Here is a 70,827-nt window from a genome sequence, read left to right as displayed (position 1 = left end):
GCGGCATGTGAGATCTTCCCGGACCGGGGCTTGGACCCGTGTGCCCTGCATTGGCAGGCGGATTCTTAACCACTGCGCCACCAGGGAAGCCCCTGGGTTCTGTTTTCTGAAACGGTCCATGCAGACACTGGGGACTTGGCCTGGCTTTCCTGCAGTGGGAGAAGTTACTCTACCAGAATCCATATCTAATTAGTGGCACCCACGAGAACATAGGTTGTAAAATCTTTCCAGGGCAGCTGCAGCAGCAGCCCTGGGAAGCCCTGGGATGGGAGGGACCCTCACCCTCAGCTGGGACAGATGGCCGGTCTGGCAAGGCTGGTCTGGCCGCCTGTTCTTCTTCAGGCAGAGTTGGAGCCAGCTGGATGCTGGAAGATGGAATAACCAGAGACAGCAGAGTGGGAGAATGGGCCCCTCCCCATGGCAGGAGGCACCGAATCTTTTGTGCCACCAAAAATTCAGCCCAAATTTAAAGCCGACACACAAGTGGAGTGGGCGGGCCTCTGTGATTTGATGGGTTCTCCGAGGCTCTGGCTGCCTAAAAATATCCCCTCTACCCACCAGCCTAGGACACCCTCCCTTCTTATCGGGCCTGCAATTCCTACCATTAGAGTCACGAAGGTTTTAGATGACAAAGAATGGAGCACGTTTCCCAGCAGGTCACCATGAAAGCAGGCTTCCTGGCAGTGGAAGGGGGGCCCTTGCGTCTGCTCCTTTTAGCACAAAGAGCTAATACTGCCAGGAGCTCAGAGAAGACAAGAGTGGCCTACTTAACAGTTTTCGTCCAACTGAGACTGCAGTCACTCAATTCATTCATGCTCCTTTGACCAGGGCCTTGAGGAAATTATCAGGCTTTAGAGAAAATAAGGCAATGAGGCCTCCAAGCAAAGCATCATTTTCTGTCTCTCCTTGGCACTCACATTTGGGCTGTCTCCCCGTGGGGATCTGGGTCCAAGTTGGAGAACTTTTTCAAGTGCTTGTTGCAGCCAGAATTCGGGAGCCTCCAGAGCTCTGCAGGCTCTCCAGTGATTGTTGTTGTTTTCCCCTAAATTCCTTCCTACTTCCTCTTGCCACCACTTTCCCTTGGCCAATCCCAAGGAAGAAAAGGTCTTTAATCCTGGCATGTTCTTGAGAAGTAGAGGGGTGAAATGGCGGGGGGACAAAGCAAGGCAGTGGGAGAGATTCTCGCCCCTGGTTGATTTTGTCCACCCCATGCTGCCGGTGTGAACCACCCTCTACTGGGCTCTGTCAGGGCTGGGGCCAGGGAGAGAGGTTGACAGGGAGGGTCAGAGGGAACAGTTGCTGACAGAAAGGGCCTGGCAGGCAGCAGAGTGATTAATGATCTTGGGGTTAGGAAACGGACAACAGCCAAAGGAGAGGAGGCTGGTATTCACGGGACTGAGAGTTGGGCTCAGAATTTACAACCTCTGCCTTGAAGGGGAAACTCTCTGAATACTTAAAAAGATGTTTGATGTAGGCGCTTATTGGTTGGAATCGGGGTGGGTACCTTGGTTTGGGTCAGGTCGTTCATTCATTCATTAACAAGATGCCCATGGATAAGACTGGAGAAGCCAAATGAAAGAATGGACTAATGTGACCATTCCTGTGATTGCCAGACACACCCTTGTGAGGGAAGAGAGGAGGGCTTGTCCTTGAAGCAAAAGGACACTCTCATTGTCATTCCTCCTGGCACAAATTTAACTGGATGCTCGGCCTAAGGATACAAGGAGGAGGGACTTATATTAGAAAGAAAAAAAAAAGTATCTGTTCTCCCCTGAGTAGAATATCTCCCCAGCTGGCATCCCAAGAAGAGCCCCGGAATATTTCTGGTGTGAGTGTGTTTTGGGGCAGGGGGAAGAGGGCTGCCCTTTGTCAGTGGAGCCAAGCCAGAAGCGAAGCAAGGAAATAGGAATGAGGAAGGATGAGCAGGAGATTTTGATAATTCTCAGTTTTCCTAACTTCTTCCATTGATCCCAGACTTAGGGAAAAGTCTCCCTAAGGTTTGCAGCCTGATCTCAGTGATGCTGTAGTGGCTGAAGGAAGAGGCTGCTGCCTGCTTGGGACCCAGCAGCAGAGCAGTGAGCATCATCTCCTCTCCTGAGGTCAGAGAAGTAGCTAGAACTGTGGTAGTTGGAGGGCAGTGGTACCCAGTAGGAATGTCATGGAGGTCAGTGGCTGAGGCAGTGTCTCGGGGATGAGGCAGAGTGAAATAACCTCATGGTCTTTTTCCTGGACGTCAGTAAGGCAACACCCTGGAAAGCACTCCAAGGTGGTCTGAGAGTCTCAGAAGGCTGGGGTCTCAGCGGAGGTCACTGTAATTTGAGGCACAAACATGTCTCAAGGGGCCCGGCGTTGTGTTGGGCTGCAGGGATACAGGGATGAATTAGACAAGATCCCTCCCCTTAGGACCTGCTGCCTAAGTGACTTTACTCCATCCCTCCAGGTGTCTGGAACCAGAGGACCCTGGGTAGGAAAAGTCATGCTGAATCCCCGGCTCAGGGAGACCACTTGGTTACCTTTGTATTGTCCACGTTGCCAGGCCCATGGTTCAACTTTAAGAACCACAGCCTTACAAGATCTGGAAGAGAGATTGAAGAGTGTCTGGCCCGGCCCTCTGATTTTACAGACCCAGAGACATCTAAATGGTAGGATCTGGTGGGGGAGAAGGCATCCAGACTGTCCCTTGGCAAAGGGGCACTTTGATATCAGAGCGTTGCCCTCACTCCAAGGCAGAGAAGAATAGGTAAGTCCTGTGGCCAGGTGTGCAGGCTCAGACACAAGTATTCAAATCCTAGTTCTAGCTCTGTAACCACAGGTATATTACTGACCCTCTCGAAGCCTCCATATCCTGATGTGTAAAGTGGGGACAATAATGACAGCTACTCACAGGGAGTCTATTGAGGATTGAATGAGGAAAAATCTGTGGCAAGGGCTTAGTGCTCCGTATGGTACATTAAAAATGGTCCATGGTTTTCAATTATTTAAAAAAAGGTTTTTTTTCTCAAAATATGCTTGGGTTGGGATTGATTTGCCTTTTTCTTTTCTGTTCAAAGTACATGTCAGCTGTAAACCTTGCTGCTTTTAATATCATTAGTCATTACCCATTGATGAGAATACTCTTGTTGAAGCTCTTGCCTCTTCCATTTTCCTGCAACTCCAGGACTTTTTCTGTACCTCACAGCTTCTGTTATAATACCCCAGGCAAGAGGTAATGTTCCAGTTATCTACTGTTGCATGACAAACTACCCTACAATTTAGTGCCTTAAAAGGACAACTGTATATGTCATATCTCATGAGTTTATAAATCAAGAACTTGGGCAGGGCTTGGCTGGGTGATTCTTCTGCTCCATTTAGTGTTGACAGAGGTTACTTGGAGATACCTGCTTTGCATTTGTGCAAATGGCTGGAATTCTGGGCTCAGCTGGGATGGTCAAGTGTTCGGATGTAACCTCTCCTGCATGGTGGCTTAAGGTAATCAGACTTCTTTACATGGAGACTCAAGACTCCATTAGCCTGTGCAACAAGAGTGTAACCTAGCTTCAGAATTCCCAGGGTATTAGTTCTACCACATTCTATTGGTTAATCAAGTCACTAAAGCCACCTTGGAGAATTAGACTCCACGTCTCAAAAGTAAGAGCAGCAACGAGTTTGCAATCGTATTTAATCTACCAGAGGTAATGAGAGCATACATATCAACATTTTTATGTAAAAATACAAAGCACTGGGGAAAAAATAAAAAGGAATATACATGATTGTTTATCCCCTCTATGGATGGAGAAACTCTCTAAGCATAAAAGAGTTGAAAGAAACCAGAAAGGAGAATTAGAGTTCAAACTTCTGTATTTCAAAAGAATTGTAGGGTTTCCCTGGTGGTGCAGTGGTTAAGAATCTCCCTGCCAATGCAGGGGACACGGGTTTGAGCCCTGGTCTGGGGAAGATCCCACATGCCGCGGAGCAACTAAGCCTGTGAGCCGCAGCTACTGAGCCCACGCATCGCATCTACTGAAGCCCGCATGCTCTAGAACCCGTGCTCCGCAGCAAGAGAAGCCACCGCAATGAGAAGCCCGCGCACCGCAACGAAGACCCAACAGAGCCAAAAATAATAATAAAAATAAATAAATTTATTTAAAAAAAGAATTGTACACAAAATTAAAATAAACTGAAGCCACAAAAAAATAGCTACAATACGTAATAGATTAATATCTCTAAGGTAGAAAGTTAATACAAATCAATAAGAAAAAAAGCCCAATAGAAAATTAAGTAAATGAATAGACAATTCCTCCCAATAAGAAATGCACATGACTAATAAATACGCAGAAAAAAAATTCAATCTCACATAGAAATTAAAACCACTATAAGATATTTTGTAATCTCTTTGACTTTGGCTGACCAAAAATCCTCTCTTGGATGCTGGCAAAGATATTGGGAGACAGTCGCTCTCAACAAAGCTCCTGGAAATCAGCTTCCAGGAATTATCGGAAAGAAATAATTATCAGCGTGCACAAAGATTTAGAGACAAAGATATTCATTGCAGTATTGTACAAAATAACAAAAAATTGGAGCAAATCTAACAACAAAGGATTGCTTAAATAAATTATGATGTATTCACATAGTGTAATACTATGTAACCATTAAAAGCAAGGTAAAGTATGTTATCACATGAGAAAGACAAGTGATTTGCCACTTTCAACTGATTCCTTCTTTGCAGGGTTTGTCTAAATATAACCACATTGAAGAATCAAATAATTCTCCAGTTCTGACTTCCAAGGGACCTAATCTATGGTAGTCAATCTTTTTTTTTTTACATCTTTATTGGAGTATAATTGCTTTACAATGGTGTGTTAGTTTCTGCTTTATAACAAAGTGAATCAGTTATACATATACATATGTTCCCATATCTCTTCCCTCTTGCGTCTCCCTCCCTCCCAACCTCCCTATCCCACCCCTCTAGGTGGTCACAAAGCACCGAGCTGATCTCCCTGTGCTATGCAGCTGCTTCCCACTAGCTATCTATTTTACGTTTGGTAATGTATATGTGTCCATGACACTCTCTCACTTTGTCACAGCTTACCCTTCCCCCTCCCCATATCCTCAAGTCCATTCTCTAGTAGGTCTGTGTCTTTATTCCTGTCTTATATGGTAGTCAATCTTTAATCTGTAAATCCTCTCCTGATATGGAATTTGTCTCCAGGATGAAAGAATCTTACTAAGATTCTTTAGCGGTAAATAGCAGGCATTGATTTTAGCTGGCTTGAGCACAAAGAGATGGAATTTGGGGGAAGGATTCCATGGTGTCCCATAGAAACCATGGGAGGACTGAATTGCCAAACCCAAAGAAGGGCAGGAAACAAGGTGGTTCTGGAGACCTGAGTACTTGAAGTCTATGAGTCTTCTCTGGGAGCACTGTTAATGTGAACACCTCTCACACCCCAGGCTCCCAGGTCAAGGTGCCAGGTTCCTGCGAAGGAGCATCTGATTGGGTCAGGTGTACCCCACCCCGACCTAGACCAGTCACCTGGGTTGGGAGGGGTGGCGTGGGAGCAGTTTACGTTACAAACGAGGGCTCACCTTGAATACTGTATGGAGGACGTTCCCAGAGAAGAATGAGTTTTGTGAGTTGAGCAGCCACTCCAGGAACTATTTTCTATAAAGCTCATAGACATATTGTACTCAGGTGGTCACCACTGAAATTTCCATTTTTGCATTATTGTATGCACGTCTGTCGTTTTACATAAAATTATTTTTTTATCATACCAAGCAAAATGAACAAAAATTCTTTCATCTTATTTAATATCCAGCTCAAAATTTCTCAGTTGTCTCAGGTGCCTTTTTTTTTTTTTTTTTAATATTTGTTTATTTGCCTGCGCAGGGTCTTAGTTGTGGCACACGGGATCTTCGTTGTCACGTGTGGGATCTTTGTTGAGGCATGCGGGATCGTTAGTTGCAGCATGTGGGACCCAGTTCCCTGACCAGGGATCCAAACCCGGGCCCTCTGCATTAGGAGTATGGAGTGTTAGCCACTGGACCACCAGGAAAGTCCCTCAAGGTGTTTTTTTACATTTAAAACGTCTTGATTGTCTTTTAAATTTTTTTACATTTAATTTAATTTGATTCACATTTTAATTTTTAGCCTAGCATAGGATCACCCCCTAGGGGGTACTTTGGAAAAGTGTGGAGTGATTTGCTTTGCCCCAAAGATGGGCAGAGGTCCCGCTCCTGGCAAGCAGAGCCTGGGACCCCAGCAGCTTCATCTATTGCAACTTGTGCAACAATTTTACACATACCTCACGCCACGTTCCACACAACTTTCAAATGTCCCACTAGATTTTTTTTTTATTTTTATTGGTAGCTTATTTTATTTTATTTTATTTTTATTTTTTGGCTGCATTGGGTCCTCATTGCTGTGCGTGGGCTTTTCTCCGGTTGAGGTGAGTGGGGGCCACTCTTTGTTGCGGTGTGCGGGTTTCTCACTGCGGTGGCTTCTCTTGTTGTGGAAAACGGGCTCCAGGCATGTGGGCTTCAGTAGTTGTGGCACATAAGCTCTAGACCGCAGGCTCAGTAGTTGTGGCGCACAGGCTTAGTTGCTCTGCGGCATGTGGGATCCTCCCGGGCCAGGACTCGAACCTGTGTCCCCTGCATCGGCAGGCAGATTCTCAACCACTGCGCCACCAGGGAAGCCCCCCACTAGATATTTACAGAGCTGGAAACTCATTTATAATCATCTGAGCTTTAGAATGTAACTTCATTTTATATGTAAACAGAAAGACTTTTTAAAAGGCTTTTAATATACACTAAGTATACCCTAAGAATGGAACTACTATGTAAACTGCAGGAAGATTATACTTTATATTTTGTTCAGTGCTTTACCAGGAGTTGTTCACCAATTTGGAAGTCACATCACTGACAGCAGTGCTGCTTGTGGTAACTGAGGCTTCAATATCCCTGTGTTAGTCTTCATTCATAGCTGTCACATTTGTGGTGATTTTATTTTAGGGACTAGCGTCTATTTCACTACATCACCTAGTGGAGTCCTTGCTGAGCTGTCACCTATTGAAATACACCCCTAAGTTCCATTTCTAGCCCCTTTCAACTCTAAGCCTTTCCCAGCCCCTCTTCTTATCATGCCCAAACCAGACACGGAAGGCTCCTGCTGCATTTCCCTTAGGATAATGCCTGACATCCAGGTTTGGAGGGGGTAGGAGTGAGAGGAGGGCACGGATTTCCTGAGCTCCCTGACTTTTGGGGGAGAGGACCGGGGAATGCCATTGTGTGTCACAACAGAAAGAGAACCAGCTGGGGCTTGCTTACCAGAGGAAGACTTTCGTTGCCTCACTCCTGCCACAGCTGATACTGCCTTCAGAACAAAGCTCGTAATTTACAGGCTTCAGATGCAACTTACATTTCCTGAGCACCTCTACTACGCCAGCCATTGTGCCAGGTGTCTCACAAGCAACTGAGGTAGATGTTATTGCCCCCACTTTACAGGTAAGGAAACTGAGGCTAAGTTTCTAAAGTATGGAAACGATCCCAAGAAATCCTCCTGAAACCCCCTCCCTGCTTCCAGGAAGGGTTGGACAGTTCTTCCCACGTTCCATCCCCTTTGTCCCTTTCTATGCCTACGCAGGCTCGGAGGAGAAGGGGGCCAGGAGGAGTCCTGGCCAGATGGCAGGGTAATAAATGACTCTGATTTAATCATTTGTTGCTCTCCTCTTAATTAAAAAGCTTTTCTCTGAATGACTTGCTGATCACACTGTTTGGGTGAGGACTGGAGGGCCAAGGGAAATCTAGATTGAGTGGAGGAGTTGGCAAAAAGGGTGCCAGATGGGTAGAAGAAGCCCACCCTACACATGCTGTGGGGAGACAGTCTCAGGGGCTCTCTCTTTAGGTCTGAAACGTGTTCAGTGCAATGACAGAGCCTTAGGGAACTGGTTCTTCTCTGGGTCCTGTGTTTATCCGGAAGCTGACTCAGCCATAGGGCTCTTGAATTTCTGAGATCAAGATGTAAGATTCATTTTATCTAATACGTGGCTTGGCACTCAGTTTCCCCGAAGCCCCATCTGGCTTTGGGGAATGGTTAGATGACCTATGGGCCATTTTGCACTTGATACACAGGGGAGGAGGTGAAGCAGGGGAGGGGGGATGTGGTTGGGGCTCCCGTTGTTCCAAGCGTTGTCAGGATCTGCAGTTGCAATCAAATGACATGATTTCATAAGCTCTCTACGTCTTCTGTACAAGTACAATGTATAAGTCCCTGTGACTAAAATCCACTTCACGGCAATTATCATACAGAACCATGTTTTCAAAGCCTCAAATGTAATTAGAACATGTTATTGACAAAGCGTTAGCTAAAGATTTAAGCTTTGAATCTGTCCATGAGGGATTGGATTTGTGAACATTGAGACTCCCCCCGCCCCCCTCACTTCAATTGCGGTTGAGAGTTAGATTGAGACGCCAAATTCAATCAAAGCCCACGTAACACCCCCTACCGAGGGACTCCTGGCCCTCCCTTACTCGTTCAGACTTGCCAAAAGGACCCCAAAGATTGTGTCCTTCAGGAGAACGTCCTGTCAATCTATAACTCTCTCTCGAAAGTTATTTCATTTAATTAACCAAATTTTCCTCGCATTTGTGATTCTGTCAGATCCCATCATCCTTGGAGTTACCACTTTTCCTGGTTATTTCTGGATGTCAAATTCCTACTTGTCCTTCAAAGGCCAGTTCAGGTACCACTCCATCTACTTTGCCTTCCTTGTCCTGTGGGCCCTCTGCACCCACCATCACATTTTTAAAAATAATTTATATATATATATATATACACACACATATATATATATATATTTTTTTTTTGGTTTAATTTTTGGCTGCGTTGGGTCTTAGCTGCAGCACGCAGGATCATTGCGGCATGTGGGATGTATTTTTGACATACATCTCCTCTCTTCCCCTAGACTATAAGAGACAAACATTTTCTTTTTAGTGTTTGTATTCCAATCATGGACAATGGCATCTTGCAGACAAATAATAAAGAGTTGCGGAGGCTTCTTACTTTGTTTCATCTGTCGTTATGTTATCAGCCCCACCACTGTTTGCATTAGCATAGCTTTGTAGCACGTTTTAAATTTTAGCTCTAGAATAATAGCTTAATATGTTGATCACTTCCTATGTTCCAGGCAATGGGCTAAGAACCCTACATGATCTCATTTAATCCTAACAGGAAGTCTCTGGGATAAGCCCAATTTTTGCATTTTATAATGGAGGAAGCCAAAATAGGAAGAAATTAACTTACTTCAGTACAAATGCAAAGATCAAAGTGCAGAACCATGTGACTAGCATGTTACCCTGTATAGAAAAAGGAATGAGGGATAAATATGGTTTTATTTACATGTACATAAAATATATCCAGAAAAATATGCAAGAAAATGATGACATTTGTTGCCTGTTGGGCAAGGGATGGGTGGCTAAAAAACAGGGATGCAGGCAGATGCAGATGCAAGTCTTGGAGGTACTAAAGCTTATACAATTTGGGAGGGGGCAGCTTTTTTTATTTTATTTTATTTATTTTTGGCTGCGTTAGGTCTTTGTTGCTGCGCGCGGTCTTTTTCTGGTTGCGACGAGTGGGGGCTACTCTTCAATGTGGTGCGCGGACTTCTCATTGCGGTGGCTTCTCTTGCGTAGCACAGGCTCTAGTCCTACCGGCTTCAGTGGTTGCAGTGCACGGGCTTCAGTAGTTGCAGCACACAGGCTCAGTAGTTGTGGCGCACGGGCTTAGCTGCTCCGTGGCATGTGGGATCTTCCCGGACCAGGGATTGAACCCATGTCCCCTGCATTGGCAAGCAATTCTTAACCACTGCACCACCAGGGAAGTCCCAGGACAGGGCAGCTTTTAAAGAAAAAATAGTACAAAATGAATATACAATTAGGTACAGGACCTTAGAAGAGGTCTATTGCAAATGAGGGTCCCTGAAGTCGAAGCTTACATAACTTCATGTTAAATCTGCTTCCAGCTGGAAGAAAACATTTCACTGTATGTGCTTTTACATGTGTACAGAGTTTGAATCATGTGAATGTATTGCTTATTCAAAAAATATATGGTTTTTTGATTAATATTTTTAAATGCTATCTCTTCAACTGATAGCATGACACAGGACTTTTAAATTGTGAGAAAAGCAAGTAACTAAGTATTTTCATTTGTTTACAAGCAGAGAAGGAGGTGCGTGTAGCAAGCTAGAGAGGGTGCTGAGAAGGAATTCTGGAGTTGTCTGTTTACTGGAAACTGAGGGGTAGTGGAAGGTGGGGATTTACCTCCATCATTTCAAAGTACAGACTCATGCTGGGACTCTGAAAGGCTTGAGTATGTTATACTTACAGGACTACACATCACTTGCTGTACAAGTAGGGTTAAGGAGAGAGTCCCTGCTCTTTCAGAAACGTACAAGAGGAAAATAAAAACTCAAATAATATTGAACTGATTGCTAAGAGGGAGGTTGATTTCCTGGAAACAAGGGCTGGAGGACCAAGGAGGTGAGTGGACTGGATGCTAATGCGCTTTCCCAAATGGATATGATGGTCCGTGGTTTTCTATTATTGCAGCCAGGAGAAAGAGGTCCTTTACTGTAAACTACCTAGAAAGCATGCATTCTCTTAACCGCTCAATTAGGATAATTTACCCTCGTGATAAATGGGACTGTTCCTTCTCTGTGATTTAGTCTGAGCGGGCCTCCTTCTAATGCAGGTGGAAATAGCTCTGTTCTCAGCAGACGGCCAACCTGTGTCCTCATCACCCTAATGCCTCAACCTGCAGCTTGCGGCGTGGCTCTGCAGAAGGGATTGATCGCAAGCCCCCAGGTCAGTGGGAACATAAAATAGATAGCAGCTCCCTCCATATATCCCTCTCCCATAGACAGAACAAATTTGAACATGCAGAGAATCTGGAGTGGACACTAAGGAGAATCTTCTGACAGTTAAGACACATGAAATACTGGAGTAAGGGAAGGAAGGAGCAGCATGTTTCTCAGAACCAGAGGAACCCCACACTTTGCATGGTTATTTAGATGCTGTCTTAGTTACAGTGGAGACAGCATGCAGCCCTCAAGGCCACTTAAATTTCCCTCTACTTTTTTTTTTTTTTTTTTTTTTTTTTTTTTTGCGGTACGCGGGCCTCTCAACTGTTGTGGCCTCTCCCGTTGCGGAGCACGGGCTACGGACGCGCAGGCTCAGCGGCCATGGCTCACGGGCCCAGCCGCTCCGCGACATGTGGGATCTTCCCGGACCGGGTCATGAACCCGTGTTCCCTGCATCGGCAGGCGGACTCCCAACCACTGCACCACCAGGGAAGCCCTCCCTCTACTTTTGAAATTCCTTGACGATTGAACGACCTTTTGTTTGTGTGATGTTTTATTTGAGTCAGGAGTGGATCCCCTTTCTTTCTCTATTGAAGGGGGGAAGGCAATTGATGGCCACAGAAGTAAAAATCAAACAAATGCGAGCGGGGAATGTCTAGGGGAGGGTAATATAAAGTGTTACCCTTACAGTCTTTGAGAACTGAAAACCAGGAGAAATTCAACACATGCAACAAACTACTAAAAATAAGTTTTCGTTCCATGATGTGGGCAGGCTGGTTATGGGGTTAGAGGAGCGGAAGGGGGGAAAGGGAAGAATAAAAAGGTAATAAATGTAATATAAGGTGAAAAAGAAAGAAAGAAGAAGAGATAAACATAGAGAACCAAGGAGTAAAGAGGAGCCCAGACAGAGTGATGGGAAGCAGTAACGCGGGCTAGGATCATGGACTATTATTCGCCTCCTGGTGGCCTTCAGGGGTATTGCACCAAGCCAGCGCCTTCTAATTGAATGTTAAATTTTCGCATCTGTGAGCACAAATGGGGGGCTGCCAAGGGGGCAATTTCCCATGGGATGGATTACCTATTCTATATCAAGAGTAGAATATTAAGCAAGTCTGCAAGCAAGTCTGATGGCTCTTCCCTTGTTGTAGCATCTAGGGAGCTGCGTACTGGATGAAGAGTAGGAGGTAGGACGTCTGAGAGTTTGAGTTCCAGTGTTATCTGTATCATTGAACAAGCTACTTGTCTCCTCTTTGCCTCCATTTTCCTTTAATAATCATGAAAGAACGCAATTTTTCCAATTCATATCTCTGTAAAGAAGCTGCCTAGCATACAGAAAAAATACAGCAGTCCGTAGAAAGTTCCATCTACTACCCCAGCTTTCGAAGCAACTTCACATCCACCGCCGCAGTGGGAGGTGAGCAAGGGGGCGCTCTCTGAGTGCTGTGTGCTGTACTCAGACATTCAGCCTCCCTGAGAAGGAGACGTGGTGCCGGAGTCTCCCTCCAAGGAGCTTTCCAAAGCGACCATCTCACCAGGCCACCGGGCTTCCTGGTCTGGACTCCTGCTTGGCTTCCTAAGAGGCCTTCCTGTTGGCACTCTTGCCTTCCTCCAGGGAAACCTCCAGTCAGCGGCAAGAACAATCTTCTTAAGACACGCACCATATCGCACTATTCCAGGGTGAATCCTTGCGGTAGTTCCCCACCGCGCCCAGAACAAAATCCAAACATCTTTCTGGGGCCTGCAGGACCCTGACAGTATCTGTCCTACTCGCCTCTCCAGCCTCACCGTGTGCCCCTCGCCTTCCCTCTCACTGTCCTGTGGCCATACTTGCCTTCTTTCAGCTCCCCTAACATGCCCGGATCTTTCTTGCCTGGGAGCCTCTGGCTGAGGACCCTCCTCCCTATGACATTTACATGGCTGCCTCCCCTCCTCCTTCTGGTCTCAGCTTCAAGGCCTTCCCTCAGAGAATTCTCTCCCGAGCTTCCCTGGTGGCGCAGTGGTTGAGAGTCTGCCTGCCAATGCAGGGGACACCGGTTCGTGCCCCGGTCCGGGAGGATCCCACATGCCGTGGAGCGGCTGGGCCCGTGAGCCGTAGCTGCTGAGCCTGCGCATCCCGAGCCTGTGCCCGCAACAGGAGAGGCCACAACAGTGAGAGTCCCGCATATCGCAAAAAAAAAAAAAGAAAGAGTCCTTTCCTAACCGCCATGAAGTAGTTCCTTCCTTAGTCTCTCCTTGGGCCCTCTGCTCATGTCCCTCAAGCACTTATCATTTAGTTTGTTTCCGTGTGTGTATCTGTGTGTGCCTCCCCAACCCGACTGTAAGCTTTAAGAAGAAAGGGTGACATCTTTGGGTTTTTACTGACTGTTGCAACCCCAGGGCCTTTGCCCAGTGTATGGCCCATAGCAGGTCCTTGAATTGTTGCTAAACGAATATATGAATATCCATTCATATGGTGAATAAAGTGGAATTTGTGATTTTGGAGAAACAGGAAAAGTGAAACTTCACAGGTTTAAGAAAACTGGAGCAGGGTGTCCGGGGGGCGGGGGGGGGGGGTGCTTTCGGCAAAGCCATCCCAGCAGAAAAGGTGCCAGGTTTGAGGGAGAGGCTTGGGAATTAATCACAGCCACCAAGACCAGAAAGTCTGAGAAATTAAGATGCTTAGAGAACCCTCACACCAAACTGTGGGATGCATGGTGGAGAAATAATACTGAGTTTCTGTCTTTATAATACATTTAGAGGTTTTGGGGGGAGGAGCGATGGGGATGCAGATGAGAGAAGGGAGAAAAACGGAACTGTCAGACTCAAAGCAATTAAGTCCATCAGAATGGAACAACCAGCTAAGGAAGGTGAATTTCTTGGCTTATAAACCTTCACATGGCCCCTCTGTGTTTTGGATATGCAAATGTCTTTACCAACTGGCGGCACCCGAGGAAGGAACAGCCTCCTTATCCACCCAAAGTCTTGCACCTGCTCAGCAATCTTATCACAGTGCTCTAGGTGTAATTAACCTGAGTGATGACATGCCCTTGAGGTGCCTGTCAGAAGCTCCCTTCCCAAAGGGCCGTCAAGCCCTCTCTAGGGGATCAGAAACGGAGGGAAGAGGGAAGCCCAGGGCCTGCATCACTAGCATGTAAGCTCCAGGAAGAGAACTGCAGTAGGTACTCAGACACACTGTCAGGCAACTGCAAGCATGCAACAATTATCTGTATGTTTAATTAGTGTCAGAAAGAGTCCTACAGTGGAAATGATGTTCCCCGTTCCAGCCCAGCCTCTGCCTGGTCAGGCACAGCTAATGCCTCTGCGTGTGGTTTTACAACACACAAAGGTGCTGTCTGAACTAGCAGCTGATCTGGTCTCTGTTTCCTCCCATATAAAACCACATAGTCCGTTCTAGCTTTAAAATTCAATGTATCAATATATCTGTGAATCATCTATCTATCAATGCATGTTTGTTCGCTGCCCACTGATACAGTAGGAGTGGACTGGGTTTATGGTTGTCAGATAAAATATAGGACCCTCAGTTAAATTTAAATTTCAGATAAGTAATACCTTTTAAATATAAGTACGTGCATGCAATGTTGGGGACAATTATTTGGCACATTTGCTAAATCTGACAGTTTTAGCTATTTGTCTTCTATCCTCCAAATACTGTAATCTTTTGGAGGAACAGGAACATCTTATTCATCTTTGGAATCCCTTGCAATTGTGTCTGCCAGATTTCACAGACTAAATATAATTGGATATTTTTGAAAGAAAAACTACTTTTAATTTTGGTAAATAAAGGCATTTATGACATTCATCACTTTACTAAAGAAAAGTCGTTTTTTGTTTTTTGTTTTTTTGCGGTACGCGGGCCTCTCACTGTTGTGGCCTCTCCCGTTGCAGAGCACAGTCTCCGGACACGCAGGCTCAGTGGCCATGGCTCACGGGCCCAGCCGCTTCGCGGCATGTGGGATCTTCCTGGACTGGGGCACGAACCCGTGTCCCCTGCATCGGCAGACGGACTCTCAACCACTGTGCCACCAGGGAAGCCCTCAAGCCATTTTTATGTAATTTTACAAAATTATATAAATCTTTTTAAAAATTAACTTTACAAGATGCCTATCACATTGTCCTTTTGTTCGTGTGTGTCTAAGGCAACCAGGTGACACTTCAAACCAGTTGGCACCGCCCAGCTGACCCGCATTTAGGAGCTTCTGCTGTGCGGTGTTTATTTGAAGGCCTTGCACGATGTTTTCACTTTTTTGCTTTAGCTGCCGGGAAGCCCTGAGTTAGTTTGGAGCTCAGCTGCTATAACTAGGCTGTTCTCTCCCTGCATTCCTTGGCTCCAGGCGCTTTCTTCCAGGCCTTTAAACCTTTTCAATGAAAGAATTTTTACTATAAGTTGCCTGAAGAACTTTGGAAGTATAGAAATTTAAATTTAAAAAGCCGTGCATATAACAGTACTCAATAAACGGTGCTGTTGACAAAGCAGGTATGAACAATGAGTGGTATTTGATTAGTTTACTTTCTGAAGACAAGGTTTTTTTTAACTGAATTCTTTTTTTATATAACATCTTTATTGGAGTATAATTCTAATTTCACATTCTTAGAATTTTTGAATGTTTGAGCCAGAAAGGTAAGTACAACTTTTAGCTCAAATCCAGACTTCCCAAATTGGGATTTTGATCCCATGAATCCGTAGGAATACTACAATCCAAGCTCCACTGGTCCACATGCCTTCTCAGCACACATCAAAGGGCAATATGTCATTCTACAGGTGAGCCAACTGAGCACAGCCAAGGGCAGTGACTGTCGTATGAATTGGTAGCAGACGTGGGTGAAGTGCCCAGCACCCAGCTTTCTTAGCAAATTAACTGAGTCTGCTGGGGAATAGAAAGGGCAGGGAAAGATGTTCATTCATTTCTGTTCACACTATATAGTAAGAAATGGCTGCTGGGTGTAGAGAAATGAAGGACCTGAGAAGATTGACCTCAAATAATAGGAACATCCCTCTCCCATCCGTTCTGGGATTTCACAGTTCACTAAGTGCTTCTCCCGTATTTTCTCAATTTGATCCTCACCACAGCAAGGAGATTTAGCAAGGTAGTACTGTTTTCTCGTCCTAACTTTACAGATGAGAACTTAGAGACATGGTCGTGTGTTGATGTGGCCAATAAAAGGGGTGGAGCTGAGATTTGAACACTATCTAGTGCTGAACTTCATTCAAGGCCTGTAGCCAGGCCAATGTTTTTGTCATTTAAAAAACCAACCCGATTTATTTTTTCAAAAGTCACACAACTTCTATATGATTATTATAAGAAAATTCAAATAATTCAGAAAAATATAGATTAAAAAGGAGAGGAGTGTATCCCATCCTCCCCTGTTCCTGAACTATGAGTTTACATGCATTTATAGGTAGGATTTTTATTTTTAATGCATCGAACTATACACATTGATGTGCTTTGTTTTTCTTAACAATACATCTTGGCCATTTTTCCAAATCCTTAAGTAGAGATCTACCTCTTTGTTTTTAAATGAGCCATGTTTGAAAATAGAATAGCAACGTTTATGTGAATACTGATAACAGGGAAATATTATATTTACCACCAATATTTAATAGTGGAGTTGATTATGGAATGGAAAGGGTGTTGGTGCTCAGAAATGGGTAAACTGACTCTGATAGTGTCAGCTTACTAATTTTCTCTCAAAAGTGTGGGTTCCAGAGTCAGAATCACAAATAGGCTAATAAGGCTTTGAAAAAGTTATCCAATAGCTGCTCAGTTTTCCTATCTGTAAAAGGGGGATACAAATACTGTGTGTTCCTTAAGGTTGTAGTGAGGATTAAATGAGATAATTCACATTAAATGCTCAACACAATGACTGCTGAAGACAATGGTGATGACAACAATGACAGTGACGACAATGCTAATTCTCTTTTGATCCAAGAAGGTCAGGTCGGGGTTGGAACAGCAGGTGGTGCTTAAATTGCAAGGTTATCAAATCAGGAATGGATACCCCTGGGGATACTTTTGTTAAGAGCTACCAAATCCGTCTGCCCGTCTCTCCGTATTACTATGAGATTAGCCACAGCTGCACTATCTTTGGCTTGTCAAATCAAACTCTGTGTTACTACGATGTTGTACATTTTGCACAGCTCATATTGCTTCCTTCCTGGGTGCTAATAAAAATAAGGAAGAGCAAGTAAAACAAAAACCTCCGACAACTCCTGACAGCGTGACTCCAGTTTTGGAAACGACAACCCAGGCTTTCACGGTCCGGAGCTTGCTGAAACCTTTGAGGGACTCGAGGACTACAATTCCCAGGGTGCACCATTTCAGCCCCGCCCACGACGTTGCGTCCCTAATTCTCGCCAGGCCCCGAGTTCAAACTACAAATCCCAGAAGGCCCTGCAGCACCGCTCGGGTCTCCCGTCTGAGGTCTTTCAGTTTTTAAAGAGTAACTGGGGCCGCGTTGCCCTCTGGGAAGTGTAGTTCCTCGGCGAGCGACCACCACCACCAGCACTACCTCTGAGGCCTGGCTGCTGAAATAAGGCGAGCGAACTGAACTGGCAGCGCTCGAGTAACTGGGCCTAACCGGCCACCCGGAAGAGTAACCTGGCTCGGGGCGGCCCTGGAGACGCGCCTGGCTTCGGGGTCGGGCGCTAATGTGGCTCACGTTCTAGGCCTCACCGGGTGAGAAGGTAAACTGGGAGGAAGGCGGCGGTGGCGGACGAGACCAGATGCCACCCTGGAGCAGGGAGTGGGCCAACGGAAAGGGTGAATCCAAGTGGAGATGATAGGGGTGGGAGTGGCGCTCCCATACTGCCGGTCGGGGAGAGGCGCGCCCCCAAAATGGGGTGGAGCACAGGTCTCAGCACAATGAAGAGGGGCGTCCATGTAGTGGGATGGCTTTATGGTTTGGGGCTGATCAATGGGACTTCATCCCATGGCGTCGTCTCCCCTGGCTAGTGGAGGCAGCGCACCTGGCCTTGGACCTGGAGAGTCTGGGGGCGCAGCGGAGCGCTGATTGGAAAGTTAGGCAGGAGTGTTTTACCCGGGGAGGCTGAGAACTGCAGCCGAGCTCGGGAACGATGCCTTTCCCTAACCCCTTCTTAATTGCTGGTGGTTGGAGGAAGTGGAAGGTCTCTAGGGATCGATGTTTGGAGTTTTGGTCAAAGAGAGTCCCAGCAGGAAGGAAACCTTTTTACCCTCGGGCGCTTCTCAGAGGCCCTCCCCCCACCTTGTCATATTATAACCATTGCGTGGCGTTACACTGGGTAGCGGCTCTTCAGTTCGAATCAAGCCAGAGAAATTGGTGTCCAGCGCCTGGGTCTGGAGTATTGTAAAAGTGGCTCAGCTCATAGAAGAATGACCTAAGTAAATTAATTTGGAAAAATAAGTCGGGATAGGGATACAAAACAGAACATATATAATGATCCTATTTTGTAATAAATCATCAGTCTTCCAAATATTATACATGACCTGTATCTATGGATATGGATAGAAAAAAATCAGAATTATACTGTACTCTAAACTATGAACAGTGGTTGTTGATGGATACTGAGATTACACATTAATTTTACTCTTTTCTTTACATCTTTATGTAGCATCTGAATTTGTACAATGAGTGTATTACTTTTTTTTTTTCCTTATTTTTCCAGAAGAGTCAGTCACTCGTTGCTCTATGGTGGTGGGTTTACCACCCGCAGATTGACTTGCCAGGAATGATAAAACGATGGTATTCGAGGGGTGAATTTAGTGTGCAGTGTATGTGATGCTAATGCTTTTTTCCTTCTTCCAGGTTGGAAAGAGGCTGTTTTAGCAAGTGTCACGCCATGGTATGTGTTTGTTTTGGTCTATGTCAATCTAGTCCATTATCTTTTCTAGTTTGAAATGTCGCCCTTCTCATTATCCGATGGATTTAGGTTGCACTGTATAACTTTTTGGGATCTGATAACTCATGTTGGCTGGTGGATGAGAGGGAGAAAAATATTGCAGTTGAAATACCTTTTTGGCTTTGGATTTGATCGACCTTGCTTTTTACTTTTTGTCAGAGTCATGGTTTTGGGCATATGCTACCTACTATCTGTGTGGGTATGTGTTTGATTATAAAAGAAACTTTCATATATCCTTTGGCTCCTTGTGCATTTCCTGGGACAAAAGCTTGTTAAAATCAAGGTACGCAAATACATACAATTAATATTTATTTCAATATTGTTTTTCCCTTCTCAGCTTTTGCCAAGTTTCCGATTAAAGATTGACATTCCTGCATGAACATTTCCCTGTTAAAATGTCCTTGCCTCTTACAGAGGAGCAGAGGAAAAAAATTGAAGAGAATCGGCAAAAGGCTCTGGCCCGTAGAGCTGAGAAATTATTAGCAGGACAGCATCAGAACACAGTCTCGGGCTCCTCCATTGCTGCCAAACCTTCCCAGTCCAAGCAGGGCCCTTCCACACACCTCCACCAGGATCCTTCTAAGTCAGGGAGCCATGGTGTCGTTTTCAAGCAACAGAATCCCAGGAGTTCATCTGATGGTGATCAGAGACCTCAAAATTCCCACAGTTTTCAACTCAGCACCTCAGAGCAGGCAAAGGGGACATGGCAGAGGCAAGAAGAGATGCCCACAGCCTGCCCGAGCCACCGCCCACCAAATCAAGTGACTCTCGCTGGGATCTCCCCTCCCTTGGCAAACAGTCCTCCAGTGGTCTCCAGCGAGCAGCTCTGGGTTTATGGGTTAGAGCAAGGTCAGATTCAGGCTTCACACAAGACCAAATCGACACCCTTTGTTAACACAACTCATGAGCCTTTGGCCAGAGCAAAGAATTTCCAGGAGACGACAGCTTCTTCCTCTGGACAGCCTCCCAGGGATCCTGAATTAGAGGCCAGGATGGCAAGACCCTCCACCTCTGGGCAGAACGTTTCAGGGAGTGTGATGCCCAGACCAGAAGAAAGACTACAACAGAAATCAGGGACCCCACTCCACAAAGCAGCAGGCTCCCAGCAGGGAACATGCATAAAAATCGGTGATCGTTTCCAGGTGAAGATTGGGTACAGTGAAGAGCTCATTGCAGTGTTTAAGAGTCTGCCCAGCAGACGTTACGGTAATGAGTCTTCCATCTAGTTCTTCCAGATGTTTTTTCCTACTTCTAGAGTCTCTTTAAATCAACAGTTTCTCATAAATATGAAGAGAGTGCATTGGCACATTATATCCATCCAGTTGTTAAAACTTTTCTGTTTTGTTTAGCTCACGTTTCCTTTTATAATAGACGTTCCTTCAAACAGCTGCCATGCTTGGGGGCTGCCACATGGCCACGTGGAGAATGGCTGAATAGTTCCCCTGCCAGGTGCTTTGTATGCAGTGTAGCACTTAAGCCTAAAACAGTTTTTTGTGAGAAGTAGTTGTTATTTGCATTTTAAAGGCGATGGAGCTGGCTCAGCCAGGTGACACGGCACGCTCAGGTTGGTTCTCCCAGAAGGGCAGAGCCAAAGCATTATCCTCATTTATATTTGCTGTTTGTCCTCTACGGGGAATTTGTACATCAGTAGGGGCTTTTCAGTCAACTGTTTTGAACTTAGCATTCATTCATTCATTTAACAAACCCTTATTGAATGTCCAAGTACAGCTCATACCAGCAGTCATCCACCTTATTGTGGGCAAACCAGGTACTTCTGTTTCATTTCAGATCCTGCCACCAAGACGTGGAACTTCAGCATGACCGACTACGGTGCCCTGAGTAAGTAGGCGTGTGGTCACCCCCTCATGCAGGGGGATGCTGGTATTGAAAAGCTCCTCGAGTAGCAGATACAGTCTAGCTTGTGGTTCAGATGGCTTTGGGGACGCCATCCCAGTGCTCTCCTTCCTTCTCCCCATGGCCAGCCTAATGAGGCAGGTCCTTGGGAGGAGGGCACCGGTCATATTAACAAAAGCTAGCACTTACAGAACCCGCTACATGCTAGGCTGTTCTAAGCCCCTTATCTATGCTAACTCTTTCATTTCTTATAACACCCATTTTACAGATGGGAAAACTGAGGTCCAGAGAGGCTCTGTAAGTAACATAGGGTCACACAGCCAATCGGTTGTACAACTGGGGTTCAAACCCAAGCCACTGACTTCAGAGTATATGTTCCCACTGGACTGCAGGCTCCAGCCATGCCAGGAAGCTGTGCCGGCCCTGCTCCCAGGAACGGTAACAGTTCAGCAGACAACACAAACCCGAGAGTGCAAAGAGCGGGTGTTGCCCAGGCTGGCTCCAGCCTGTGTCATGTCTGGTGGTGGTCAGGGCCCCTGGGTGTGCACCACTCTGTCTTCTGAGATTTTGTTGACTGTCCTACACCAAGGTTTTTGTCACCTTGTCCTAGTGCCTGAAGCCTGCACCTCTGTTAGAGTCAGCCCTGAGTGTCCCCATCTCCCGCTCTACTCTTCCCTCCCAGCAGCCATTTCTATGCCCTCTCTGTCCCCACCCGGTTCAAAAAGGGAAAAGCGGAGGATGCATGGTGAGGTTACTCCTCCACAGATTTGGGGCACGAGGTGGAATTCTCTGACATCACCAGTACAGTTTCTGGGGGTAATGGGACAGCTCCCTGCAGAACTTCCTGTTTCTCTCCTTGTCCTCTACCTTTTGAAATGTTTGACACTAGGTTTGGGGGAGCTCGCTTCTCCCATTATTTTAATCCATTTATTAGGTGTTGGGGGGAGGAGAGCCAGTGCTCTGGGTTAACATTGTAGGTCTTGATACCTGGTGTTGTGTTATTGCTCATGTTAAACCAGTGATTTCCACTGTTACGAAGTTTTTTTCATGTCATGTCAATTTTATTTTTTTTTTGCTTTTCTTATACTTTTATATATGTATACAAAAGTAACCTACAGAGACTGTTTAAAAGTCTCTGTTTTGTTTTGTCCTCTTTTTACTCCTGTCCTCTGGCCACAATGCATGGTGACTCAGATGACTAATGCTTTTGCACATTCATGTAGGTTTTCTGTGCAGTATGGTTGTTTTTGGTAATGCTCCACGTATTTTTTTTAACAGTTCATTGGGCACAAGATTCTGTCTATAGCTTTCAGGTGAATTTTGCTGATTAGGAATTGTTGAGCTCCCATGTATCCTTCCCAATGTTTTGCGTACTCACTCTGCTCTCTACCAAGATATACCTGGAACACTCTCCCAACAACCGTGGATTTGTGCCTTAACCCTTGTTTCTTAATTTTCGGATAGTTGATGATTGCTGTGTCATCTAAGTACATGTTACTTTTTATTAATGCAACATATGAAGACTTTCAATCTTTCTGTTATTTGTTTGGGTCCACCTCTGAATTTTGCCTTTTTAACCCTACCACACACCCACTGAAGGTCATGTGGAAAGTATGTCAATGTGCAAAGAAGAGAAACCAGCCATCCTCCCCCACCCCTGTCTGTCCCCACTCACTTAACCACTGTCAGCATTTTAGTTTTGTTCCTTCCAGCCTTTTTTTCCTATGCATTAATATATACAGTGTTTTCTATATGTAATGTAATCTGTATCTTGCCTTTTTCACTTAATGTTCCTGCATAAAGCACTTTTATTTTAATGGCACACGTTAAACAGTTAATTCTGGGTGATGAAAATGTGCGTGTCCATTATTGAACCACTTTGACCTCCAAAAAAATGATTTCGTACTTAATAGCGTCTTTTGTCTTTTCCAAAATTTCTTCCAAAAAACAAACAAACTAATGGCTATATAACATTCTCCATTTTAAGAATGTGTGATAGGGACTTCCCTGGTGGTCCAGTGGTTAAGACTCCGCCTTGCAATGCAGGGGGCACGGGTTGGATCCCTGGTCAGGGAACTGAGATCCCACATGCTGCACAGTACAACCAAGGAAAAAAAAAAAAAAAGAATGTGTCATATATGGGGTAAATCATTTTCTTTTTGTTTAATATTAATTTGCTCCTTGTTTCCCCAGTATCAAAGCTGTAAGGAACACCTTGGTCTATAAATTTGTGTTTTTTCAACCTGTGTTAGTTGAGATAGATTCCTAGAAGTTGAATCATTATGCTCACTTTTTAGGGCTCCTGCTGTATATTGCCAAATTGTTTTCCAAAACGTTTTATTCCTGATATCTATTTTTCTAATCCTGCAAGTTCGATAAGTTAAAAATGGCTTTTTATTACTCTGATTGTTTGCGGAGTTGCACGTTTCTCCAAATGTCTATTAGTCATTTTACCCCTTTTGAATTGGTTGCCTAACTTCTTATCTTATATGGTCTTAGTATTTTTTTTTGAAGTATGAGCTCTGTTCATATTTCTTGCAAATATCTTTATTCACTAGTTTTGCCTTTCATTTCAGTTTGTGTTTTTTAACAGTTTAGTTCTATGTCGTCAAATCTATTAATCTATAAAATGCCTCAGTAATAGAGAAGATAAGGGTCAACACTGTACATCTGTGGCCTGATGATCCTGTGTCTCCTTCCTTGTCCTCCCAGCGGTGGATAGAGCAGTGACCTGGGAACAGGGTTAAGGGGGTGATTTCTGGTGTGTTGACTTCCTTCGGTGGCTTCTCTGACATGGCCACAGAAATTATCTGATAAGTTTACTCATCCTGGTGAGATCCCTGTCCCCCCTGTTCATTTCTGAATTCTAAGTTTTTTTAAACTGGGAAACCTACGGAATAGAAGAGTTACATTCAGGAAATGCTGAAATACCTGAAGCCCCAATTAAAGCACACCTGCACACCTTCCACATCTGCCTACGCTTTTTCTCTCCCGCCTGCCCAGCGAACTTCCTCCTCACCCTGCGCCTGCCCTCCTCCTGTTCCTGCCTTAGCATTCCAGGGCCACCTAAAAGTCGCTCGGGTTGTCACCTCTGTCCTTTTCTTCTTCGGCAGTGAAAGCAGCCCAGCACCTCCAGGCTGTCACCCTGCAGCCTTTGGAAGGGGCCGAGGGCCACGTGGAGTCACCCTCTACCAGCAGCAGCAGCAGAGTTGCAGCCCAGACCTGCCTTCCTGTAGCTCCCTCCCTTGCCTTTGTCAAAGGGCAGTGCATACTCATCTCACGGGCCCGCTTTGAGGCAGACATCAGCTATTCCGAAGGCCTGATTGCGCTGTTTAAACAGATGGATTCCAGAAAATACGGCAAGTAGTTGGCCTCCGCCTGATTTCCAGGATGCAGAGTGGCCTGTGACCTCAGACTAGGCTTTTTTCCTCTCTTTAAATGTTCAGAAATAACTTTCTTGGTAGAGCCTTTCTAACCTTCTCCTCTTCCTGTACAAAGATGCTCCCTAAATTGTTCCAGATTGTTGAACACATAGTGGGGCCTGCTCTGTCTTTAAAGGCCTCGCAAAGAGAAGACTCCTTCCCCAGTCACCTGGGCAGTGTCTTCTTGGTAGAAGCAGGTCAGTTCCTGCTTCAGCCACTTAAACCCATTTAGTTTTATTTTGTCCTTAGTAGAGCTTGAAAAATAGGCATTTGCCATCAAAATAAATGCCTCTGGGTAGAGACTAAGCCAGTGGTTTTCAAACTTGAGCGTGGCTCCGAGCCACCTGGAGGGGTGGGTGAATCAGATTGCCAGCCCCCATGCCCAGAATAAAAGCTGGTGCCTGGCTCCCACCCAGAGCTACTGAATTAATCGGCTGGAGGTGGGGCCTGGGCATTGGCATTTAAAAAATCTTCAGGTGAGACTGATCATCAGCCAGGATTGAAAACCACCAGCGAAAGCAAAGCAGTTTTGCTTTATTTTTTGTGAGGTTCTTCAAAAGCTGCCGCATCAGCATAGAGAGCAGAAGAATTCTGAACACCTGGGTTTCATTCTTAGCTTGGGCCGTGTTGTTTTACAAAACAGTGTGGCTTTTATGGATTTGTATTCCCATTCTTGAAATGGTTTTAGTTTTCCTAGGCAAGCAGAAAGCAGACCTTTAAAACCTCCTGCCTTTGAGACAGTACGTGCAGGCGGCATATGGAGGAAGCCTCTGTGGAATGACTTGCCCAGTGAGCTTTCATCAAGGTCGGGGTTCCTTCAGGAGCGGGTGATGCTGGCGGTTGCATTTTTATCCCTTAGATGGAGAGCGTTTTGACTGGTGAGAGCAGGCTGGTGAGTAGGGTTTAGGCACCACGTGCAGGGCCCAGCCTCAGTCCAGAGAGCATTGCCTCCCCTGGCCCCTCAGGTGTTCGGCTTCCGCCTGGGGTGGCCCTCAAAAGGCAAGTACCGATGACCTGTGTGACCTGTGGCCTTTGAAATCACGCTTCTGACATGCTCTGCTGTTTAGGGAGGAATGAGAACAGGGAAAATACTCACACCCAACCCTGCCCAGGCCCCTAGACATAAAAACACCATCATTGGACTTTTTTTTTTTTTTTTTTCCCATAGCACTTATTCACAGACTTTCCCATTTGCTGCCCTGCCACTGTCGTCAGGATCAAGCTATTGTCAGAAAGGGTCTCCTGCACTATTCCCACATCAAGAGTAGTCGGTGTGCTTTTGGTCTTTCTGTCAGATTACACCTGGGCCACCTTGCTTCTTTCCTGCAGTGGACTCAAAGTATCCATGATGCCTTTTGCCTGACTGCCTTGCTTCTTCAATGACCAGACAGAGAAGAATTCATTTTTGCTGCCCAGAAAGCACTTACTGAGTTGAAGCTTGCTTGATTTTCTCAGAAGGTCGATTGGTAGGAAAACCTAAGTAATTAGTCAATGTTGGGTACCCAGATGCTCACCCTTCTTAGTTAATATTATGTGTAGTTTATGCTACACCGTACTAATCAGAAGATGGAAGAATAATAATAATTTATCATTGTTTACCTTTTTTTTGAGTGCGTTGTTTGCCAGAAACTCTTTCATAAGCATTTTACATTTAAATTTTATGTAATGCTCACAAGAGCCCTGTGAGGCAGGGGCTATAGGATGCTCCTTTTTCACATGTGGAACTGAGGCACAGGGAAGTTGCATAACTTGCCCAAAGTCACACATCCAGGAAGCAGCAGACCTGGGATTTGAACATAGACCGTTTGACCACACTGACCACAAGTAACTTGTTTTCCATGTACAACATGGAGCTAATAATGGTGCCCAGCTTATAGCATATTGAGGAACTGATGAGATGGTGCATGTGAGTCTCTTGGCACTGTGCCTGGCTTAAGGTAAGCAGTGAATAAGTGCAAGCTACAATATTATCCCCACCTTGGAGATTCAGAGTGCTTCTGACCGTCCCCAGTCCTGTGTCCCCGTAGCTCCCTTTATCACCACGCTTACAGCCCAGTGCTATCTTCATGTCTGCTTGTCTTTCCTCCCCAAATTTTGTGAAAGTCTCAATTACTGGTGCTCTCGATCTCTGTGTCCTCAGTGCCCAGCACAGGGTCAGCCACATCACCCGAGGTTCCTGGGGGTTTGTGAAAGCAGGGAATGAATGAGTAGGTGTGGTGACATTGCAGGAGGGCAGGGTGTCACGTGTGCCTATTTGTTTCTTGTCATTGCAGATGTCAAGACCAGGAAGTGGAACTTTCTCCTGGAAGAGTACAGTAAACTAAGTGAGCTGACCACCTTGCTTGCTTTATATCATGCTGTTGTTAAGCCTTAATTATGTGCCTTAAATTTAATGTATTTTGAAAGAAGCAGCTCCTTCCTCCCCTCCACCGTGGTAACTTCGCATGCTTGTGTACAGGACTAGTAAAGGTGAAGTTGGTCTCGGGCAGCCATGTCCCTGTGCTCTGGGACGGCGGCTTTACGGCAGCCCAAGCAGATGCAGGGTCTCATCTTCCATCAGGGTGAGGCGCTACTAGTCAAATTCTTGAGGCCTGTGAAACCTCACACCCATCACAGAAGTATGAGAAGTGAGGGTTTGTGGATTTGGGGAATCAGAGGCAAGCTAGGATTGCTGAGCTTAGATGGAAGCTACTTTGGATTCCCTCTAAGAACAGGCTCTCTCAGCTTACTTCTAGAACAGATGGTCTGTGAAAGCTGGAGGGCCGTAGTGGTTACAGGCTTCATCATGGGCTGAGCTCTGCCAGAGGCAGAAGCCAAGGCCAGGGCGCATCAGCGTTTAATAAGCGCTTTGGAGTCTCACCAAGGGAAGGGCCATGTGTACAGATGTAACTACAAGAAGGGGAAGCCAGTTTGGGCTTACCATTTTTCTTCTCTGCTCTGCTTGGGTGGGGCAGTGAATGAATTCCAGTATGGCAGAGAGAGGGGGTGGGGTGTGGTCATAGCTCAGCCTGTCCTGGAATACCGGTCTGTTACCCATCTTCCAGACCATCGATATTCTGCAGTGGGTGTGCAGCCAGCACAATGGAGGTTCCTCCTGCCTGACCCGCTGAGAACTTTCTGGTACCAGGGTTCGGCCAGGAGAGACATGCTCCAGCTCAGTGGGCCTGGGAGTGGGGATCCACATCACTGGCTGTCTTGCCCACCAGGCTAGGGCTTTAAGGAAGAGGGTCTCTTCCCTCTGTCTCCTCCTTATGTGACTTCCTATGCAGCGTCAGGTAGGTAATTCAATATTCTGGGTCCCATGTGTCCCTTCAGTAAAAAATGGGGTGTTTAATCCGTATTTGCCCTACTGACAGAAAGTAAATACAAGGGAAGAGCTTTTGATTCCCTGAGGAGAGACTTGCTGCACACTCGAGGCTAAGTTTGAATACGATGAGTTATTTCGTGTCAGCAACCACGAGCTGAAGCAGGAGGGATGGCTGACGTTGACCTGAGACCCCTTGGGTCTGCTATTTGGAACTCGTGACTTAGAGCAGATTATTTGGCCAAAGCTGAATTTTTGATGAACGGTAGGAGTGAGTTTGTCCCTCTCACCCCTTTGTCTTTCAACCACAGAAAGACATATAAATATGTGAGCTATAAAGGCTTTGACTTTTATGGAGCAACAAAAAGCAGGATATTTACAGCACTAGCAGATGAACGTAATGTTGAAAAACCATGACTTGCAACTTACATAGCGTTATATAATGGTTCCAAGTCTTGAGGGCCATAGATTCCTTGAAACCTCTGCTGAAAACAATGGATTCTTCACCCAGAAAAATGCACATAACAGCCCCACGTAAGATTTTGCCTTTGATATTAATAATGCCATGGGTGTAGAGTTCAGAATTCTAGAGTCAAGGGTTCATAGAATATAAGACTGATTCTCCCCATTTCATAGATTGGGAAAAATTTGGACCCAGAGAAGGAAAACAGTTGTTTTCCTTGTCGGGAGCCTTGTTAGGGTCACAATGAAGTCTGACTAAAATTGCAATTTTGAGTTTGTGATGTGACCCAGTAGGAAACTTAGAAGCCCAGGTTTGCGAACTAAGAAGCCGAGGTGAAGAGGTGCTGCAGAACACTGCAGTTCCCAGTTTAGTTCCAATTCCACTGTTAACAGATTGTAAACCTGGGGAATTTGCACCTCTCTCCTCACCCCTAGGTCTCGTATGTGAAATCAGATTATTGACCTGAGCTAGTGACCATGTGCGTATGAAACTAATTAAGAAATGACGGTGAGAACTGAGTGTGGGAGTGCTCACTGCTAACGTGGTGACTACAGTCTCCAGGTCAGGCCAGTCGCAGAGCGATCCTCTTCCCTCTTTTCTAAGTGACTTGCTTCCTCGTGCCCACAGTGAAGTTGGCATAAAGCCTTCTGTTTCCCCCCCACCTGTCAACAGTCCAGAAGGGTTCTTCGTCCCCTCGATGATCTTGTCAGCTGCTATTTGAAAACGTTAACATCTCTCTGTTGTGTGGCCCAGTAGCGCTCTGCCAGAGAGCTATTTTACAGAAACACTTCTCTATGACTCATGAAGCCAGACTGCACATTTCTGTCGTCTTCCAGCACAGGGAAGGGATAGCAGTGAGTCGTTGACAGCGAATAGAGGCTGTCTCAGAAACACACTCAGTTGACTGAACCAGCAGCAGAGGATTTGGGGAGATAGTAGTCGGTAGGAAACAGAGTAGAAAGTGGTTTTTGTTCCTCTTGAGTGGCTGAAAGGACATAATGCTTACAAAGCACTGTGTTTCACAGCAGCCGGATCCTTAGCCCTTTCTTAGCTTTCCTCAGGTATTTGATTGCTGAAGATCACTAGAATTAAAATGAAAATGGGTTCTGAAAGCACGTGGAGTGCTTAGTCTCTTGAAGTGTGCAGAAATCAGCACGCTCAGACTTAATTTGGAAGCACGCAGTGTATTTCTGCATCAGTATGGGCACTCTTTTATATTAAGCCATCAACCTTACCTGCTTTCTTATCATGGTGATTCTATTCATGCAAACTGTTTCCAGAAATAACTGATACCTATATTTAGGGAAAGAGAGAGATGGATTTAAATATACTGAAAAGGCAAAAGGCAATTTAAGGTGGCGGTAGACGGCTCAGCCCTCCATATTCACATCAGTATTTGCGATTGCCAATTGACGGCGGTGGCAGAAGACTTTTCGAATACCTTGTGACCATATGGAGCAGAGAACTGACAACCTTAGAATTTCAAGTAGTATCGGGTAGAAGTGAAATAGACGCAAGTTCTCTATTTGATTCCTTCTCCTGGATTCCTGGAGAAGTCAGCCCCTTGGTGGGTTACTATGACTACCTCAGGGTGCCCCGAAAAGGTAAAAGGTAGAGAGCAATCAAGGATCTGTAAACAGTGGTCACTCTCCGAACTCTGCTCGTTAGATTTTTCAAAGGAAATGTTGAAAGGGAAGGACATCTTGAAAGCTACAACTGTAGGACAGCAGGCTGTGATCAGAAGTTTAATGATAATTCTACTACCAGGGATTTCTAGGTCTATCCTCTTTTCTCTAACTTTTGAATTTTTAACTTGTCTTCTCCTGCCGTCCCCCGCCCCCCAGAATTATGTTTTATTTATATCTCTGGGTTTTTTCTTCTTTTTCTGTTTCTCTATTGAATAAAGGGCTTTTTTTTTCCTCTTAATTTTAAAATCAGGTGAAGCTAAATTCCTTCAAAGAGAAAAATCAGTGAAATTGATTTTCTTTTATTTCCATGTCGGTCCAAGGTCATTTATTTTTCCCACCTGGGTTAAAGACTCTGACTAGAAGAGATTTCCCCATCCATTATATTGGGGTCTGGAACCAGCACACATGGACGGAAAGTAAAGACCCCTAAATATAAGCTTTAATTGAAAGAGAGTCATGGTCACCCTTAGTAATAGTTTAGACTCTAAGCTTAGCGGGGGTCGGTAAACTTTTTTTGTAAAGGGCCAGATAGTAAACATTTTAGGCTTCGTGGGCCATGCGGTCTCTGTCCCAGCGACTCAGGTCCACCGTACGGCATGAAAGCAGTAAACGACAGTCCATAAACTAATAGGCACCACTGTGTTCGAGTGAAACTTTATTTACCAGAACAGGTAATAGACTGTTTTTCCCACAGGCCTTAGCTTGCCGATACCTGTAAAACTCACCTTTCTCAAGAGGAGCTGCTTATTCTCTTATGGAAAAGGTCAGAAGTGTGCAGGGCCATGTGCATTGTTGTCAGTTGGTGGCCTTTGCCTGGACTCTGCCCTTTGTTGTTGTTTGTAAATAGCACTACTGTCCTACTGATCTTTCTTGGAAATACCTAACAGCTTCTCTGCAGAGACCACAGTGTTTCCTTGCCTGGTGACAACGTATAGCTTAAAGTTCTCCATCTTCCCAAACATTGAAACCAAAATAAAACATAAGGAGAATGGAAACAAGACAAGATTTATTGATTTTAGGCCTTGCTTTTCCTGGGCTGATTTTTGAAGAATATGGGTCCTTATTTATTGAATGGGAATACTAAGATAATTTTTTAAATGACTTGAGGTTAAAAATAGGTAGGTCGCAAGAACACTTTAGTTCTTTCCGGTGTTTGTGTAGTGTAGTGAAGATCAATTTCGCATTACTGAGTGCCCTCTTGTTTGCAGACACTAGGAATAGAGAGGGAAAACTGGTTCTCTGCCATGCATCTGTCTGCACCCAGTCTTCTCTCCAGTTACTTTTCGGAGAAGATGGCATGCAGCAGAATTCCAGCCATTGAACTTTGTATCTCAAAGCCCCTTCTTTTTCCCCCAGAAATCTTGGACATTAACACTCCACTTCACACACCTCTGTTCTCCTTTCTAGTGGAAAGGGTGCGCTGCCTTCCACAAGTTCAGCTGGATCCTCTGCCCAAGACCCTCACCCTGGCTTTCGCCGCTCAGCTCCAGAAGACGTCTCTGTGTCCCGTGGCAGACATCCCCGAGGCAGACCTGTCCAAAGTGGATTCCAAGCTGGTGTCGAGCCTGCTGCCCTTTCAGAGAGCTGGAGTCAAGTAGGTTCTTCATCTGTCTTCCTCTTGCTCTCTCCTGCTCAGATTTATATCGCTCACCACGGACTGGCTTCAGATGCTCCCTCTTGCACGATGCTCCTCTTTCACAGCCGTCTAGAGGCATCTGGGTATTAGCATTAAACAGCCCAGGTGCACTGTCACCAAAGCCTGATGGTACCCACTGATTTCAAATTCCATAAGTTAACTAGGACTCTGTATTGCAAGTGTACAGAAACCCAACTCAAAGTAGTGTAAGAAAAGAGATTTCTCATTGCATGTGATGGAAAGCCCAGGGTCTCTAAAGAGCTCATCAGGACTCTGTACCCCTCTCAGCTCTGCTTTCCTCTTAGTTTGCTTTGTTCTCAGCCAGGTGCTCCTCAAGTGTGGCAGCGGGGGCAGCCAGGGGCTTCCGTTTTGCAGCCATCGGTTCTGCAGCCCAGCGGAAGCAACTCTTTCTAGTGGGTCCCACACCGAAATATCTGAAATTTGGTGCTGACGCTTGAACTGGTCAGTCACTGTGTCCTGGGGGGCTCGGAGGTCTTACTGGTAAGACCAGGTGACAGGCCCATCCCTGGAGCGAAAGGGTAGGGGCTGCCTCACCCCAATTACTTGGACTGAGAGTGTAAGGTGGTGGTTTTCCAAAGGAAAGTGCTCTTATTATATTGACGGAAAGAAAAAAAGATAAGCCCGTGTCCTGACCTGTCCCTTTTTCTGCAGTTTCTTAGGAGAAACAAAATGACAGGTTTGCCCCAAGTAGAAAGATGGGAGGTGGAGGAGAGGGCAGAGGCTCCATGTAGAAATAATAAGAGCTAGATCTGATGTCAGGTCGTGTGGTTGGAGATAGAGCCCCATGCAAAGGAAGGACCTACATTGTCAGTGGACATGGCCCACAAAGGCAGCCTGCCCGCGTGCAGCCCACTTGTGGTGGTTTGGTTAAAGCTTGGCTGCTGTCTCTGTAGGATTTTGTTCTCCGGGTGCAGTTTGGGCACAGTGGGACCTCACTGCATCCCCACGGTCCCAGCTCTGCCCACACCCTTTTCTTCCTTTGCCTTCCAGCTGCCAGCTCTCTTAGATAACGCACTTTGCCGTTTCTTTCATCTGTTTGAGATGTCCTTTGGGCCTTCTTTTACCCAGGCTCAAGGTGGGTTTTCCCTTTCATCTTTCTTCCTCCGTCTCCTTCATTAATGCTGAGAGAGGTTGCCCACCCCCAGCTCCTGGGCAGCCCCCATCTTCAGAATCCAGGTTCTTCATGGCTCCCCTGGAGATCCCTGGGCACATGCGGTGCACGCTGAGAGGTGGTGGGTGCGAGGCACCCCAGGGTATGTACATCAGAGCCAGAGCACAGCCAGCTGTTTCTATCTTTTTCTCTATGGCTCTGAAACTGCTAATGGTACTTGCAGCCTTTCTTCAAAACTTTGCATTAATTCCAGATTTTAACTTTCATTCCCTGAAGTGGAGGAGTTTGATATTAAGGAAAGGGCTGTCAATTCCATGTTTTTGTTTTGTTTTTTACGTAAGTACTACAACTGGAAACTCATTTAAATGTACAGAGCAAAATCTCTTAGATATCAGCCTGCTCTAATATCTGAACGGTTCCTTTTAATAGAGGAGTGAGTTGAGACCAAGGAGGACAGTCCTCTGTCTAAAGCTGCTCAGTTTCCAAAAGTGGAATTGGGGCTGAAATCCTATCCTCTGATGATGAGTGCAGCGTTTTTTGTGTAAAACCAAACTACGGCATTCAGCTGTGCGATTGTCTCTCTATTATCCAGGCGACATCTTTGTTCTCAGTTGTGATCACTTTGTTCCTTAGTTGGACTACCTCGAGGCAGAGTATAAGGAAAGGCTATGAAATTCAAGGGTCTGTTCTGCTTTGGGAATGACCAGGTGGATGAAGCCGTGCAGACATTGTAAATGGTTGCGACGCCTCGGAGGCTGAAACGAAAGGCCCTCCCTGGTTTGTTGCATAGGTGCCCCTGGCCATCCTGACCACCAGTTTTGTAAATCAGAAAGTAATGTAAAAAAATAAGTCTTTTACAACTTGTCTGTCTGCATGCGTCTGTCTGAGGTGATCCCGGAAATGGTCCGGAAGATTTCACCAAGGTCGGCATGACAAGGGGAGGGTGGGCTCCCTCCGCCCCCATTGCAGGAGTCTGGTGGCCACGGCCAAGGGGGAGGGGAGGGGGCACCACCTCTCACCGGGTGGGCCGTGTGGCAGCTGGGAGGACAGAGAAGTGCCAGGACCACGACAGGACGCTCGTTGTCTGCTGAGCCTGGGTGTCCTGGGCTTACGCCCCCCGCAGACCCGCTGCTCACTTTACCACCTTCGTTGGGCACTGGCTTCTGAAGGGCAGAAACGCCGTTTCCGGGCAATTCAGAAAGGCCGTGTGCAGCCCGGAATTCTTGTGGGCCATAGCAGCTGCTGGTCAGAAGAGGGGCCGTTCTCTGTCTTTTCTGGGTGAGAAGGAAAGGAGAAGAGCTAGTCGACTGGCTTATCCTCAGGTTCCTGAGCCAATGATCAGTTCTTCGGGAATTCCGATGAAAGAGGAGTGGCGTTTGCAGCAGGCCAGGCATCTGGCACTGGGGACCCTTTTAGCTTTTCTCTGATTCATATGCCAGTCGAGCAAGTCACCATCACTGTTTGTGTCTTGGTTATTTTTCTCCTTTGGGGGAATAATTGTTATAAGGGAAGCACTTCCCCAGCACTTACGACGGCACCAAGCGCTGTTTTAAGTGCTTTAAACATCACGAGCCCCCGTAACACTCTCTGGGGTAGGCCTCGTCGTTATTCCACGTTACAGCGGAGGCATGAGGAGGTCAGATAACTTGCGTAAAGGCACACGGCTCCCAGGTGGTGGAATTGGGATTCCAACCCAGGCCAGTCGGGCTCCGAAGGAGTAGAATAATAATTCCATGCTTTATTCACAAACTGTAAGCAAGGGCTGCTGCCTTGGAGGGCTTGGGGACCCTGGAGGCTGCTAGGTAATGAGACATGCGGCTGAGGTCGGTGCTGCTCTTAGACAAACACTCTTGCTCCATCATTCTCTCGGGCCATCCTCCTTTTCTCCAACGTTTTCTGTCTTTGCCAGCTTTATGGGTACAGAGTCCTCTCTGATCTTGAGAAAGCCATTTTTCCACCCCACCGTCTCTTCCTTCTTCCCTTCCCGGCAGATCCCTCATGTGATAAGCGTGCCCCTCCCAGCCCCTCGTTAGGGACTGTTTCCCACGCTCTTCCTCTATATCCCCTGGGCCTCGCCTGCGCTGGGCAGAGGGTGACTCCTCTTACTGGAAACTCCCTCCCTCGGCTTCCACGACCTAATTGTCTTCTAGAGCTTCTCCCTCCCCTTCGACTACATTTCACGTTGTCCCTGTTTGTAGTCTTTCCTTGATTATTATTACTCTGCCCCGTGTTTGGCCCCTGGCGTCCCTCTCGGCGGAGCAGGTCTCTTGCGAGCCAGTAGCCCACACCGAGCAGCCGTGTGGCTTCACGCGGCGGCTCGATGGCGGGTTAACCGACGCCCTGGGAAGCGCGCCGTGCTCTGTCCTGACCGTGTCTGCTTTCAGTTTTGCCATAGCGAAAAGAGGCCGCCTGCTGCTTGCTGATGACATGGGCCTGGGGAAGACCATCCAAGCCATCTGCATAGCCGCCTATTACCGGAAGGAGTGGCCGCTCCTGGTGGTGGTACCGTCCTCTGTGCGCTTCACCTGGGAGCAGGTCAGCTCTCCTGGTGCCGTGATTTTAACGAGGAAGCCTTTCCTCAGTGTCAAAGTCATCAAATGACAGTTTGGGGACAGGACCTGGGGAGCTCGAAAGATCTGTCTCAGCTGGAGGAGGAAGGGAGCCTGCTGAGGCCAGGCTCCTGGGTTTCTGAGTTAGAATCAGGCTAGGCCTTTAGGGAGGAAGGGCAAGGCCTTACCAAGCTCAGACTTGCTTCCGTCTGTCAGTAGACGCTTCCTGAGCACCTCCGGTGCCCCTGCAAAGAACACCTTTCACCTCTACCCCACTTAAGTTTCAAAATAGTTTTACTTCCTTTATTTCCCTTAATCCTTAAACAGCTGTGTTCAGCAGACACAAGATATTAACCCCATTGACAGACGAGAAAACTGCCTCTCCAAGAGGTTAAGCACCATGCTTGCTGCTAGCGAGGAACGGTTCCAGGGCCTTGAGGTCGCGCCTCCTGTCGTTGGGCTCAGGGCCCACACCGGTAGCGGGTGGTGTGGGCAGGATGTTCACAGTCTACCGGGCACCTTTATGGCAGAAAAACCTGACATGACCATTGTATTATCACTCAGCTGTGAGCTTTGTCTCCCATAAATCCAGGGATCAGAGTGGTCCCATGAAATGAATGAAACTCTACGTAAGCAAACGTGGTGAGGATGGAAGACGTGGTTCATCGTCCGTAGCTCTTCCCAGCTTCGTGCTGCTCGAGGTGGCTGTCGGCTTCCTCATGCCAAGGCTGTTACTAAGCCCCCGTGAGCTGCTCCTGGGGAAGAGGCAGCTCTGCCTGCAGCCACGGGGCCTGACGCCCAGACATGCCCTTCCAACCCAGGAGAAAGCAAAACTTAAAAAAAGTGCATATCGAAACAGTACCTCACTCCCTTCTTGTGCTCGTGATCTGAACTGTGTGAGAGCCTCTAGGAACTAACAGTTCAACACACGTCAGATTCCCACAGCACCCTCGGAAATTCTAGGCAAGAATAGATGGCCAGCGGCTTATAACCAGGACAGAGCCTGGCCTCGCGCTCCCGGAATCAGAATGGTGTCAGCCCAGGCTCACTGGGAGCACCCAGACCCCCGGCCAATGATAGAGGCACCTGGTGGCCGTCCACTGGCTCCAGGTACTGGCTTTGGCTAGAGATGACAAGATTTCTGGGGAAAGGAGGTGCCTTTGTAGAAAGCACTGAACATGTTCATCATCATCAGTGCCTGTGGTGTACCAGGCTCTGCTAAAAATTCCTTTATAAAATTCCTCTTTAAAAGAGTTGCATTCTTTCCTCGCAGAAACTTGTCATCTTGCTAGAGGTCACAGAAGTGGAATCCACAGACACCCCAAAGCGACTGCTAACAAGGGCTTGCTTACCGAGGAGAGAAGTGTCCCGTTAGTGGAAAGTGAAGGGGTGTGGGTGGATGGGAGGAACAGGGAGGCGACGGTTGTTCGTGGGGACAAGGTTATGCTGAATGCGGGAGGGCGGGAAGGGGAAGAGACCGAGTTTGTCTTCAGCGGGCGTTAACGTTGGTCCGCGTGGAGAGAGGCGGTGGGTGGGTTAGCGGGGCCACAGCTGGCGCCTGCCAGGCTGAATCACCACTTGGGTTTTGTCCTCTCCTGTCACCCCCAGGCCTTTCGTCAGTGGCTGCCGTCTCTGAGCCCAGACCACATCAACGTCGTGGTGACTGGGAAGGACCGCCTGACAGCTGGCTTGGTCAACATTGTCAGTTTCGATCTTCTGAGCAAGTTAGAAAAGCAGCTAAAACCCCCTTTTAGAGTTGTCATCATTGTAAGTGACTTGGCAGAGTGCTTAAGTACTTTATCTCTGGGGAAACTTTCTGCTCGAAAGAGCGTCCATATCTGTAATCTCATGGAGCCCCACTAGGTGTCTAGGAGAGTAGAAATCACTGGCTTTGTTTTGTAGGGAAGTGATCTTTCATTTCTCTCAAATAGCGCTTCTCGACCCTGGCTACATATTAGGATCTTCTGGGGCAGGGGCGGGCGCTTTTTGAAAAATTGTGGTTTACTTGGTCTGTGCTGGGGCTTTCTAGCCCACCTCTCCCCACGGGGGGTCATGTTGGAGGCGAGCACGTGAACCCCCAACAGCCCGGGGCTCCGGGAGCTACAGCCTGGACAGCATGGACCTGTGCCGCCATCTGGTGCCCTCTGTCGGCGTGACTCAGACGTGCAGTTCAAACAGTTAATAGATTTTCTTCCAGATGATATAAGGACGCTCCCTTCCTACCAAAGAAAACTACTTTTTACCCTAGTTGTTTTTTTTTTAAAGGAGGCTTTAGAGTTTAGAGTCCTGCTCCCAGATGTGATGGTACATCTTTTAGCTGCCGCTTTCCTTCTTCTAACTCCTTTCGTACTCCAGAAGGAAAGTCTAGAGATGCTGGCTTCCGGCCTCCTCTGTCAGTACGCAGTGTGTCTACATGGCTCACAAATACAGCCCTGAAAACGTGTGAGTCTCTCACATCCCCACTCCCGTCCAGCCAGCTACCACCCCTAGTCCAGGTGGCAGACGTCCCGGGGCGAAGCCTGCGGTGGATGGTTTCCAGGGGAAGCTTATCCTCGCTTTTCCTCTTGGCAGAACAGGGAAACCCAGTGCCTCCGGGTAACACGAAAGGTTTTTAATTCAAACGCGTGACTTGAAAAAGCCAGTGGTGTTTTCCTCCTCTAAAAATAGGATTCTCTACCTACAGTGGCCTCCCAGATCTTGCTGCGCATCTTGTTTAGTGCACATCTCATCTAGAAGGAGCTAAAGAAAGGGCTTTTAGAAAACTCTTTGAGGACCTCTGAGTCACTCAAGTCAACAAGACTGCAGTGGGGACTCTGCCTCGGGTTTCCCGGCAGCGGGCTGACTGCGAGGGAGGCGCCTTCGTCCATTGGCTCAGCTAGCCAGAGGTCGCAGGCAGCTCTGTGCCCTGCCCAGGGCTGTGTGCTGCGGGTGTGGAGGGAGCGGTCAGCCCCTGGTCTCCGGGGAGCTGCAGTCCAGTAAGACAGACCGACACACACGCAGATCGTTACAGTCCGTTCCAGGGCCTTCGGAGACGCGGGAGCCAGAGCCTGTGGGAGCTCAGGGAAAGCGGGGGAGAAGGTGTGGGCTGGGCCGCAGAGCCTTGAGCCAGCTCGGGGCACACACGGGTCTTCAGCACACGGCGTTAGTGCCGTGCAGGGGTGGGGAGGGTGCAATCTTACAAGCCAGCGGAGCACCTTTCAGGAGTTTGTCCCGTGCCGCGTGCGAGGTGGGCAGGGCAGGGGAGTCGCCAGCCCCACTTTGCAAGTGGAAAACTGTCCCTGAGAGATGAAGCGACTTGCTCACAATGTCATAGAGAAGATGCCCCAGAGCCTGGTCCTTGCCCAGGCCCCCAGCTGTCTCCTTGAAGGAGAAAGCACTAAGAGAGGCAGCCTCAGTGCGACGCTGTACCAGGGTCAAGCTTGACGTGGGCTCTCTCTCCGTCTGCTCAGGATTTGGCCTTGTTCACTTACGTGACTGTTTCTTTTCAGGATGAATCTCACTTCCTCAAAAACATTAAGACTGCCCGCTGTCGTGCAGCTGTGCCCCTCCTCAAGGTGAGAGCTGCTGAGGACGGGCTCCGTGCCTGAGCCCACTCGGCACTGAGATCTGCTGTATTTTGCTCGGGCTGGACTGGTGTCCAGGGGGAGCAGGGGCCGCAAGTCCAGGGCTGCAGGCCGTGGATGTGACTTAGCATTGACTCAGGGCATCTCTACTTAGGACTTTGGTACCAGATTCGTTTTTCTTCCTAACATCCTGCTGAGGAACTAGTGGTCAGTGCAGCCGTCTGTCTCTCAAAGATGAAGACCTGTTGAAGGACACAGGCCAGGTGGGAACTCACTCTGGACTGTCCTCGGGCTCCTCCTGGACAAGGCAGAGGGACAGCCTCCAGCAGCGGGTCCTCTAAACCGCCCAGGAGGAGCTGCCTGTCTTCCACGTGGCTTGCGGGGCAAAGCTCTCATGGTGCAGACTCAGAACCAGGCCGTGGGCATCAGCAAGACGCGCCACAAAGCGGAGGCCTGCCTTACAGATAAGATGATAGCCTTTTCTGGGGCTGCCCCAAGGCTGTTGTGTTAGCAGGAAGGTCAGCCGTCCACACCCTTTTCTGGGGTGGTCTAACATATGCTGACCCTTTGGCTGCCTGAGTCCAGGTTCAGAGCAGAAGGGGTGTGGGGGTGTGTGTGTCTGTGTGTGTGTGTCCAGCGCAGCTTTGAATCTTTATCCAAAGGCATTGTATTCTGACCTGCAGTATAAGCTCCATGCTTGGTGTGGTACACACTGCAGTGTCTGTATTTTGTGTCCCAGCCCCTCCATCCCCAACAGAGGGAAGGCCCCCAACTTTCCTTCCATCTATTTGGGGTGAGCTTTCTCCTACTTCAGGGAAAAAAGTTGTACAATTAGAAAAGTAGTCTTTTCTCTCGTAACAAGGTAGAAATATCTCACAGGTGACTTTGGGGGAATCTCCTTTGGTTTGTATGAACTGAGCCAACGAAAGCGCATGTTATGTTCATCTTGGGCTCTTGGGTTGCACCTGATTTTAAAACTGCAGCTTTTATTGCTTAAAAGAAGCTTTAAGTTGTACCTAAGCTAGGGAAGACAAATATGCTAAATGTTGGTGAAACTTAATAGCATTTGAAAATTAATTTTTTCCAACTCCCCACAAAACACAGTTGAGTGCTCATTTCAAGTTGGTTTTGTGTTCGGAGTAACAGGTAATATGATAACATCTTCCAAAGCAGGATTATGTCATTCCCTCCAAACCTAAAGGTCCTTTACTTAAAAGCCTTGATTCTCTGCCCAAATTACCTATAAATGTTTATAGGTTGAGAGCCATTTATGGACACACTTAAATGATTTTCCCAAAGTGGTGACCCTTCTTTTGGGGAATTTTCATATGTTTTCTTTTGAAAAATGTTAATAGACCCTGGTACTGTGGTTCCAATTTTACAGCCATAACTGAAATTAAATCTGTATACCCCTGATTGTTTAGAGAAAAGAAACTGCACAGTAGATAGATGATATCATTAAAGATATAATAGGAAAGCTTCTTAGCAACTGTCTTGTTAATGCACTCATTGCCTGGTCAGGCAAGCTGGACTTAAATATTGGTTTCTGAAATATGTGCTTCTGAGTCAGACCTTTTAAAGCAGTGTCTACGTTTTTCAGATCTTGGGTATATTTCAGAGTGACACATTTAAAACAAAATTTTAACCGCTAACTAGTATGTATTACTCTGCATTGGCCGTAGAACTCGGATGAATTAATGTTTCAAAACAGGACCCGTGAATATAGCCTGTTCATGGGTGTCTCGAAGCCACTGTCATCCATGACATTGACTTCACGTGTGCTGGACTGTTGAGGAGGATGAGGCATCCTGTGTTATTCTGTTCATCAAACCTCCCACCTCTCTGCTATATTTCCGTCGAGACCAGAGTTCCTCAACCTTGGCAGTGTTGACATTTGGGGCTGGATAATTCGTTGTTATCCACAGGGCTGTCCTGGGCATCGTAGGACATTTAGCTGCATCCTTGGCCTCTACTCACTGAATGCCACTGGCTCCTTCAGTTGTGACAACCAGGTCTTGCCAAGCGTCCCTGGGGAGGAGGGGGGAATTACCCCTCCCCATTTCTGTTGAGAACCACTGATCAGATACTCTAAGGAAATGAGTGAATCTAGGTACTTTGGGAATAAGAGGAGAGTTGGGAAGAAGGAAAATAATGCCTTTGAAGAGCCAAAGAAGGGCCGAATTTAATACTACTTGACTGTTCCTCTAAATTGTGCATCTCTTAGAACTATATTCTGATAATTAATATGTCAAAATATTTTCAGCAGATGTTCATGATGAGGTGATTAGGTTATATCCTACTCTCTGTGAGATAGGCCACATCATGTGGGTTTCCTGAATGGAAACAGCAGCTGCATGCAGAGGACGTTTTGCTTAGGTTGTAAGAAACTAGTGGTGTTGTCCCATGGGAAATGTGACATCTTTCTTCCCCTACAGCACCGTTTTCCTGGGCTGCGAAGCGAGGTGGTTCTGTTTTCATCTGCAGTTGACCCTTGAGCAGCGGGGGTTTAACGTGCCTTTAACTTATATTTAGCTGGCCCTCCATATCTGAGGTTCCTCCACATACTGAGATGCATCCAACCTCAGGCAGTATAGGACTGTAGTATTTACTATTGAAAACATCTGCCTAAGTGGACCTGTACAGTTCAAACCTGTGTTGTTCAAGGTTCAACTGTGTGAAAGTAGGCAAGACAGAAAGCTATAAAGAACAAAACTGAAATCACCTTTAATCCCTCCAACACAGAAAACCACTGTTAACAGTTTGGTTATTTTTCTAACATGTCAGCTGTAGGGCAAGATTTTTTTTTTTTTTGCGGTACATGGGCCTCTCGCTGTTGTGACCTCTCCCTCTGCGGAGCACAGGCTCTGGACGTGCAGGCTCAGCGGCCATGGCTCACGGGCCCAGCTGCTCTGCGGCATGTGGGATCCCCCCGGACCGGGGCACGAACCCGTGTCCCCTGCATCGGCAGGCGGACTCTCAACCACTTCGCCACCAGGGAAGCCCCCAAGATCATTTTTAATGGTTTGGGAGCGTTCTGTGGTATGGACGCATCCCATGATTTAACCCTTAGTGTTGGACACTGTTTAGCTATTATAAATAATTCTGCAAGTGAACATCATCCGTATGTTCATAGCTTGTATACTTTGTCCTCTTAGGACGAATTCTTCCACTCAGAATTTCTGGGTCGTAGTTTTACCTTTTGATAGTTGCCTCTGAAATCCAGTCTGGCCACGCATCACCCCCTTCACTCCTGCTCAGGCCAAATCACATGGTCTTTTTCTCCACATGACTCCAGCCCTGAAGGGTATCTGACTTCTCCATTGTGAGCAGTGAGGTGTATTTGAGTTTCCTTTAGTGTGTGTTTTTTTTTTATAGTGCTTTTTATTGTTAAACCAGTTAGATTATTTCTTTTTTTTTTAACATCTTTATTGGGGTATAATTGCTTTACAATGGTGTGTTAGTTTCTGCTTTATAACAGTGAATCAGTCATACATAAACATATGTTCCCATATGTCTTCCCTCTTGCGTCTCCCTCCCTCCCACCCTCCCTATCCCATCCCTCCAGGCTGTCACAAAGCACCGAGCCAATATCCCTGTGCCATGCGGCTGCTTCCCACTAGCTATCTACCTTACTACGTTTGTTAGTGTGTATATGTCCATGACTCTCTCTCGCCCTGTCACAGCTCACCCAGATTATTTCTTTAGAAGAAGAAAGGCCCTCAGAATCCCACCATCCTTCCCTGATAAATAGCTGTTTCTCTTTTTGTGGGAGTAGAGTCCTTTTATGTCTGTTGATTGGCTAGATCAGATGAGCATAGTGGTCTAAGGTGTCTGAGCTTCTTCTTTTCCTTTTTCATTGAAGTAGTTTAACTAGGTGATATATTCAAAGAGTACAGAAGGGTGTACAGTGAAAAATAACTCTTTCTCCCCACTCTGGATCCCCCAGTCCCTTGATCTCTCTCCTCGAAGACAGCCACAGTTACTGGATTTTGGGGTTTAGTTGTAAAAACTAGTCTGTGCCCATGTCAGTACATTCAACGTGTGTTTCCTTTCTCCCTCCCTAGAGTGTTCTACAACCAGTTTTGCACCTTCCTTTTTTCCCTTAATGGCGTATCTTGGTAATCATGCCACCTCATTCCCGATAACTGGACCTCATTCTTACAAATAGTAGTCTATTGTATAAATTTGTCAGAATGTGTATCATCTGATCCCTTTTGTTGGATTTGTAACCAGGTTTTGGATGTTTTGTACAGTACTACAATGGCAGTACTTGTGATATACAAGCAAGGAGTCGAAAACCCAGTTCCTCTGCACCTAGAACAGAAAACCCAGTCCCTCTGCGTTTGGAGAGATCGCTCTTTGCCTCTTCAGGCCACAGCGGGGGCGGTGTCCACTAGGAGGGTCTGCTCTCACCCCCAGTGTGATCAGGCAGGCTGCAGGAAGAGTCCCCTGCTCGTGTGAATCAACTAACTTCTCTGTGACGCTAAATAGAAATCGTTTTTTTGCATTGTTCCATTGTGGGTTTCTTGGGTGCTAGAAGAGTTACCTGTAAGGCGTTCAATTTAGGGTTGATTTATGTAGTTTTATGCATTTATATTTTCCTAAACCGGAAGTTCTCAAGGGTAGAGGGTGGCATATAAACCACGTGAAACCGGGCACAATTAAAGGCCTTATGGATGACAGTGATGACAATAAACGTGTCGGGGCTGAGCAGGCTAAGTCATTCCATAATAGATGAGACGCCGTATTGGTTTCTTTTCAAAGCTGGCCTTTTCTCTTTCCATAATGCTGCCTCTGCTTTTTTAACACCCACAAGCATCCATTTTCAACGGTCCCATCACCACCCTAGTCTGGACAGTATATGGGAGGTCTGACTCCATGTTAACTCCGTCCTATAAATATCGGGCAGAGAACCCTGGAGTTCATTTCCAGCACCTGATCTATGAGCTGCTGCCCAGGCTCCATCCCCAGGCTACAGCAGTGATGATGTGGGGAATAGGCTTGGATGGTGAGCTGATTTTCTCTTACCGATAAGACTTCTCATTTTCCCCGTTTCATTGAAATGGTCTCGAGCCAAGGCAAGTGGTGCAACAGGTGTCATTCCAGAAGCTCATTGTTATTTTAATGAGTCTGCATTAAACCATGGAGGAAATTAGAAGGCCCAGGTAGTTGAACTGTGGAAAATTATAGCTGGAGAAGTTCATGGCTCTCCTGTCCTAATGGAATTAGGTCTTAGCAGCTGCTGAGCGGGCAGAAGTGCATCTCAAGAACGGTATATATGTTGTATATTTATAATCATTTTCCTTCCCTCTGCTGCACCTGTATTTATTTACTTTTATGAGGCCGTGTATCTATCTGAAAACCTGATTTCCTCCCCTAGGTGACTGACTGCATGCGATTGCCTTACGCTGCCATCATTAACTTGAGGTTACAGTGGTTAACAAGCTGTTTCTAGACAACCGAGCCCCCCAGTAGGGTCCCTTCCCAGAGCTGAAATGGATTTTACCACCAGTGATCTTCGGCCACTCCATGTTCTAGCACAGTAGGGAAGTGTCTCCTTTTATATCTCACCCTCTTTCTCATCTGAGTAAGAGGTAGGATTTGGGGTCTGGTCTTCTTGGGTCAAGTTGGTGTCACGCTAAGGAGGAGCCCGAAGTCTGTCACTGGAATTGACCAACTGTTTACGCCCATCCTGCCCTCAGCTGAGCAGGCTGCTGCAGGCCTGGGCTGAGTGTAGGGTAGATGGATCCGGGTCCCACCTTTTAAAGTCCTTATTAACTACCAGATGAGCTTGAATCAGGGATCTCTAGGCTCAAAGCATTGTGCAGCTGAGCTAGTGACAGCCTTTTTTTTTTTTCCCTCCTCTAAAGAAAACAAATAGAGGCTTATACACAGGTCATTGCTGATGCTTTCTCCTGGGATTGAGAAAGGGCTGGTCCTAGGTGTCAGTATCTAATCATAGGTTCAGCTTGGGTGTCAGAAATCCATCCTGGAAAAAGTTCGGACCTGCTGCTGTCTCTCCTACTTCCCCTTCCTCTACCCATGCTGGATTCTTTGAGTTTACTCCACGTTCCGTAGGACACCAGTTAGCTTCCTTGTGAACATTTTTAGGCATACAGTGAATATTTATTGATTGCCTACTTTGTGCCAGCCACTGTTCTACGGAAACAGAGGTGGACACAGCCCAGTCCTTGATCTCAAGAAGCTTGCAGTCTAGTGAGGGAGACAGACAAGACAGAATTCAGTGTAAGGGACTGAGTGCTGATGTACATGCAGGCAGAGGGTGTGGCCAAGGCAGCTTAGGAGATGACGCCCAGCCTCTTACCCAGGTCACACCGTGAGGTTCTCGGAGCACACATGCTCTTTTTCTCTGGTCATGGTACCTTCGCTTAGAGTTCCCAGGTTGTGGCCACCCAGAGCTCTGGAGTGAGGCCAGCCGTAGTGTCTTTGGAATCTAGATCTACCTTGGATCTAAGATGCACGAACTTGAGAAGTACCTGCGGTCAGAGTGCGAGGAAGTGAAGGTGTTCATGCAAGATTCCAGGGGTGTACTGTTCCGGGGGCCTCGGCTCCGACTCCTGGGGGTGCTGGGGACATCTCTTGCGTGTCCTCTGTGCGTCTCAGCATCTTGGGCTTTTGTGTTCTAGGTTGCCAAGAGGGTGATCTTACTGTCGGGCACCCCAGCCATGTCCCGGCCGGCAGAGCTCTACACGCAGATCCTCGCCGTCAGACCGACCTTCTTCCCTCAGTTCCATGCCTTTGGACTTCGCTACTGTGGTGCCAAGCGGGTATGTGTTCTTTATTCCCCCTCTTCCCCGCCCACCCCACCCTGATTTTCACACCTCCCTTTCCATTCCTTCTTTTTGGCTGTGGTGTGATCAGAAGATCACTGGCCATAGAGCTAGATTCAGATTTTAGCTCTGCTTTGCCCCTAACTCTGACCTTGGAGTGTCCTCTACGGTAAGATAAGAGCAGCCCCTCCGAGTTCTAATGCTTGTGGTGATTCCACGTTAGTGTTTTCTAGTAGAGCGACCAGTGGCCGATGCATAGGTGCCTGGAGCTCTGAAAGCCAACAGCTCTTGCCTCAGAGAAGGGCACTGAGGTGAGCTCCAGGTGAGGCCGAGGCCCTACATACTCTGTGCAAAAAGGACAGAGGAAGCCTTTGAACAGGTGGAGTGGGAAGCATGATCTCAGGCTCCCCTGGTGGGCTCTCATCAGTGGGCCTTTGCTTTAAATGTCGACTCATTATAGTGAATCGTGCCCGGTCAGCAGGCCAGAAGCCTCTGACCTGCAAATTATCTCTGTGAATACGGTGCCAATGGAGCAGCTGCCCCTGAAGCTACAGTCTGCACAGCTTCCGTTCTCCAAAAATGGCAGAGGAAGCCTTGTAAACAAATGCCGTTGCAATCAAAATCGTGATTTCTGGACTTCCCTGGTGACGCAGTGGTTAAGAATCTGCCTGCCAGTGCAGGAGACACGGGTTCAATCCTTAGCCCGGGAAGATCCCACATGCCGCGGAGCACCTAAGCCCGTGAGCCACAACTACTGAGCCTGCGCTTTAGAGCCCACGAGCCACAACTACTGAAGCCCACACGCCTAGGGCCCTTGCTCCACACGAGAAGCCACCACAATGTGAAGTCTGTGCACCAAAATGAAGAGTAGCCCCCGCTCGCCGCAACTAGAGAAAGCCTGTGTGCAGCTCACCGCAACTAGAGAAAGCCTGTGTGCAGCAGCAAGACCCAACGCAGCCAAAAAAATAAAAAATTTTTAAAAATCACGATTTCTAAAACCTGTTTTTTTAAATAGATTTATTTAATTATTTATTTATTTGGCTGCGTTGGATCTTCCATGGCTTTGTGCGGGCTTTCTCTGGTTGCCGAGGGTTTCTCATTGTGGTGGCTTCTCTTGTTGTAGAGCACGGGCTCCAGGTGTGTGGGCTTCAGTAGTTGTGGCACACAGGCTCAGTAGTTGTGGCACATGGGCTTAGTTGCTCCACGGCATGTCGGATCTTCCCGGACCAGGGCTCGAACCCGTGTCCCCTGCATTGGCAGGTGGATTCTTAACCACTGCGCCACCAGGAAAGCCCCCTCAGTTTTTTTTAGCTGAAGAAAAAAAGTTTATTTAATGACATGGGGAAATAAAGAGTGGAAAAAAGTAGGATGCGAAACTTTCCCTATAGTTAATTATTCATTCTTTGTCTCCCTCTCTTCCCCTGCCTGCTCTTTCACCCCCCTCTGTGTCTCTCTCATGTATGACTGGAAGATAAGGTATGCCAAAATGGATTACTTTCGTAAATGAGAAAGTCAACATTTTAAAAAATACTTAAATTACAGTAGTCACAAATGCGAATTCCTCCTGACGGGCCGTTGACTCCATTGGCGGTCACCAGTCTGGCCACCTGGCTGAGCGTGGGACTCCATCTTCCTCAGCGGTGCCTTTCTGCCAAAGCCCCGCTTTCAGGCGGATGACCTTGCCAGACAAAGGGCCACTGCTGAAGGATGAATTCATCGCTGGGCTTTCCTCTGGATGCCCCAGCACCTCACTTTTGAATACAGATCAAGAAAATTCTAGCTGCCACCACCATCTCTCTTGCAAACCAGAGGAAAAGAGTCAGGGGGTGGAGAGCAGAGGAAGGGGTAGAGGGCAGCGTTTTTGTCCTTTCTCACCAGTCTCCTTGTCAGCTGGTGCAGTACAGGGCACATGGGTAGCGTGTGTGGTCTCCACAGGGCACGTGGGTAGCGTGTGTGGTCTCCACAGGGCACATGGGTAGCGTGTGTGATCTCCACAGGGCACGTGGGTAGCGTGTGTGGTCTCCACAGGGCACATGTGTAGCGTGTGTCATCTCCACACCTGGCAGCTGAACTTGGCTGAGATTCCCTGTGCTGGGTCCCTCCAGACACGGCACAGGCCTCAGCTGGTAACATGCTCACCTCTGCGCTTTGGGGGCTGAGTCAGTGAACAAAGAGACGCGGGTCGAATGAGCCTGCTGCCAGCGCTGGCGGGCCTGGGCATGGTTCCTCTGTAGACCGATCACTTCTGATATCCTGTCACCCTCAGCAGTAATAATGTTGCCAAGTGCCTTTTCCAAGTATGCCCGAGCTGTGTTCAGCCTGCAGATGGCCAAGGAGGCCCTGCCCCAAGCAGCACTTGGTCCTTCTCTGAGACGGGTAATCCCCAGACGCCTCCCTCATGTAGTTCTTTCGCTCCTTCGTGTTCCCTCTGCCTCTTCAGGTCGAAGCAGGCCTCTGTGTCTTGGTTCGGCAGGAGCCAGGCCACCCCCAGAGTGTGGCGGAGCACGACCAGAGCTTCCAGGATTTCCTCGCTCTCCTTGTCTGCGGCCGTGTCTCCCTTGTAGCTCAGCAGCGCGTCCTTGGTGGACACAGCATGTTTCCTGGCCTGAGCTGGGGGGTCTCTCCGTGTCAGGCAGCCATAGCCAGGTTGGCCAAAGCCTGTGCACGTTTCCAGTGCTCTTCCCCAGAATAACCCGAGACAGGATGACACACAGAATTAGCTCCTTGTTTGCTTAGGAGTTCGTTGTTTTTCCTTAATCAGTTGAGCTGTTTTCTTCAGGCACTGGGCTGTTCTCTTTTCAGGAAGAGACACAGTCTGTGGCCTTCTCCTTCTTGGCATCTGTGCCCTCTTCACTCTCTCCAGACCCACCAGTGGGATACAGTCTCATCTGTTCACTGGTGTGCTGGGGCCTTGGTGTGCTGTGATGGGTGGAGCAGAAGTCCCAGTCGGTGTCATTGCTGACAGGTGGGAGGTGACGGGGCTGGTTCGAACCTTCTTCCTGAGCCCCGAGTAGCTCTCTCTGGTCCAGGCTCCAGAACACGCACGATCTGAAAACCAGAAAGAGAGAGTCACTCACTTCTCTTTCTAATCTCTACTTTCAAAACTGGCCAGGGTGATGGATTTATCCTTCAACAGTCGTCCTTTGTCCGGCAAGGTAGACTTCTCAGATGCCTAAACCCTGTTCCCGTGAGGTTCCAGGAGCACTGAATTAGAATGGCAGGCGCTGGCCCCTCTCTCAAGGGCAAATCGCTTCTCATTTTCCCCACTTGTTCTGCTGTAACCTTGAAGCCACAACTCCAGCTCACCCTGGCTTCTCTCCTGCGGGCAGTGTCCCTGTGCAGAGGCTCTAACTGGACTCTAAAGCCTCATTACTTCAGACCTTAAGGATTCCTGTCCTTTGATCAAGTCACAAATACGCCGAGCTGCTGTCTGCATCGAAGACATTGACACTTGGAGAAACGGCTGCCCCTCACTCATCACCCATGCCACCTGGGAGAGAAAAGCCTTGCCATGCAAGTTAGTGATATTAATAAGATCATCTCCCTTATTTTAAAATACTTTTGGAAAAGAAAAGACAGCTTTTCAAGTACTTTAAAAATATCCACTTACATTCAGAGTACTTATAATGCAACTTGTGGTGCTTGGCAAAGTTAATGGCAAACCGTTTTTAGCTGGTTATTGAGGCAGGAGATTTCTATTATTAAATGTATTTAAAGCCATACACGCCTTTAACAAAGTTTCCCCGTGGATCAGTCCAGGTTAGGTTGTGCGCAGTTGTGTTGATCCCTCAAGACAACTTGATTTCTGAAAAGGATCTTATCTTCCTCGACCGTCTGGGCGCATGGTGTCGTGTTTAGCCAGGGGCCGGGGGGGTGCTGAGGGCAGAGCCATTCCCTGCCTTTACTGCTGCACTGTCCCTCCCTGGGTTCCCAGTCTCCGGCCACCGTCTCCGCAGTCATTCAAGCCATCCTCAGATTCGCCCTTGTCCTCCTCCTGCTGCCACTGCCCCAGCATCCAAGAAAACATAGTCAGACGCTGCCTTCCCCATCTTTGTATCCTTCCTTTCACCTAGCCCAATGCCTGCTCCGTGATAAGTTTTCAATAAAAGCTTGTTGGATTGTAATTACGGTATTACGCATTTAAAACCTTTGGTATTATTGGGTTTTAACCTGCAAGGTTAAGAGTTGATAATATTAGAAGGTAGGAACATTATACCTAAATTAATTACGATATCCATTTGTTCCTAGCATGATTTTTATATAATGCAGCCAGTAGGCCAGAGCTACTTTTTTTTTTAATTAATTTATTATTTTTGGCTGCGTTGGGTCTTCGTTGCTGCGCACAGGCTTCCTCTAGTTGTGGCGAGTGGAGGCTACTCTTCATCATGGTGTGCAGGCTTCTTATTGCAGTGCCTTCTCTTGTTAAGGAGCACAGTCTCTAGGCGCATGGGCTTCAGTAGTTGTGGCACATGGGCTCAGTAGTTGTGGCTCGTGGGCTCTAGGGTGCAGGCTCAGTAGTTGTGGTGCATGGGCTTAGCTGCTCCGTGGCATGTGGGATCTTCCCGGACCAGGGATCGAACCTGTGTCCCCTGCATTGGCAGGCGGATTCTCAACCACTGCGCCACCAGGGAAGTCTCTGCTTTTTTTTTTCTTTTAACTGTGGCCAGATTCTTGCATTAAGAGAAGCCACTGAAAAGAATGCCCCATGCCGTGCTCATTTTCGACCCTATACCGTGAAGGCATTTGGTGAGAACATCCAGTTGGTTTCAGAGTGTATTTTTTTAAAAGAAGAAGCAGTTTTTGATCATTTTATTTCTCCACCTTTGGCTGTCTCTTCCTGCTCTCAATCTAGCAGAGGTTTATAGGACACCTGTCACATCTCCAGCATTATACTAGGTCCACTGGCCCTCGAAAATGATCAAGCCTAGCCCCTGCCCTCGGTGGTTCACAGTCCAGGGTGGGCTGAGGCATGAGGGAAAAATTGAGCAGCTGAAACCCTAAGGCAGCAGATACCCTGGCTCCCTGATTTTCTACAGGACTGTAAAAGTCAGTCCTGTTTCCAGTAAGATTGTTAGTGAAGGGCAGGGTTTTTATTTTAATCGGTAGGATCTTGTCTACATGTGTGGTAGGAAGTAGACATTCTTGCTCACTGCCTCCTTGAGCTGCTAAATGAAGGAACCATTTTTATGAAGGACTGCCTGCGTGCTCTAAAACCCACCTCTGGTTTCAGCAAGACTGCAGCACCTGTGTTCTGGGTTCTTCCCTTCAGCCGCCTCCAGCATGGCCACCGCAATGGCATTCACCAGGTCACGCATGGTGAGGCCCACGCTGGGGAAGAGCAGCTTCGTAATCCCTGTAACCCTCATCAAATAAAGATATTACAGCATCATCTGTTACCTTGTGCAACAGGCTCAGTCGGGTAAGCCCTAGGGAAACTTTGTGCATTTAGTGTATGGGAAGAGTCTGACAAGCTGAGTGTCTCGTTTGTTCTTCAATATAACAGGCACCAAACCGCTTGACATCTTGCCTTTGCTGCTAGAAAGGATAGCGCCAAACTGTGGGACGCCATGATACACGTTTTTGGTTCTCTCATTCCTGACTTTCTTTCTTCCTTTTCCTTCCTGTTTCTCATTTGTATTCTGTGAGATTTTATTCATCCCTTAAAGCCACTTGAAGTTCTCTGAACAAAGCCAAGGGAAGCGAGGGTTGCGAGAAGGCCATTCCCAGAGGTGACAGCTCCAGTCCTGGGCCCTGGGGACTCTCACGAGCTGTGTCTCCGTTCTGCCTCCACAGCTGCCCTGGGGATGGGATTATTCAGGCTCCTCCAACCTGGGGGAGCTGAAGCTCCTGCTGGAGGAGACGGTCATGCTGCGACGCCTCAAGGGCGACGTCCTCTGCCAGCTCCCAGCCAAACAGCGCAAGATGGTGGTGGTCGCCCCAGGCCGGATCAGCGCCAGGACCAGAGCCGCCCTGGATGCCGCGGCCAAGGAGATGACCACCAAGGAGAGCACTGTGAGTCCGGGGCTGGAGATGGGGATTGGGAAGGTCCCCTTGTGCACAGCTCTTCCTGCCCTGGAGGGGCACTGGAGAGCTGACCCAGAGTCCCCCGACCTTGTCTTCCCGTAACCTCTCTCCCTCGCCCCGGGCAGGATGATGAGCCCGCTTCATTTCTCAGCCTACCTAGTCTACTTCCAAAATCTCGTATAATTTGCAGTTTTCTACTTGTGTAGATCACTGTTGATGGACAGTCATAGAGGTAAACCCCAAGGCAACCACAGGATGGTGATATGTATTCTGAATCCCTCAAAGAAAGTTGGAGTTTATGTTTAGTGTATTTTGAGAATACTTCCTTTAGTAACGGTCATTAGAAATTAGTCCTAAGTGTATTTGTTATATATGTTAACGCTCTAATCATCTCATGTCTTTTGCTTTAGTCAAAAAAACAAATTGACATTTATATAACAACGAGTTTTCAAACTCTCTTAACTTTTAATCCTTATTACGGTCATTTATGGTTGGCAACAAGTTGGCACCCCCATTTTATAGAGGGGGAAACTGAAGCTCACAGAGAGTGGGATTTGCCCAAGGTCTTATGGCTACTCCATGGCAGAGCTGAGGCTATAACCAAGCCTGTTAGCCCTATATATTAGGGCTCTTTCCACTATGGTGACTTTGTCTTTTCAAAACACTTTCGTTTCATATCTGTCTTTAGTGTCATACTGTGCTAAGTGCTATAAAGTAATCTATACCAGACCCGTTTCTGTCCTCTTGGGATAAAAACCTTGCAATTTTCATTCCCAAGAAAATGACAGTCATTGACATTTTCTGACATTATCATAAAGCATTATCTGGGCTTGATATTGCCCTGTATACGGAAACTTAGATCTACATGAGATACTAGCCTTCTAGGAGAGTACAAAATAAATAAGATGACAGGAGACAGAATGTGTGATTTTTTTTTTTAATGTTATTTTACCATGTGATGAACAAGACTGGCTAGTCATTTTTAAGAAACAGTGTAGGGTAGAGGATGCACTGGTAACTTGTCTAGCAGTATTTAATTTATGCTGTATTATACATAATAATCGGGATGGCCTGGAGGAAGTGAGCAAGCGTAATCTCTTTGCCGTGGAGTTTTCAAGTGAAGTTCCTTAACGTTGACGTGGACATACAGACCAGTGGTTCTCAAATTATATTTCAGTGGAACCATGAGCAGAACCGGGGTGTTCTTTGCTAAAATCAGCATTGGTGTCTTTTTCTGATTTCTAGAGAAAAAAAGGCAGCGAATAAAAATATTTTCTCCATTTTAGTTTTTTCTTAGAACTTTCTTAAACCTTTAATGTCTACTAACGTTTGCCCACCAGTGAACTCCACCAGACAAGGAAACCAAGGAACATGTATAGCATATGTAATATTAATGGGAAAAATTCAGGTGTATGCTCTTTTTAGATGCAGAGGTCTGAATGTTTATAAAATGCTATGTTTTAGTTCCTTGTGTGTGTGATGGAAGAAAGTCTATTAGTATTTCGTGGGAGTCCCCAGAGGACACCCTCACCTGTACCCAGTCCATCTCCTGAACCAGGTGGTGGAGAGCAGCCAGTGTAGACAACTGACAAAACGGTCTGTGGGCATTAGAATTGAGGAGGAAAGTCACGTTAAGTGGTCAAGAGGCAGTATGGCCAAAAAGACATATGGGAATTTTGAACTTAGTGCAGCAAGGTTTGAGAGCATTTTTTAAACTTTCCGCCAATGTACACAGTTAGGTGAGTGGCTCTTTCCAAAGATGATTTCATATGTAACCTGCAAGTTTGATTTCTGAGTTTATCGACAGTGATGTGAAATTGACTAGGCTGAGCCATGGAAATCAGGAATATTGGGTGTTTATAACTCCCCGTAGCTATGCAAGTCCCTTAAATTCTTTGGGATTTGTAGATACTTTCTTCCCTAAAAAGGGGAGCCACGACCTACCTCATAGGCTTGGTGCTGGAAAAGTATGAAGGACTTGGGACAGTTGCTCTGAGTCCTGCCTGTTGTGTGTGATTGTTGTCTCTGCTTCTACAGCCCAGAGTCTTAACACTATTTTGCAGATTGTGAAAACAAACCCTAAATTGCAGTGTAATTCTTCAAGAATCCAGTGGAGAAGGGGCCTTGAGTTCTTCCCAGTCCAGTGCTTGAGAATTGCTATGTGCTTCCTTGGTGTCTTGGGAAATTTAGGTTTGTCCCTAAGAGAGAGAAATTGAATAGATACAGGTTGCCTTCGGCATATGATGCTCAAGCCACATGCTAAATTCTTTCAGATAATAAGACAAATTCTTGAAAATTTGCTTTTCTTTTGTGTTCTTTAATGTAAATTAATTTTTATAATGGAAAATCCAAGTAGCAAATGAATTTATGAGCATGACCCTGTAGAACATCAGAACCTTTCTTACTGTAAAGCCCCAGACTTGATGCATCTGCAAACCGTGGATCTGACTGGGAGCACCCTCCTGCCAACTTAACCCAGGAAGGGGAGCCAATGTCAGCCGGGGCTGGGGCCAGATGGCCATCAACATGCCTTCCAAGCCCTGACTGGCTGTGAAATCCTGAACTGAAAGTGTTAAAATGGAGAATCATGGTTTTGTGGTTTTAGTCTCTGAATCTACAGAAAGGACCCCCCCACCGCCATTTTTAGAGTGACTCTGTAGCCCCAAGTTTCCCTGCAATTTTACACATTATGGTGGTTCCAGCAAAGCACTGCTAGCCTGTCAAAAAGTGATTTCTTTCTTTGTTCCCTCACACCTTCCCATCTGGAGGAAGACATTTTTTAAAAAGCTTTAAATCACAGAAGCCGAGGTGAAGCGGCCAATTTATAAAACATAATGTACAGTGAAATCTTTTTCTCATTTTCAGCCAAAATAATAGATAGCTGTTCACAGGCTAAGAAAAGCTGACTCTAATCATCTTTTGTCTAAAGCCGTTTTTTTGATCAGCAAGACCAGGAACAGAAAAATGGAACTGGTCCATGCAGACTTCCTGGTGACAGTATCAGCTCACCTTTCTGCCGTTTGACAATCCACTTAGATTCCAACATAGAAAAATAAATTCAGAACCCAGTGGATCTAATTTAATAAAAATCTAAGAGGCAGGAACAAAGAATGCAGGTTATTTAAAATTTCCCAGTCCATGGCTGACAAAAGAAGTAATAAGATAGTTAATGGGCTAGTATTATGTCTATCAGTTTGGGGAGCTTTTTTTTTTTAAGATAAAACTATTGATTTCTCCCACATTAAAAATACAATAGAGGGCTTCCCTGGTGGCGCAGTGGTTGAGAGTCCGTCTGCCGATGCAGGGGACACGGGTTCGTGACCCGGTCCGGGAAGATCCCACGTGCCACGGAGCCACTGGACCTGCGCGTCTGGAGCCTGTGCTCCGCAGCGGGAGAGGCCACAGCAGTGAGAGGCCCACGTACCGCAAAAAAAAAAAAAAAAAAATTAACCCATCTATTTATATTACATAATTTTGGCATATATCATTTTGGTATTTTTTCTATAAAATTTATGTGTTTTTTGCTTTAAAATATATATTATTTATCTCTATATATATATATTATAACTTACGTACATAATAAGCAACGTATGTATTTTAAAAGCAGAATTGGGATCTTATAAAGATACATCAAGTGGGGAAGAAAGCAGGTTACAAAACTATCTGTACCCTTTTCCATGTTGTATGTTCTTCTAAAACGTAATATTTGAAGACTGCATGATGTTTTCTCACCTGGCTATATTGTAATTTTGCCAGTCATATGTAGTTGGACATTGAAGTTATTTCAATTGTTCACTATGCTAAGTAACACTACACTGAAAAAGCAGTTTACATCTGAATTTGTGTACCTCCAGTTCTATCCTGAGGGTAAATTTTAGGAGTGAGCTGCTGCATCACAGGGCATGGGCATATTTTGAAGACTTTTGGTACCTATTGATAACAGCCCCAAAAGGGTTATTAGCCCAGGGTCCCATCTCCCAAGCTGTGTGTAATGATGATGTTTGTTTTCTCACACCCACATTGGCTCTGCCTGTTAAATCTTGGGGCAGGGTTTCTGAAAGTGCTTTCTACCATCTCTCCATCTGTTTTCCCTCTCCCTTTCTAAGAGCAAGTGTGGCCTGAGTGTGGGTGGGAGGGAAGGACCTGACAGGCGTCTCTGAAGGAACAGGAGTTTAGTTGCGGACTGAGAACGGGTAGGGTGCAGTCTCCTTGAGGCGTACACGCTGCGGGTGAGGTCGTCAGATGGGAGCCTGACACTGTCCCTTCAGCATGTCCTACTAGGGACGCGTCCGGTGGTTGGAGGGCCTAACCTACTGCAGGGGACCCTTTGAGAGACACGAACGGACTCCATGCGAGTTCATGGGCCACACGCGAAAAGTGTGTGTGTCCAGAGCCTCATGAGAATCCTGACTGGGCCTGGGGCTGAGAAACAAGTTAAGACACACACACAGAATCACATCTTCAGTGTGAGTTCCCGGGAGGTTAGAGTTGTCTAATTGAACTGCTGCCATAAAACAGGAGGGACGGTGCCCACCACTGCCGCGACTCGTGTAGAAGATGAAATGCATCCACTACCCCGTCAGGGCCCCTACGGATTCCTGTGGTTCCTGGGTCTCTTTCTTCTTTCTTGTCAAGGCCTAGAGGAGAGATGCTATTTAAAGCCAAAAAACGATTTTGACCAGGTAGCTTTTCTCACCATCTGTGGTGTGTGTGGTTTAAGGTACAGTCCAGCTGTGGCTGCTTTCCTGAGTTATTAATGAGTTCCGGGCCATAGGTGTTTTTACTGTTGGGTCACTTCTTTGTTCCATGAGGAAGCTGCCATGTCAATCACTGGCCTCACAGGGCCCAGGCCCAAAATGTAGGAGCATCTATAAACCCATGCTGGCTAGTGGAAGGGGATGGCTGCCCCAGCAAGGATGGTAAGAGTATCTGTCCTCTCTGGGAACCCAAGAGTAATGGTAAATGTTATCTCATATTGTTGTGAAACTGGTTAAGCACCTCCTGGGTTAGCATTCTTTATTGGGATTTATTTAGATGCAAACTATAAAGAAAATACCGTTTCCTCTTGAGGGAAGTCAATTACCTTCTGTGCACACAGGCCAGAAACATGTGAATAACATTTTGAGATGATACTAGAATAGACTAGTTGGGGTCAGTTGGAAATGATTCAGTAAGTCTTAGAGGTGAGCTTAGTCAGTTGGGTATGGACACAAGTTGGCAGAAGGAAAGGGATGGGGGAACATCGTGGGCCACTGTCATGTGTAAGTTGTCACCAGGCTGTAACACCTATAGTAAATAGGTGTGCTTAGCAGGGCTGCCTTCCCGCTGAGCACATGAGCTTGGCATGGATGGTGAAGCACTACCTGCAATGCCCTTCCAAAGAGCTTGCATGTTCCTTGCCTCATGGGATTCTCACAACAGTTCTCGAAGGGTGACAGAACATCTGTAATGCTACTTTGTCTCCCAGTACAAAACCAGAGTGCAGACAGTGTCTGTGGCGTGGCTAAAGCGGGTGGGTAAGTCAGGGCCTCTCGGCTCTGGCGATGGATGTTGGGATTTGTGAAGCTCTTGGTGGTGATGATTATGTCAGCGTGTCACGGAGTTCTCAGAGTGGGAGACTTCAAACCCTCTGATTTCTCCTTCCACAGAAACAGCAGCAGAAAGAAGCCCTTATTCTCTTCTTCAACAGAACAGCTGAAGCTAAAATCCCATCTGTCATGTAAGTGAACACCAAGTGTCGACTTCTCTCTCTCTCTCTTTTTTAAAAAGAAATACCTGTTATCTTAGTCCGTCAGGATGGTTTTATTGCTCTGTGAGAAATGATTAGCGATTTGAATGGTAGTTGCCTTGAATATAAAGTTTAGGGCACCATCACCCAGGAGGCATAAGTAGGCTTGTCGCTGGAGCCCTGCCAGGGCGCTGGGCCTGCGAGATCCCGTCTTAACCCAAGCGAGCTGGAGCTGGGGCCACTTATGAGCAGGGCTGGGTGACCCAAACACTGAAGGGGAGTTTTCCTCTTGCTAAGAGAACTGTGGTCACTTGCCTGTAGGAAACAAATTAGGGGTTTCACAGAAGACCAGGAAGCTGCCTTACGGAGATTCTCTGGTCGTCTCCAAAGACATCATGTTTCAGCTGTCATTTACCTAAATAAGAAAGAAGGTGAATACCATCGTTTGTTCAAAAGATACGGGCAAGTGGCTGTTGTCACACTTGGTCTCCTTCTGTCTTCTCAACTAAAGCTGGTGTAATAATTTCTGTTCTTAAAATTATTCACTGACTTGAAAGAAAAAAATCTCAATTGTCTGCCTTGGCTAAAGAAAGAAAAGCCCACTGCTCTTCACATATCACTGAGATAGAAACTTGAAGCAAGTCTAACGACATGCAGCTTGCCTAATTTTTTACTGTTTAACATTTGTGTGAGACTCAGGCAGGGTAATGGTCCAAGTGATTCAATTACAATGAAATGAATTTAGCGTGGGTTGAGCGGTCCCAGATTGGCTGTGGGGACCGAGATCCATGGATAGATGGAGACCTACAGCCTGCCCTGCCCTCTCACTCAGCCTCTGCATCTCCCAGCCTCACCGGCCTCTCCCTCTGCACCCTTAAATGTGGTTGGAGAGTGAGTTCGCTGCATTGTTTAAATCACAGACTCTCCACAGACTCCTGAATGTCGGGCAGCTCTCCTTCACCCTCTGGGCACTGCCCTTTTCATTTATGATACTGTTTAAGAGACCAGTGAACTCCAGATGTGGTTTTTATGGCCTGGAAACTTCTCTCTCAGACACTAATCTGAATTGCCTCCACTGACATTTCTCATGTGCTGCTGAATAACACATGGCATGGGTGTGAGCCTCTTCCCTTGCTCTCTCAGCTTGTGACCTACAAAATCCAGGGTCCATTGAGTGCTGGGCCCAGAGCCATCCATTTCCCTTAGGAATTTTAAATCTAACCATTTTCCACCTTATAAATAAACTTCGGTAATACCTTGTCTTACTCCATTCATGCTGCTATGACCAAAATATTGTAGGCCGTGCACCTTAAACAACAAACATATATTTCTCACAGTCCTAGAGGCTGGGAAGTCCAAGTTCAAGGCGCTGGCAGATTCAGAGTCTGGTGACAGTTCTTTTCCTGGCTCATAGACAGCCCTCTTCTCGCTGTGTCCTTGCATAGTGGAAGGGGAAGGGTGCTTTCTGGGGTCTCTTTTATAAGAACACTAACTCCATCTCCTCCCATAGGCCCCACATTGGGGGTTCGGATTTCAGCATATGAACTGGGGGGCAGGGACACACACATTCAAATCATAACATACCTTATACATACTTTTTCAAAATTCCATGATAAATTATATAGTGATTTATAGTTTCCAACAGTTTTGACATCTGTTAACTCATGTCACATTTATAGACTCCTTGTGAGATCAGTAGAATAAAGTTAAAATGCAGAAACTGAGTAAATCTAACGTAAATCTCTAAACTTCAGAATCATACAGCTAGTAAGTGGAAATTAGATTATAAATCTTAAACCCCCAGTTTCCTCTGATAGTTGCTTTTCTTCCCATTTTTGCTGTTGTTCGTTTTCATTTTAATGGACATCTTTCAACATAAAGCCAAGGTTACTGTGGTCGGCAGATATTTCCAGCTCGGTAGCTCAGGGACGTGAGGAAGGGCAGAGCAGCAATGCCACGTCTGAGATGTAGACGATGAGAGGCATCAGGAAAACTGGGGGCCGTGGTGTTTATGGCTGGCCAAGTTGATTTTATGGCCTTGTGACTTTCTGATGCTGTAGCAGTTAACTTTTTTGCTTATATCGTGGCAAATTTTATGTCTCTCAAACTAATTAAAGTAGATTCTATTAGTACCAACAATTCACAAATTGAACTCAAATCCATACCGTAGTTGGTCATAGTGTTGTTTGAAAAAATTCTTAGACGTTTAGAAGAGAGTCCGCTTCCCTTTTCCCCGCCTGCCTGTACTGTAATAGGAAACCTTGGAGATTTGTCCTTCTCCAAGGAGAGCAATGTCTGTTCTTTGCCCAGACACACACCCACGTGTGGGGATGGCCTCAGGCAGAGCGAGGGCTCCTTGTGTCCTGTCAGAGGAAGCTGACCTTCCCGCCGCCCGCGCAGGAGCCACGGCGGCCTGTACTGGGTCTGGGAACCCTCTGCAGGGCGCGAGTGCCAGGGCAAGCTTGGGACCTGTCTGCTGGGTGACTCTCCTCCCTACAGCTCCTGGGGGTCGCTGCCTTCCTTTAAGGCCACAGCTAAAGATAAGGAGCAGAAAGTCAAGAAAAAACGCAGTGGATGGAGGAGAGAAGTAAAAAGCAGAATGAAGACCATGTAAACAAGGCCTTTTCACCCATATTCCTTGGCCTTGGAAAAAAGAATGCACGTATACCACTGCCTTAACTGCTGGCCCTGTGGTTTGCAGTCTGATGTGGGAGGGAGCTGGAGGGTGATCCCTGACGTCTCTTCAGTATTGTTACTTACGTCTCAGTACTACATTGCCAGAAATTTGTTACTGTCAAGAATCCCTCAGTCCCTGCCCAGGCATTTTCAGATCTGTAAACAACACTTCAATTTTTATTGAAAACACATTATAATGATAGTAGCAGCCAAAGTGCAAACTGTTAATTATCTTGTATGATCCCAGGTAATAATAAGAATGTTTCAGTAACCTATCAGAGACACGTAAAACATAAGGATACTTTGATTTATTTGTGTTTGGGAGATGACTAAAAAGTATGGAAGAACTCTTTCTGCATATGGCGGAAGATGACTTCCCCACAGTTCCTGAGGGCAAGGGGGAGAGGTCAGCTCTCAGAGGAGGGAGAGAATGAGCTGGGGAGGCAGGTACCCAGAAGGTATCTGCTACAGATGCAGTCACTTTTCAGATATTAATCTCAGCTGGATTGCGTATGTGTTTAATTTATTGTGTTGTCATTGTCAAATGCAGTGAATATATCCTGGACCTACTGGAAAGTGGAAGAGAGAAGTTTCTAGTGTTTGCACACCATAAGGTGGTTTTGGATGCAGTTACTAATGAGCTTGAGAGGAAGGTAAGCTCCCTTTGAAATTCAGCACAGGATGCTTTTCTTGTTTCTGTGTCGACTGCTAAGCAGGCCAAGGTCAGATCTGAGCAAAGAAATGAGGTGAAGGTTTCCGGAAACATTTCTGTCGACTTTCCGAATAATGTTTCTTGCTTGTAGAACCATGAACAGGTTTGTTTTAACCCATCTTTTATTTATTTATTTATTTATTTTGCGGTACGTGGGCCTCTCTCTGTTGTGGCCTCTCCCGTTGCGGAGCACAGGCTCCGGATGCGCAGGCTCAGCGGCCATGACTCACAGGCCCAGCCGCTCCGCGGCATGTGGGATCTTCCCGGACCGGGGCACGAACCCGTGTCCTCTGCATCGGCAGGCGGACTCTGAACCACTGCGCCACCAGGGAAGCCCCCCAACCCCTCTTTTAAAATGTTTTATTTTAATAGCTTTATTGAGGTATAATTACCATGCAACGAACTGCACATATTTGAAGTATACAGTTGAGCAAGAGTGGAGGTAGTTGTTGCACAGAAGGAACGAAAAGTGCCCACTGAACTGAGAAGGTATCTTGAGACCTAAAAACAAGGCAGGCGGCTCCACACCATCAGTGGATCCATTTATTAAAGGGTAACTTACAGGGAGGGTAGGCCTGGGTGGATGGTGATCCAGAGCGTTTGCAGCTGCACTCTGCAGTGCAGAGGAGCCACTGGAACAATTATAGTTAACCTAGAGCATAGGGGTGTGTGCTTGGAGACAGGAAGTACGTTCCTAAGTCCAGATCTATGGTGGGTTACTAGCCTCCTGAGCATCAGGAATGCGTCAGTGAAGGTTGTCATCACTGGAGACTAACCGAGCATACAGGCCACCTGGACCCAAAGATCATTAAACAGTATCTATTCACTACGAAGCCCTAGATGACAAAGAAGAGGTTCACTACAGGACAGCCCTAGGTAAGGCCACTGGAAGGACAGGAGGGACTGCACGGGCCCAAGATGGCACCAGTCTTGCTAACAGCCACACGGTAGTGAATATATCCGTCAGCCCCAGAAGTTTCCTCCTGTCCTTTGTAATCCCCGTTTCTCCCCATCCTCCCATCTCCAGGCCACCACTGATCTGCTCTCTGTCACTGTAGATTAGTTCGCATTTTTGGAGCCTTATATAAATGTGGAATCATACAGGATCATACAGTGTGTACTCCTTTTTTTTTTAATCTGATTTCTCTTACTCAACATATTTTGAGATTCATACATGTTACTGCGTGTATCAACAGTTCATTCCTTTCTATTGCTGAGTAATATTCCATTGTATGCATGTACCACACTTTATCCACTCACCTGTTGGTGGACATTTGCCAACCCATCCTTTTTTTTTTTTTTTTTTTTTTTTTTATTTATTTTGGCTGCGTTAGGTCTTAGTTGCAGCATGCGAGATCTTTGTTGCGGCATGTGGGATCTTTAGTAGGAGCATGCGGGGTCTTTTAGTTGCAGCATGCGGACTTCTTAGTTGAGACAGGCAGACAGCCCATCCTTTTTTAGTGACAAGTGGAAACCCACCCAAATGTGAGGAAATAGATAAATGGTTAAAGGATACTATTGTTGCATAATGAACTATTACACAGCCATTAAAAATCATGTTTTAGAAAACATTTTAATCATTTAGTTTATTTACAATATAATGTTTGTCAGAGAAAAGCAAGATATAGAACTTTTTATTTAAAAGATGTAGCAAACACATTGAGAAAAGAGTGATGGGAAAAAATAGATCAGTAATTTATTTTCCTCATAATGTCTGTCTTTATCATTAGAAAACAATAAATGCCACTTAAAATAAGCTGATCTCAGGAACCTAATCCTGTGTTTCCCCAGGGGAAATTATCCAGGATTTGCTAATTCAGATTTTATAATAATGACTATATAGAACATAACTACTGTGAATAACAAGACATAACTACATAAGGTTATAAAGCATTTAATATATATATATTAAAATTAAATTTTTAATTGCAAATAAAAAAATTGTTTTTTTAAAGAAAATAAGCTGAGCTAAGCATGCAACTATCAGATACAACTCAGCAGTTGATTTCAGGGCAGTTGTCCCAGAGGAGTGAAAAGTTACATTCACTTGTACACCAATGTTCAGGGCAGCTTTATTTGTAGTAGTGCAAAGCTGGACCAACCCACATGTCCTGCCCAAGGTGAATAGGTGACCATGGTATGGTACATCCCTGCCACAGAACACTGCTCAGCAATGAGAAGGAATGAGCTACAGGTGTGTGTGAACCAACTGTACGTGCAACGACAGGGGTGACTCTCCGGGCAGTGATGCTCAGTGAAAAGAGCCCAGCCCCAAAGGTTGCACAGTGTTTGACTCCATTTATAAATGTTCCTGAAATGGAACATTTTAGAAATGCAGGACAGGGCTTCACTGGTGGCGCAGTGGTTGAGAGTCTGCCTGCCGATGCAGGGGACACGGGTTCGGGCCCCGGTCCGGGAAGATCCCACATGCCGCAGAGCGGCTGGGCCCGTGAGCCATGGCCGCTGAGCCTGCGCGTCCGGAGCCTGTGCTCCGCAACAGGAGAGGCCACAGCAGTGAGAGGCCCGCGTACCGCAAAAAAAAAAAAAAAAATAAGACAGATTAGTAGGGACTGGGTGGGTGAGGGGGAAGCAGGAGGGAGGCGGGCAGGGCTCTAAATGGGCTACAGAGCATCCCTGTGCGGTTAGAACTGTTCACTGTCTCGGCTGTGAAGGCAGATACGTGAAAACCCACGTTCGAGATAAAGTTGTAGGGAACACGCACACCCAGGAGTTTAAGTGAAACTGGGGAAATCTGGATAAGGTCAGTGGATTGTATGAAAGTCAGTATCCTGGGTGTGATATTATGCTATAGTTTTACCAATATTCCCAGTGGAGGAAACTGGGCAAATCATACGAGGACTCTTTCTCTGTATTATTGCTTAAACTACATGCGAGCCTACAGTTATCTCAACACAAGTTTCAATTATGAAAGGAATGGAAAGACCAGGAAAGAAGCTCGGAAAGCAGTACGGAGCGGCGAGCTCGATGCTCCCCCCGGCTTGGAGCCAGAGCAGCGCGGGGCTGTGTCCCTGGAGCTGTGCCGCCGAGGCCCCGCACCTGCGCCCACCTTGCTTCCCTCTCCTGTTCCCGCAGCGTGTGAAGCACATCCGCATCGACGGCTCCACCTCCTCAGCCGACCGTGAGGGCCTGTGCCAGCAGTTCCAGCTGTCGGAGGGGCCCGCCGTGGCCGTGCTGTCCATCACCGCCGCCAACATGGGCCTCGCCTTCTCCTCGGCTGACCTGGTGGTGTTCGCGGAGCTCTTTTGGAACCCAGGGGTGAGGGGCGTACTCCTGGCTGCTGGCAGAGAGAGCCAGGGGGGCGGGGTGGGGGGGCGGGGAGTGGGGCTTCTGTGCGCTGTCCCTGGTGCCTGCGTCATCTTCCCTCTGTTTCTGTTAGGCCTGGTAAACATGCTTATACTTTGCCATCCATTGGCCAGCTATTAGGTCTTCACAACAACCTGCTAAGTAGTAGGCTTATCGACCATCTTATTACCAATGGGAAGATTGAAGTTTTAGGAGTCTCATGATCCATGTCTCCATGAAGAAATTGGAGCACAGAGAGCTCAAGAGCATAGCTGTCACTTAAGGGGAGCACGTGGCAGCGCTGGCCTCAGGCCTCTGGCTTCCCAGCCTCAGCCCCTTTTTATCAACCGACCCCGGGAGCCACTTTACCAGTGGGGCCACAATAGGGCGACTGCAGTGGGTATTCCCTGAACACGCCCAGGGTGCCCACTGGCCTTATCTGATCAGCTGTGGCAGCAGGTGGAAGACATTTGTTGGGACTCAAAGTTTTCTCCTCAACCCCAGAAAGAAGTTCTTTCCCTTCTGATGTTCTGACCCGTGTGGCTCTCATCGACCACACGTCGGTGACGGCTGTAACGGTGGCTGGGCTTAGAGCGTGAAGGCATTTTATAATGGAAACCATGTTCTTGGTTTTCATTATTCGTTGTAGGGTTTTTCCACCGTATAAAAAAGCCACCCTACCCCCTGATCACATATGGCCTCTCCCTGGGCGCGGTATCTCTATCTGTTTAGAAGATAACTTTTCATTCCATGGAGGAAGAGTGGCAGTGTGCCGGGTCTCCTTTGTCACAGCTGGTGGCAGAGCTGAAGCTGGCTCTCCCTCTGCAGCGCCCAGCAGCTGGCCCGGCCCTGAAGGGTCATCCACAGCTACCCAGCTGCAGATCGAGGTCCCCCCTGCTGGCCAGTATTGTGCTTGCTTCTCCCTTTTGTCAGATGACAGACCGTTTGTGGACAGAGGCTTGCAGGCCCCCTGCCACGTGACACGCAGTGAGGAGGAAGGGTTGTGGTGAGGCTCCGGGGCAAGAGGCCACCTGCTGTGGTGGGCTGAGCAGCCTCCAGCCTTGACCGACATGCGTCCCGATCCCCGCCCCGCAGGTGCTGATGCAGGCCGAGGACCGGGTGCACCGCATCGGGCAGTCGAGCTCTGTGGGCATCCACTACCTGGTGGCAAGAGGCACGGCTGATGACTACCTTTGGTGAGGCCCCTGGCTGGCCCGGCAGTTGGGTCGACACCGATGACGTATTTCCTTTGCTCCCTAAGAGCCTCTGCTTTGGGGCAGGTTTCCAGGGATCCACACAGAAGACCTGCTAGTAGTGCGCTCCCCCTTTCCTCATGACCCTGTTTGACCTCCTGCATAGTGTTAACTGGTGGCTGCAGGAGGCATGAGGAAATCCTGTAGGAATAAGGGGATGTGGCTCCTTCCCACTGACCTGAGACAAGGGAGGAGAACTTATTGGGATGCAATTAGGTGGAACTTTGTTTGTAAAACACTCTGTTCCCAGACGTGAAGGCGTTTGCTGAGTCAGGGAGACTGGCCCCCTGGCCCCTTGGGAGGTGTGCTGGTTCCGTAAGGCCACGTCTTACAGTGCTGCTGCTGGGCCGTGTAGTGCTTCCTTAGCAGAGATGGGGTCAGATTTTTAACTCTGGGGTTTCATGTCCATCACTTAGGCCAAAACTCCCCAAATGCTCCCTCCCCAGTTCCATTTCCTCCTTCCTCATATTGTTTCTTGATTATCTTATTAGTTTCCACTACCTATCTCTGTTTCCAGCATTATGACTAAGGCATCTTACCTTTATTTTGCGTGTGGGTTGTCCCTACCTCCCTTTCTGTTAATGGATTTGTTAACTGAGCAGCTTATAACAGTGCCAGGTTCAAGTTTTTGTTGCAGTAGCATTTATTTCCTACACATCTTCCAGTAGAAAGAATTTTGAGCCTGACGATGTGAGCCCTGACTTGGTCGGTTTACAATAGAGAGGAGGTCAGTATTTCGGGATGGGCGTTTGTGCCTGAAGAGATGGAGAGATGTGAAACAGTGAGCGTGTCTCATAAGGACAGGGGCTGGTCTCGCTATAATCAGTCTGCTGGTTCTGTGCAGGTTGTTTCCACTGCAGCTCATTTCTCCCCAACAGGCCGCTGATTCAAGAGAAGATTAAAGTTCTGGGTGAAGCCGGGCTTTCTGAGACCAATTTTTCAGAAATGACAGAAGCCGCAGATTATTTCTACAAGGTAACACCAGCATGTGGCTCCCTGCCACTGGGGTGTCCAGAGGTCCTGAGCAGGAAGGTGTGAATCACTCCTGGGGACCTCCCCCAGCTGGGGAGCTAAAATGATGGTTGCATTCGTTCTCGGGTCAATCTGTGTGTGTGCGTCTGTTTATGGAGAAGTGCTGGCATTAACTCCTGCTGCTTCTGACATGCCCTCCTCAAAAACCAGGGCCTCCAAATGCTGCCTCTTCCATCAGGCCATTAGAAACGGACAGAAAACGCCCCATGGCAACAGCTGAATCGTTGCAAGAAGCACATAGCAACAGCACCCAAACACATCCCCAGCGCAGAACGGGGAGTGTTTCACATAGGCTGTTGCTTCTGTGTAGCATATTTTCCCCTCTGTTGCTGCACCTTATCCTCAGTGACTCCCCATTTTATAAAGGGGTGAGCAGAGGCTTGCGGAGCAGCAAGACTCTCCCGCAGTCATGGGTCACTTGAAGCCAGCCCAGGCGGAAGGCTTCCAGACTCAGCCAGCATTCCCTGTGCGACGGCCCCTCTCACTGTCAAGGAGAGTAAGAGGCTGGTGAGCATCCTTCCGTGACCAGGTGGGGCCTTGTCAGAGGTGCTGAGAGGAGGCCTGTTTGCCTCTGGAGAGGGCAGCCCAGGGCCCAGCAGGCCTGCCCTGGCCTAGCTCTCCAGCCCCATGGCTGCCACAGCCCTTCCCCCTCCATTTCAGTGAAGCAAGGTAGAGGAGCCAGAGGTGCAAAGACTCCCAAAGGCTGGTCTTCTTTCACCTGCTCGGGTGGTTGACAAGGAGGGTGAGAACTCGGGGGGTCCTGCCTGATGGAGGGCGACCCCTGGGGGGTTATTTCTAATGAGAGCATGGACAGAGGTCTGAGCGTCGTGTAGAAAGGCGGCCCTGCGCTTCAGGAAGCTGACATGCCGCCTCCTTCCTGTGGAATTGCCGAGCATCCGAAGCTGTCAGGTCGACACGATCTTGTAGGTGATGCTAAGACTTGTCTGAGGATATAACCTTTCATTTACATTTGCTTGCAACTAAATTCTTTCTTCGTAATGTAATTATTGGGATAAATAAGACTCAGGGGAGATCATATTTTTAAACACAGGGTATAAACTATCCTTATAATTAATAAGCCAATTTTAAGACAACCTTCCTTTTAAACTTTTTGAAGAACTGTCTAATTCAGTTGAATGGTGACTGTTTTGACAGAGCCTTGGTTGTTATGTGCCCTTTGAAAAGAAAGAGCCTTATTTTTAAAGGCTTCTCAACTAACGAGAATAGGTTTATTTATAACTCATTTATTTATACTGGCCTGACCCTCAGTTGCTTTGAATTAGTTAGGAATTTCTGCCTAGGGACTTCCCTGGTGGCGCAGAATCCGCCTGCCAGTGCAGGGGACACGGGTTCGAGCCCTGGTCCGGGAGGATCCCCCATGCCGCAGAGCAACTAAGCCCGTGCGCCACAACTACTGAGCTTGTGCTCTACAGCCCGCGAGCCCCAACTACTGAGCCTGTGCGCCACAACTAACTGAGCCTGTGCTCTGGAGCCCACGAGCCACAACTAACTGAGCCTGTGCTCTAGAGCCCGCGAGTCGCAACTCCTGAAGCCTGTGCGCCTAGAGCCCGTGCTCCACCACAAGGGAAGCCACCGCAACGAGAAGCCCACGCACCGCAACAAAGAGTAGCCCCCGCTCTCCGCGACTAGAGAAAGCCCACGCACAGCAACAAAGACCCGATGCAGCCAAAAATAAATTAATTTAAAAAAAAGAATTTCTGCCTAAAGTACAAATGGAGTTTATCAATATTTATTTTGATTAATAATTATATCACTTAAAAAAAATTAAAATAGGGCTGAAAACTGTATCAACTATTAGGAAAAGAAAGTGTTGCCTCCTGTATAGGAGCCAAAAGCAGAAGAGGTCATGTCTGCCTGCCTGCTGGGAAGGGAAGTGAAATACTGTCTGATCTTGGAACTTGCTTCCCTTTAATTATGCGTGCTCCAAGTTAGCACATAGCGTTGCCATCACGTCCTTAAATGCACGTGGACAGCTGTTTCTACCTGGAGTAGGCTGCCTCGTGGGCGGCATTTCCTCGACCTTGCAGTTGCTCAGACAAAAGCTGATATCACAGAGGAGGACATGCGGCTGGTGTGGGGCTGACCTTAATGACCTTTAATGTCACTTCCCATCTGAATAGCTAGGATCCTGAAAGGTGAGAGAATGTAGGGTACAGATTATTGAATAATCTAGAGTCCTTGCAGGGTCAGTTTTCAAGAACTTCGCTAGTGTGGAGGGCTTCTGTGAAAGCAAAGAAATAGTGGCCAGTTAGGTTGAGACCTGACTCCAAAGGGCCTGGAAAGCCAGGGAAGCAGCATTAGACTCGATGAGGTAGGCACAGGGGTGCCCAATGATGTGACAGGAAAATCTTGTTAGAGGATAGTCTGTGGGGAAAAATTAGCCTGGAAAAGACCGGTGAGCAGTTGACGTGGGAAGAGGCCTGAGGTGGGAAGTGCAGTGAAGCCATTTCAGATTCAGGCAGGTACAAAGCAACGTGGCCCAAGTAAAGAGCCTGCCTACGAAGTATCTGGGAGGGAACAGACGGAGAAACCAACCTGATGCAGTTTGATGGGTGAGATCCGGAGTCAGGATGCCCTGGTGATTGCAAGCTAGGGGTACTATGAGAACAGTGCGAGACCATCAAAACTAGGGAACAGGACCTGCTTTGGGGATGTAGGAGTGAGATGACAGATGGTTGTGGTTTTTAAGACAGGTTTAGTTTTATGGACCTGTGGGAGGTCAGTGGAGATACTGAATATGTGCCTCTGGGTTGAATGATGGCCAGGGTTAGGAATTTAGACAGAGGAGAGATCAGCAAAGGGGTGAGAGCAAGCCCGTCATCTGCCGTGGTCATAACGGCTGGGTGTGATTTTAGCACTACACCATCGTTGTCAATGCATAGATGCAGTTGGAGGGCATTTTGATCATTTGTAACTTTAGGGTAGTCAGAATCAGGTACATGTATCTACTTATCAATATGTTAAGTGTGTGTTTTATAACCACTCAGAGAATTAGGTATAAGCCATGGCTGAACACACCAATTCGGGAGTTGAATTACAGGCTAACTAACCTCTTAGTGGAGAAAGGCTTGGGAGCTGTTTCAATATTGAAATACTGATTTGTAAAGCTAGAAGGGAGAAAACATTCCCAACATAAATTAGTGTGAGAGCAGGTCCTGTGTCGCTTTCACAACCGTTCGTTTTCTGTTTTTCCTTCTTTACCCAGCAAGCAGCAGAGAAGCTAAGAAGCCAGACACAAAGGCAGTGAGGCTGCTTGAGCGATAGTTTACTGAGCTGGTCCCACAGTGGTGGAGAGAATGTCAGTGTTGGTGCCTGGGTGCTGATGTCTTTGTCTTTTCTTCCTCTGGTGAAGGACCCAAAGCAGCAGAAGATCTATGACTTTTTCCAGAAGTCCTTTGAGGAAGACGGAAGCGATATGGAGCTCCTGGAGGCAGCGGAGTCATTTGACCCAGGAAGTGGTTCCCAGGACACGGGAGACACACTGGACGAGAGCACATTGACAGGCAGTCCGCTGAAGAAGAGCAGATTTGAATTTTTTGATAACTGGGACAGCTTCACCTCTCCTCTGTAAGAGGGGCCAAAAATGCATTCAAAATCATGGAATTTATTAAAATAAAATGAGGCACTTTTTTGGAAAGGCTGTGCTCCTCTGGTCATTACCACAGTGTTGGTCTCTGTCTCCAAGCCCGGAGGGTTACCAGGCATGTGTCAGCATTTCCTTTCATTATGTGTGGGTTTGCTTGGGTCTTAATTAACCTTAGCTTAACCTACTGAGAAACAGACAGTAGGCTGTAGTAGTGGTGATTCATGTTCTTTAATTAACGAGGTGCTTCCTACACAGGACCCGAAATCTAGATTTGTAAAATGTATTGATTCAACAAATATTTATAGAGCACCTCACGTGTGCCAGCCACTGTTTTCTAGGTGCTGGCAGCAAATCACCAAAGAAAAGAAGAAAGTACACGCCTTTGCCAAAGTTATCATGTAACAGGAGAGGCAATAGTTCTATGTTCTATGAAAAAAATACAGTAAGCTGAGGGTTTAGAGCAGGGGTTGACAAGCTTTTTCTATAAATAGCCAGATAGTAATTACTTTGGGCTTTATGAGCCAGGATGTCTGTGTTGGAACTACTCAGCTCTGCTTCTGTGGTGCAGAATCAACCATTAGATAATCCGGAACAAGTGACTGTGGCTCTTTTCCAATAAAATTCTGTTACGGACACAATTTTGAGCTTCTCATAATTTTCATGTGTCGCAAATGACTATTATTTTCAACCATTTAAAAATATGAAAACTGTACTTGGCTCACAGGCCATACAAAAACAGGCAGAGAGCAGGATTTGGCCCACAGATCATAGTTTGCTAACCCCTGGATTAGAGCAGCACCGTCCAACAGAAACGTAACACAGGGCACATATGTGTTGTATTAGTATTACTAATTTAATCCTTCTTTATTTCCAAAGAGTATTTTTAAAAATGAAGGATCAGGGCTTCCCTGGTGCTTGAGAGTCCGCCTGCCGATGCAGGGGACACGGGTTTGAGCCCTGGTCCGGGAAGATCCCACATGCCACGGAGCGGCTAGGCCTGTGAGCCATGGCCACTGAGCCTGCGCGTCTGGAGCCTGTGCTCCACAACAGGAGAGGCCACGACAGTGAGAGGCCCGCGTACTGCAAAAAAACAAAAAAAAACCAAACCCATAACAATTAATAAATGGTAATAGGAAGATACATATTGATAATTACCTTAAATGTGAATGGATTAAATGCTCCAACCAAAAGACACAGGCTCACTGAATGGATACAAAAACAAGACCCATATATACGCTGTCTACAGGAGACCCACTTCAGAACTAGGGACACATACAGACTGAAAGTGAGGGGATGGAAAAAGATATTCCATGCAAATGGAAATCAAAAGAAAGCTGGAGTAGCAACACTCATATCAGATAAAATAGACTTTAAAATAA

General features: G+C 47.0%; 1 protein-coding gene and 1 pseudogene across 6 annotated transcripts; one reads left to right on the top strand and one right to left on the bottom strand.

The window, feature by feature from the left end:
* Positions 1-17,305: 17,305 nt before the first annotated feature.
* Positions 17,306-69,499, top strand: SMARCAL1 (SWI/SNF related, matrix associated, actin dependent regulator of chromatin, subfamily a like 1). 6 transcript variants are annotated; one of them, XM_060152155.1, is made up of 18 exons: positions 17,308-17,509; positions 18,618-18,654; positions 19,049-19,917; positions 20,500-20,550; positions 23,679-23,924; positions 26,261-26,311; positions 30,850-31,036; positions 34,595-34,745; positions 36,368-36,526; positions 38,248-38,313; positions 44,970-45,110; positions 50,907-51,125; positions 56,786-56,856; positions 60,092-60,194; positions 63,347-63,529; positions 64,652-64,752; positions 65,688-65,784; positions 69,215-69,499. In XM_060152155.1, the coding sequence occupies exons 3-18, from the start codon at positions 19,107-19,109 to the stop codon at positions 69,431-69,433; spliced, it is 2,856 nt and encodes a 951-aa protein (XP_060008138.1). In that variant the 5' UTR covers positions 17,308-17,509; positions 18,618-18,654; positions 19,049-19,106; the 3' UTR covers positions 69,434-69,499. The 6 variants fall into 6 exon arrangements, 4 of the variants coding, with proteins under 4 accessions (XP_060008138.1, XP_060008137.1, XP_060008139.1 ...); XM_060152154.1 differs by having other exon boundaries at positions 17,308-17,517; XR_009541072.1 differs by lacking the exon at positions 65,688-65,784 and having other exon boundaries at positions 17,306-17,517; positions 64,490-64,752; positions 69,215-69,263.
* Positions 47,000-50,428, bottom strand: LOC132521909 (tetratricopeptide repeat protein 23-like; annotated as a pseudogene).
* Positions 69,500-70,827: the final 1,328 nt, after the last annotated feature.

This window comes from Lagenorhynchus albirostris, chromosome 6 (genome assembly GCF_949774975.1).
Source record: "Lagenorhynchus albirostris chromosome 6, mLagAlb1.1, whole genome shotgun sequence".
NCBI lineage: Eukaryota > Metazoa > Chordata > Mammalia > Artiodactyla > Delphinidae > Lagenorhynchus > Lagenorhynchus albirostris.
This window is presented reverse-complemented; position numbering and strand designations above follow the sequence as displayed.

Bases quoted from the DNA above. Each gene is read 5' to 3' on its own strand.
- SMARCAL1 (XM_060152155.1), top strand. From the start codon at position 19,107: ATGTCCTTGCCTCTTACAGAGGAGCAGAGGAAAAAAATTGAAGAGAAT. The intron at 26,312-30,849 runs GTGAGCTGACCA...TCTCCTTTCTAG, and splicing joins GGAAGAGTACAGTAAACTAA to TGGAAAGGGTGCGCTGCCTT. The intron at 63,530-64,651 runs GTGAGGGGCGTA...CCCGCCCCGCAG, and splicing joins AGCTCTTTTGGAACCCAGGG to GTGCTGATGCAGGCCGAGGA.